At 43.5% G+C, this 72,089-nt stretch overlaps 1 protein-coding gene across 1 annotated transcript; it reads left to right on the forward strand.

Moving 5' to 3' along the window:
• Positions 1 to 6,188: 6,188 nt before the first annotated feature.
• LOC147458877 (putative arabinosyltransferase ARAD1) lies at positions 6,189 to 52,232 on the forward strand. Its single transcript, XM_086510295.1, has 3 exons — positions 6,189 to 7,101; positions 51,208 to 51,573; positions 51,823 to 52,232. Exons 1-3 carry the CDS (start codon positions 6,280 to 6,282, stop codon positions 51,967 to 51,969), a joined length of 1,335 nt encoding a protein of 444 aa, XP_086366421.1. The 5' UTR covers positions 6,189 to 6,279; the 3' UTR covers positions 51,970 to 52,232.
• The last annotated feature ends 19,857 nt before the right edge of the window (positions 52,233 to 72,089 follow it).

The following is a 72,089-nucleotide window of genomic DNA, read 5'->3' on the forward strand; positions in this document are numbered from 1 at the left end:
CCCTCATTTGTTTTGTAGGGGATCATTTGTGTATCCCACCTTGTGTTTGGGGGATTTTGTGTTCCATACCCTACTTTGTTCCAGGGGAGGTTTGTGTGCCTACACCCTATGTGTCAAGGGAGAGGCAAAAGTATGTACCTACCCCCTAGTGTGTTTTGATGGGAGGAATGTGTGTGATTATGCAACAAAACCCACACAAGGAGGGTCGTTGAGCGTGTAGGGTTTGTTGCATCACAAGAACTCCCCCTATCCATGTAGACTGCCATGTGTGTAGAGTCATGTGACAACCCATGTGTTTCCATTTGATGCCTCACAGCATCTTGCCCTTTCAAGTAGAGTCCATTGACCTTTGAAGAGGTGTAAGCATTACATGCTATGCCTAAATAATAAGCCTTGCAATCACTTTTTAAGTTAAATAATCGGGTTGTGTTTGTCTACACTCTAGCTAATCATGCATTGAGTTTACATCTTAGTGAATCTCTCTCTCTCTCTCTCTCTCTCTCTCTCTCTCTCTCTCTCTCTCTCTCTCTCTAATCATTATGATTACACAATGTACTCTACATAGCTTAATCCACCATAACCTTTCAAGTTCAGCCATTACAACCCTCAATATTGTTTTGTCTCTCTTTCCCACTCCCTCTCGTTAAGTTTCTTCTTATAGTTATGAGATTATGTTATGAATCCCTTATAATGATTATGAGCAAGTGATGGTGGCAGTCTACTCCCAAATTTTGCTACACTCTTAGCACTACATCTCCTTGACCAACAAATATTTTCTCTTTTCCTTAGAGCCCAACTTATTTCTTGTTTTCAAATATGCAAAAATTTTCAAGAGAAAAAATTTACCTAGCTTTACTCTCTCTAGGCAACAAATTTGCAATCTCTTGACACCACATGTTACATTGTCCCATCAAGCATTGTATCATGGAAATTGGAATCCTTTGGCTTCAAACAGAGAATGGACTTCATAGATGTATGACACCTTTGAAAGTGTGACAACATGCATCCCATATGTATGTATGCTAGCTAGTACATATATGTAAAAGTATCTAGTATTTGTATACAGAACAACATACATCCATGTATGCTCACTAGCATGCCCACTAATATCTATATGCTAGCTAGCATGCATCTAGTATTGTACTAGCATACATCTACTAGTATATGTCTCCTAACTAACGTACACCCCATATGTTGATATGCTAGCTACTTATATCCAAATGTCTCTAGTATCTATATGCAAAATAGCATAAAATAAGTGAGATGTGCTAAGATGTATCCAATTTTCTATTAAGCAAGCCTATGGTATCCCATATAAATACAATATGATAACAAGGATAAAAACCATACTAATGGTTTTAAAGGTAATGATCATTTTTGTTGAGATGACCAATAAAAGGCAAGCCATTGACAAAAGAAAGTGTCGATATGTTGAGAGATCAGGGAGATCACTCAATCACTACATAATCATAACCATGCATAAAATGACTCTACAATCTGCAAGCATAAACAACGTCACTAGACCAAGTAACCATATACGAAAGCAGGGAGCAAACAGTGCTCAAAATGCATCCCATAAGAGGAAGCATGTCATGCTCTAGGCTGCTTTTAGCTGATGCAAAGCAAGTGTATCTCTCCAAATTTAGTCATCTATATTTTTGCCTTGAAGGCTATGCTTACATCTTGAAGGCATATTGCTCTATGCAAGAGCTCGAGGAGGTTTCTTTTTGGAGTGTGGACTCTTGGAATACATTGATTCCAAGATTTTCCTTGTGCAACGTGCTTTGCATTGTCTTGGTCAATATGGATGCAAAGCGAGGGCCTCTCTCCAGATGCAATTACCTACGTATGTATCTTGAAGGCATGTAACTCTACACAAGATATTGATATGGGCACAAAAATAAGCAATTATATTGTTAGTTAGAGGTTGTTGAAAAACGATGTCATGCTTGGTACTCCCTTGGTCTATATGGAAGCCAAATGTGTAGTGCTCAAGAAAGCACAAATAGAACTTGAGCAGCTTCATGGCTGGAATGTCGCCTCTTGGAATGCACTGATTGCGGGATGTGCACAACAAGAGCAGGGTCAGAAAGATCTTGTTGAAGTGAAGTGAGGGTCTCTCTCTAGAGGCGATCAACTATGCATGCATCTTGAACACATGTGGCTCTACGAGAGATGCTGATATGGGCACAACGACTCACCATTATATTGTTAGCTAGAGGCTGTTGAAAAAGGATGTCATGTTTGACACTGCCTACTATGGTGCGCTTGAGAAAGCACAAATAGACGTGCTTGAGGAGCTTCCTTTCCGCAATGTTACCTCTGGGAATGCATTGATTGCAGGATGTGCACAACAAGAGTACGCTGTTGAAAAATGATGTCCTCCTTGGCACTGGTTGATGCCAAATCTGGTGCGCTTGAGAAAGCACAAAGAGTGCTTGAGCAGCTTTTTGGACGGAATGTCGCCTCTTGAAATGCACTGATTGCGGGATGTGCGCAACAAGAGTAGGGCTAGAAAGTTCTCGTTGAAGAAAAGCGAGGAGCTCTCCCTGGATGCAATTAGTTACGCATGCATCTTGAAGGTATGTGGCTCTACGCAAGATGCTGATATGGGCACAAAGTTCCACCATTATATTGTTTGTTAGAAGCTGTTGCAAAAGGATGTCGTGCTTGGCACTGCCTTGGTCGATATGTATGCCAAATGTGGGTTGCATGAGAAAGCACAAAAAGTGCTTGAGCAGCTTCTTGGCCAGAATGTCGCCTCTTGGAATGCACTGATTGCGGGATGCACGCAACAAGGGCAGGGCCAGAAAGCTCTTGTTGAAGCGAAGAGAGGGGCTCGCTCCAGATGCAATCAACTACACATGCATCTTGAAGACATGTTGCTCTGCGCAAGATGGACTGATATAGGCACAAAGATTCACCATTGTATTGTTACTCCTGTTGAAAAATGATGTCGTGCTTGGCACTGCTTAATGTGGTTGGTGTGCTTCAGAAAGCACAAAAAGTGGTTGAGTAGCTTTCTGTCCAGAATGTGGCCTCTTGAAATGCTCTGATTGCGGGATGAGTACAACACGAAGGTGACCAAAATTCTCTAGGTTGTTTTCAGCGGATGCAAAGCAAGTATATCTCTCCAAATTCAGTCACTTATACTTTCGTCTTGAAGGCATGTGGCTCTACACAAGTGCTTGAGGAGATTCATGTCTTGAGTGTGGACTCTTGGAATGCACCGATTTCATGATTTGCTCCACAAGGGTAGGGCCAAAAAGCTCTATTTTCTTTTCAATAGCCTTATCCAGATGCAATCATGTACGCAAGAAGCTGATATGGGCACAAAAATTCACAATTGTATTGTTGGTCAGAGGCTGTTGAAAAAAGATGTTGTGCTTAGTTCTGCCTTCCAAATGTGGTGCCTTTGAGAAAGCACAAAAAGTGGTTGAGGAGCTTTTCATCTAGAATGTCATCTCTTGGAATGCACTAATTGCAGGATATGCACGACAGAAAGTTCTAGGCTGTTTTCAACAATGCATCTCTCCAAATTCAGTCTGAATGTGACCTTCTACAAGCTGTTGACATGGTTGAGAGAATTAATGAGGACATACCTCGTCCAAGGCTCTTGGGGAAGCATGTCCTGCTCTAGGACGCTTTCAGCAGACGCAAAGCAAGTGTATATCTCCAGATTTGGTCACCTATACTTTCTTCTTGAAGGCTATGCTTACATTTTGAAGGCATCTTGCCCTATGCAAGAGCTCGAGGAGCTTCATTTTGGAGTGTGGACTCTTTGAATGCACTAATTCCAAGGTTTTCCTTGTGCAGCGTGCTTTGCGTTGTCTTGGTCGATATATATGCAAAGCGAGGGCCTCTTTCCAGATGCAATCACCGACATATGTATCTTGAAGGCATGTGACTCTACACAAGATACTGATATGGGCACAAAAATTTGCAATTAAATTGTTTGTCAAAGGTTGTTGAAAAAGGATGTCATGCTTGGCAATGCCTTGGTTGATATGTAAGCCAAATGTGGAGTGCTTAAGAAGGCACAAAAAGAACTTGAGCAGCTTCCTGGCCGGAATGTCGCCTCTTGAGGGATGTGTGCAACAAGAGCACGGCCAAAAAGCTCTTGTTGAAGTGAAGTGAGGGGCTCTCTCTAGATGCAATTAGTTACGAATGCATCTTGAAGGCATGTGGCTCTATGCAAGATGCCGATATGGGCACAAAGATTCACATTATATTGTTAGTCAGTGGTTACTGAAAGAGGATGTCATGCTTGGCACTGCCTAATGTGGTGCGTTTGAGAAAGCACAAAAAGTGCTTGAGGAGCTTCTTGTTCGGAATGTCACCTCTAGGAATGCATTGATTGTGGGATGAGTGCAACAAGAGCAGGGAGATGTCCTGCTTGGCGCTACCTTGGTTGATATGTATGCCACATGTGTTGCGGTTGAGAAAGCACAAAAAGTGCTTGAGCAACTTCCTGGCCAGAATGTCGCCTCTTGGAACGCGTTGATTGCAGGATGTGTGAAACAAGAGCACGACGAGAAAGCTCTTGTTGAAGCGAAGCAAGGAGCTCTCTCCAAATGCAATCATCTATCCATGCATCTTGAAGGCATGTGGCTCTATGCGAGATGCCAATATGGGCACAAAGATTCACCATTATATTGTTAGTAAGGGGCTGTTGAAAAAGGATGTTGTGCTTGGGACCGCCTAATATGGTGTGCTTGAGAAAGCACAAAAAGTGCTCGAGGAGCTTCTTGTTTGCAATGTTGACTCTTGGAATGCATTGATTGGGGGGTGTGCGCAACAAGAGCAAGGCCAGAAAGTTATTGTTGAAGCGAAGCAAGAGGCTCTCTTCAGATGCAATCAGTTATGCATGCATCTTGAAGGCATGTGGCTCTACGTAAGATGCTGACATGGGCACAAAGATTCACCATTATATTGTTAATTAGAAGTTGTTGAAAAAGGATGTTGTGCCAAGGAAGCTCTGGGCTTCTTCCCAACAACTCCAAAGGCAAGGCCTCCCTCTAGATGCAATCACTTTTCCTTGCAAGCCTTCTTCACATGGGGGAGAGATTCCATGATGAGATTTGTAGTCAAGGGCTATTGAAGGAAGATGTCTTAATGGCAGTGCTTTGGTAGATACAAATGTCAAATGCAAGATCTGCCCAACATGGCTAGGAAAAATGAATCTATGGCTTTTAACCTTAAAGCATGTGGAAAAACATCCACATGGGAGAGACTATTCAGAATGAGACTGCCAGTCAAGGTTTGCTGAAGGAAGATGTCGTGTATCGCAATGCACTGGTTGTATGTATTTCAAATGCAAGTGCCTCACAAAAGAACAAATGGTCTCAACGCACATTCTATTCAGGATCTCATCATTTGGCGGTGGTTTGGTCGATATGTATGCTAAATGTGGCGTCCTCACAATAACACAAAAACTTCTTGAAGGGTATCCTCTCTGGGATGTCATCTCTTGCAAGGGTTAAGTGCAAGAGATGCCCAACATAGTTGATGCAAAGAAGTGCATTGGCGATAGACATTCAATCGCACGGTGAGTAAGAATTATCTTTTTTTTTTTTTTGACACTGGGAACGCTGTTAATGAACACAATGAAAATTGTACGCTGCCGTGGGAATGGCACGTTCCCTTATATTATAAAAATTGGGGAGGACTGTGCAAACTCCCCCCATGCAAGGAGACTTGCATGCTTTCTTTTTTTTGAAACATAAAAATGAAACGGCAAACAACTAATAACATTGACATATTCTATGATCATGAACATTGTGCTTGACAAAACTCTAACACTACTTGTGGTTTTTTGCAAGGTATCACTTCGAAGCACTACGATTGGTATCCCATTTTTTTGAGGTACATCTCTGAATCATGACGATCAATATCCCAAACACCCTCAAGTAAAAAATCTAACACGCTTTCATGAAAAATCTCTCTCTCTCTCTCTCTCTCTCTCTCTCTTTCTTTGCTTCATTTTCTCTTGAGAAAATAAATAAATATAACACCCTTGATGTACTCTCTCTCTCTCTCTCAGATTTGTTTTGATGTCTCTCCTCCAAATTAATAATTGAAATGGCATACATAATTTCCAATATTTTGTTTGATCTCAATTCGATGCGAAGGCAGCTAACGAAGCACTCTAGTTTTTTTGTTGGCATTCTCGCTTGCTCAAGCCTTCTATAAATAACAACAGAAAATGACGATCGTCGCCATTTGGACATTAATGCAGAATCGTGTAATTCGTCTCCTTCTCTGCAGCTGCAGCCAGGGATGATTCGTGGGAGTTGCTTTAAAAGCCCCTGTTTTTCGTATGCTTTGGCATTCTGTCTCGCCATCTACTCGGTGGCCATTTCGTTCTTCTTCCATTCCTGCACCTCCCCATTCTTTCCCTCCAAGCCTCGGGTGCTCCATTATCTTCTTCCTACTGATCCCGCGTCTTCGAACTCTCTCTGCGCAACACAGACGCTGTCATTTTCCGCAGCTACTCCACTCAAGGTGTATATGTACGATTTGCCAAGGAAGTTCACGTACGGTGTCATTGAAGAGTACCTGCGTGCACGCTCCATTGACATCAATGGCACCTCCCAGCTTCGCTACCCCGGAAATCAACACAGTGCGGAATGGTTCCTCTTCATGGATCTGCAAAAGCCCCATGCTGCGAGGGCTGGGTCTCCGGCTCTGCGAGTAGAGAGTCCACAAGATGCAGATATTTTCTATGTACCATTTTTTTCCTCCCTCAGTCTTCTCGTTAATTTTAGCCGCAGTGGATCTTCACCTGTGTCATATAGTGATGAACAGATGCAAATGGAGTTGGTAGATTGGCTTGAAGGGCAAGAAACCTGGAAGCGTAACAATGGCAGGGATCATGTGATCATTTGCCAAGATCCAAATGCTCTGCATTTGATGATCGATCTCTTCAAAAATTCCATTCTCTTGTTATCAGATTTTGGAAGGTTGAAAACAGATCAGGGTTCTTGGTGGAAAGATGTGGTGCTTCCATATACTCACCGCATAGACTCCTATGTCAAAGAGAATACCACCTTGGAGCGTAGCACTTTGCTTTTTTTCATGGGAAATCGCTACAGAAAAGAGGTCTGTTTCTTTCCCCATTTTTTATCTTCTTTTGTAGTATTCATGACAGCAGTGAGGTCAGCTTCATTGGTCTATATTGGGCTGTGTAGGTAGTGAAGGAGTTCCCTTTTTAAGGAATTTTCAACATCTGTTTTCAAGTTAATCTCGCCATATTTAGTTCGCTTGTCTCTGTTGTAATTAACCATTAAGGCCACCTTTTTTGAAGTGTTTATTTTTGGGCTGTATGGCAGAGAGCAATGAATTTTATAAAACACTCTAGCCTGTGTTGTGATACTTAGCTCCTGGCAAGTTGGAATTTCTTTAAGTGGAGAATAGTCATCTGACATAGAAAAGAGAACATGATAGGAGAAAAGAGGACAAGAACTGGAGGGGTGCTTTCTAGTTGCAATGCTTTTCCGTAGACAAGTTACAATATTCGTGCGGAAAATTGCTGCAGCTCACAAGATGCAGCATACTAGGTATTGACGGTTTGCTGTAGGGCTGAAAATCCTGCTTTAAAAGGGGCTGATCTGTGGGACCGAAGAGTGGCACACAATGACTACAACCACTTATTCTGTTGCGCAAAGATGGATGGGGCTGCTGTTGAGAGTGGTGCTGCGATCCTTCATTGCTAGTTTTGCAAAATGCTTATTAGGCTTTAGGGTTGAAACCAAAAGGCAGCCATAGTCATGTTTTTTTCAATGACGCTTTCTGGTGCTCAGCCATCACACTGTTGTCCTTCTATTTGCAACATGTTGGTGGGAGATTGTCCATGATCCCCAGCCTCCAGGGTGTTGCTCTTGGCTCTTTCGGGTGCCTCTACAATTTCAGCTCAAAATTCATCTCTCGTTACGTACTACTAGCATACCCTTACCATTTATCCTCCACAATTCCTCAAGTACATTGAATAGTTCATCAAAGCAGTCTTGTAATGCTAGTAGCATTGACACAACAGTCAGGTAGTTTACAATGCTCATGAGAGATGGCACCTTACTTTTGAGAGAGAGAGAGAGAGAGAGAGAGAGAGAGAGAGAGAGAGAGAGAGAGAGAGAGAGAGAGAGAGAGAGAGAGAGAGAGAGAGAGAGAGAGAGAGAGAGAGATGAAATGAAGTGAAATGATATATTAACGTCTTCAAGAGGCCAAAATGACCTAAGAGACAATCCGTTACAAATTGGTGAATTTGATACCATGTCTGGGTAGAAAAAAGAGAGAGAGAAAAGAGATACTAACATGAATCTAGAAGTGCTACTAGCTGGAACTGTGGGGGGTATGTGTGATCAGTGGTACCATGGGTGCCCAAAATAAGAGGGTGATATTATGGGTGATGAATCCATCCTCATCTGCACTTTGGATGTCGAGATAGTATGGCTCGAATCCTTTGTTGTAGCGTTGGGAAGCTCCTTTCCTCAGTCGTGGGCGTCTCGATCTTCCTAGCTCCAATGCTCGGTCATGAGATTACCGCGGGTGTGAGTATGAGGAGCTGAGCTTTGCAGTGGTGGCTGCTTCTCTATCTGTCCGGTGTTTGGTGTGAAGAAATTGGTAATTTGACTCTGGGATTGTCTCTCTCGAGATTTCCTTAGTAAATTGTCTCTGTGTATGTGTAACCCAAGTAGATATAGTCCAATACATCTCTGGTCCTGATAACTCATGACTCTAAAGAAAGGTCCAAAGCCTTCTCTGAAGAGACAGTAAGAAACCTCGTATCTCATTATACACTGTGCACTGACGTATATAATGCATCTTTGTCTCTGGTTGTATATGGCATTGTAAGGTGCAGCGGAATGAATGCTGTTCTTTCTCAAGATGAGTGTTCCATATTTTTCTCAAGGTTCCTTTTAGTTCTTATGGAAGGGAGAGCCTTCCGTTCTTAATGGAGAGTGCTATGATCACGAACAAAGTGAGTAGACACTGTGCGTGCAAGTGTATGAGACTGAGAGATAGAGAAAGAAGAGAGATACGACACCAGAGACGTTGTAAAACCCTCCTCCGAAGGCCCCACTCGTTGGCGAGAGTGGTCTACGATTGATTGCACAAACTGGTACAAAGTGTATGCATGTGAATGATGCAATTCGAGGCTATGTCGGTGATGATGACGGGGATGGCGAGACCGACCTAAGGGCTGAAATCTGCAATCTTTTATCTGCTGTCCAAAAACGCTGCTGGCTGAATTCTGCTATGGTTGGAAATGCTATGAAAAACGCTGATTTGCTGTCCTTTAAAGCTGAAATTCTGTTGCTGTGTCGGGGTCGGAATGGCTATGAGAAGAGGGCTGAAATTCACTGGATGCAATGGTCCAAAGGCTGAAATCTGAGGCTGTTCTTGCTAGGACCAAAAACGCTAGGCATGGGGGATCTGTTGGTGATGACAAGGGCTGAAAACGCTGATGTTTGCAGGTTGCCGGCGGTGAAGGTAATACTGAAAACGCAAGGTAGAGAGGGGGAGAGAGCCTAGGCAGTTTGATGAGAAAAAACGCTGGACTTGCTTACTTGATGAAAAACGCTGAGCCTCCTTCTTGATGGAAATCGCCCAAGTGCTTGGGGAGTCTTGCTGAGAGAGAGGGAACCTGTCGCCGAAGCTTGTTGTTCTCCTTGCTCATCTGCCATTTAGTGCGAAGCTTGGTTTCTTTATATATTATCTTACCCAATTTGCCCTATCTACTTTCCAACAAAAGTCACTTAAAAATAATAAGTGAAAAATGTCAAAAATAGGTAAAATGGGCTAAATGCATTGGAAAATTCCCTTGAAGGATTCTGATGGATTTTGATGGGAATGCTTATGATCATGCTGTGTGCAACCAGAGGATATGCATCTACACTAAGTGACTGGGTATGCACGGTCTACGAATAGACCTACAAAAGTGCCAGATCACTTCTAATCTAGACTGACTGGAGTGAAGGAACCCTGTTATGTCGTAGGTTGTCCACGGACACATAGGGTTGGATGTGTCACGTGACATCCCCTCCTTTTTAAAGTGAGGTATTGGTACCGAGCTGCATGGCTTCCTTGTAGTCTGCCAACAACTCTGGATAATCGTTGAAAAACTCTTCGTCGACCCACACCGCTTCGTGGGTTTCTCGATCCTTGAACTTCAAAAAGTATTGTCTCACTTGCTTCTTCAAACCATGTCGAAACCGATGCAACAACGCTTGCTCCGGCTCCATGACTTCAGCTTCATCGATGATCTCCGGTTCTTCTTCTTCCAAAATGTCCTTTGGAGGTGTTCCCTGAAACACTTTCAACCAAGAAACATGGAAAACGTTGTGCATTGACCATGAGTTAGGCGACTGCAATTTCATTGAAACCTCATTTATCTTTTTAATGACTGGAAATGGACCATACATACAAAAAGACAACTTTGGACACTTCTTTCTAACTTGCTTAAGACGTTGCTTCATGATTCTTAAATACACCCAATCTCCTTCCTTGATCGAAACATCCTGACGATGCTTATTAGCCTACCGTGAATAAGATTCCTGAGCCTTGCTTAGCCGAAGCTTCACACTCTCAGAAATCTCATCCAATGATTGACTTTCAGCATTGGTATCAGGCATTTGACTGACCGAGCGAGTCAAAAGTGATTGGAACGGACGGCCAAAAGCTGCTTTATACGTAGTTCTACCAATAGCAGAAGAAAAAGAGTCATTCAAAATAGCCTGAACCAATGGGAGATAGAGCTCCCACTGAGACTGTTGATCATGCACATACGAGTTTAAAACATCAAAAGCCAATTGATTGTAAATTTTTGTTTGACCATTTCACTGTGGATGAAAAGCCGATGAAAAATTCAACTTAGTGCCAAAATTTTCAAGGAGTGCGCGCCAAAATTGGACGTGAACTTAACATCCCTATTTGAAACAATTGATACAATTGATTTTGGCAAACCACAGAGGGGGTACCAATGCTTAATGAACAACCGTGCTACATCTTGTGCAGTGACTTGGCTTTACAAGGAATCAACATGCAAAATTTGCTGAAACGATCAACAATTGCCAAACATTGAGTGTTCCTTGAATGCAAACTTAGTGGCAGGTTAGTCACAAAATCCATGGAAATATCTTGAAAGGTCCATCGAGAATAGGCAGCGGAAGCAAGAAGGCCTTGCTGCTTACCCCGAGGAGCTTTTACTTTTTGATATATAGTGCACTGTGTGACATAACGAAACACATCTTTTCGCATTTTAGGCCAATAAAAGAATCTTTCAATTTTTTTTTTCCAAAGTGGTGTTCATTCCCCTGTGCCCACCCGTGAGAGAATCATGTGCATCATGCAATATGGTTGGCCTAAGAGAGGGCAACACACATAAACGTTGACGAAAATACAACAACCATCATGAATGAGATAGTTGCTTGGCCTTTGGGAAGCAAGAGCCTGCAACCAATGCTTACCAAACTCGGAATCCGCATACTGATTCTTCATGCTGTCAAAAGACTCACCTTGAATAGAAAATGTGGATCTTGACTCAAGAGCCAAAATCTGTCCTTTGCGACTCCGCATCTGCAACAGGTTTAGCTTTTTCAGGTACATACTCAATCAAACCTCCAAATTGCTCAAAAAATTGTGACCACTGTGCTTGGCGATCACTCCAATGTGCACTAGGCATAGACTGGAGCTACTTGAGGGCTTGATGATCTGTGCGCACTGTAAACTCTCTACCATAAAGAAAATGCTTCCAATGCTTAAGAGAGTGAATGACAAACAAAAGTTCTTTATCATAAACTGAATAATTCTTTTCCGCACTATTGAGCTTCTGGCTAAGGAAAGCTACAGGACGACCATGCTGCTGAAGCATAGCGCCTATGGCGACATTGCTCGCATCCGTCCATACCTCAAAGAGATCATCCTAATAGGCAAGGATAAGACACGGTGCTTCTGTCACCGCAACCTTGAGAGCTACGAAAGCTTCAATGGCTGCTTCGAGCAAGTCTACGCGCTGACGGCGAGTCTTGACCCCTTTCAAAACATGAGTCATAGGTGCAGCAATGCGTGCAAAATTCTTTATGTGCGAACTATATGCTTGACATAAACCAAGAAAAGAACGCACATCATATGCAGTTTTGGGCAAATCCCAATTACGAACTTGTTCCACCTTCGCAGGATCTAGCTTGACACCTTCTACAGAAATGATATAACCCAGATAAGTGACTTCAGTAAGAAAAAATTCAGACTTCTTAGCTGCAATGTACAACCGACACTCATCCAAACGAGTTAGTACCCTTTCGACATCTCTTTCATGTTGTTTACACGATGCAAAAAAAATGAGAATATCATCCAAAAAGATGAACACACATACACCGACCATATCGCCGAAACGACCTACCATGAGACGATTAAATGTATCCACGACACTTGTCAATCCAAAAGCCATAACAATATACTCCCATTGCCCTCGCTTGGTGCGAAAAGCGGTCTTGAAAATGTCGCCTTTGAATACCCGTACCTGATGGTATCCACTTTTGAGATCGACCTTGCTGAAAACCTCCCCATTGAGCCTATCGAGGATATACTCAATGCGAGGCATCGGAAACTTATTCTTGACGGTCATCTTGTTTAATGCCCTGTAATCAACACACAAACGAGACGAACCATCTTTCTTGCGAACAAACAAAATAGGGGCAGCAAAAGGACTTACACTAGGCCGTATGAATACTCTAGCCACCAACTTCGTGAGTTGTCGCTCTTAACTCTTCCTCTTGTGTCTTGTCAAACGATAGGGAGCCTTACTGACAGGCTGTGCCCCCTTCATAGGCTCGATGCGATGGTCCTCCGGCCGCTCGGGTGGGAGACGAGGTGGAAGATCATCCTGCAAAAAGAGATGTTTAAACTTCGTAAACAAATCTGAATACTTAGCTGGAGCCTGAATGCTCTGGGAAACTGGAGCATCATAGATGAATGCCGCTTGTGCTCCTCGTCGTAATTCACGTTTACTTGCACATGAGAGATGAGAGGCAAAGAATGCAAGCCCTCCTTAGCACGAATGATGAGGGGGGAGTCAGTTTTGGCATGTAAAGTGAGAGTGTTAGCCTCCCAATCAATGAGAGGGTTGAGTTCACAAAACCATCTTATGCCCAAAATCATATCACATCCTGAGAGAGGAGACACAAGAAATTTCCTACTGAAAGAAGCTTGTTGAACGGTAAACAGTACATCAAGGCACTCCTTCGTGACGAGAGAGTCCATACCAGGAGCGAAACCAGAAACTTCGAGAGGAGATTTTTGACTAACCTCTAGGCGGGCTTTCTCAACAAGAGAGGGACTAATCACATCATGCATACTACCTGGATCAAACAATATGATAAAACGTTGACCCTTTACATGACCATAACACTTCATGAGAGACTCATCAATGTGTGTGTCAGAGTCATGAGAAGATTCAGTGTGGTGCGTTATAGTGCTTGTGGTCGCTGTGGGTGCCTTTTGTTCTTTAGGTGGGGCTGTCTTAGGACAAGCCTTCTTAATGTGATCCTTGACGTGACATTGAAAACATCTTCCTTCCTTAGCATAAATCACTTCTTCTTCAGCCGTGATGTATCCTCCTACAATTCCTTATGCAGCTTTTTCATCTGGGGTTAGCTTAGGTTTTGCAGGTGCTTTAGCTTTATCCTTAGATTCATTGTTAGAGTTCTTTTCTGAGGAATTAGAGGAAGAAGGGCTAGAAGAATTACCATTCTTATCGCGCCTTGAGCTTGTCTTGGAAATCAGCCCAACTGAAGGAAAGGGGCGTGAGTTCTTCGGCTTCCTCTAGGGGTGTGGCTAACTGTGCCTCTTGCCATGCGTGGTACCAATTGATGGCATCACCGGCAAGGTACATAGCTGCCGTCAATACCTTGCTATTCCCTGTCTTCTCAGTTGTCGCAAAATAAGCATTAAATTGATGCAACCAAGAATGAATAACCGTATCATCCATCTTACCATCATACTTACTGAAAGTCAACTTCTCTGTGACCGGGTTGTTGGAATCCGCATCGTGGCTTTTGCCACTTCAGGAACTCCCACGATCTTTGGCTGGTTCGGACTTTGAGGCAAGTACTTGTCGAACCAATTCTTGAGTGCGTAGTTCTCTTTGAGCCTCACGCTCGGCCTCCAAGGCCGCTCTTTGAGCTTCCCGCTCCTCCTTTCTTTGTGCTTTTCTTTCGTTTCGTTCATCGCGCTCGCGTTCTAAAGCAATGCGATTTTCTTCTTGTTTTATGGCATTTCTTTCATTTCGTTCTTCGCGCTCGCGTTCCAAAGCAATGCGAGTCGCTTCTTGTTGTGCCAGCGCAATTCGATTCGCTTCTTGTTGTGCCAGCGCAAGTCGAGTCGCTTCGCGATGCGATTAGATTCGGGATGTTGGGCCATCATGTCCAACATCGACTTGACCATCGCCTCCATGGAAGTTGGTACAACTCGTGGCGTAGATGGAGAAGGGGGAGGATCGGAAAAATCTCTTGGTGGGGAGAACTCTTTGTTGCCTCTCTCATGCTCACCACCTGTATGCGAAGTATCCATTCCGCTTCGGGTGATGACCATGCACTATGATCTTTGGTGCTTAAGTCCACGAGGAACTTGGGTTCTTGAGGGTCTTGAGGTTTTCTTTCGCTTGCAAACCGTGTTTGAGAAGGATCTCTCTTCACCGAGTTCTACTCCTTTCCGCGGGCGCACCCCTTGGCGGCCTTGCGCTCACACCAAGGTTGCTTTTTCCCACCTCACGTCGATTGGCCAGCCGCTAAGTGCACGGTCCGCTCTCAATGAGTGAAAAGAGACACAAGGGGAGACTGGACAAGCCCTTCTTTCTTGGGATTCTTGTCACTCTTCAAAAACACGATTATGAATCGACACGCCCAAGCGAACTCGGGTTCGTGCGAACACAAAAAGCAAAAAAAAAAATCTTGTGATTCTTGTGGTTCTTTCCTTTGAGTGATACAAAACACTGCCAAAGCTCTGATTCCAATGTAAACTGCAGCGGAATGAATGTTGTTCTTTCTCAAGATGAGTGTTCCATATTTTGCTCAAGGTTCCTTTTAGTTCTTATGGAAGGGAGAGCCTTCCGTTCTTAATGGAGAGTGCTATGATCACAAACAAAGTGAGTGGACACTGTGCGTGCAAGTGTATGAGACTGAGAGATAGAGAGAGAAGAGAGATACGACTCCAGAGACGACGTAAAACCCTCCTCCGAAGGCCCCACTCTCGTTGGCGAGAGTGGTCTACGATTGATTGCACAAACTGGTACAAAGTGTATGCATGTGAATGATGCAATTCTAGGCTATGTCGGTGATGACGACGGGGATGGCGAGACCAACCTAAGGGCTAAAATCTGCAATCTTTTATCTGCTGTCCAAAAACACTGCTGGTTGAATTCTACTATGGTTGGAAACGCTATGAAAAACGCTGATTTGCTGTCCTGTAAGGCTGAAATTCTGCTGCCAGGTCGGGGTCGGAATGGCTATGAGAAGAGGACTGAAATTCACCGGCTGCAATTGTCACGTGACACATCCCCTATGTGTCCGTGGACAAGCTACAACATAATAGGGTTCAGTCAGTCTAATCAGTTTAGATTAGAAGTGATCTGGCACTTTTGTGAGTCTATTCGTAGACCGTGCATGCCGAGTCACTTAGCATAGATGCGTATCCTCTGGTTGCACACAACATGATCATCAGTATTCCCATCAGAATCCATTAGAATCAGTTAGGGGATTTTTCCAGTGCATTTAGCCTATTTTTCCTATTTTTGACATTTTTCATGAATTAATTTAAGTGACTTTCCAACAAAAGTAGGTAGGGCAATTTTGCTAAGAAAATATATAAGCAAACCCAAGTTAGCACTCAATGGCAGAAGAGGCAGCAGGAGCACCGCTCAACAGGCACCTTCTCAGCAGGACCCCAAAGGCTTCTAGCGTTTTTGCTCCACAGCAGCTTGGCTAGCGTTTTTGGACAAGACACAGCAGATCAGCCAGCGTTTTGCCCTTGCAGATCCCTGGCGACAAGACCACAACAGATCAGCCTAGCGTTTTTGCATTTGCAGAACCTCGGCGACAGAAACACCATTTTCAGCCCTAGCGTTTTTGCATCTGCCAGCAACCTCAGCGTTTTGCAGATCTATCGCGACAGAATCAGCCCTAGGACCAGCGTTTTCAGTTTTCAGCAGTTAGACTTCGCAGATCAAGTCCGAAACCTCGCAGATCTCACCTTCCCGCAGCAGTTCCTCGCCGCACGGTCAGTTTCCGCAAGGTTTACAATTTCATCCCGGAAAAGGCAGATTTCAGCATCTGCGTTTTCAGCGCGTGGTCATTGACATCGTCACCGACATAGAGTCAGAATTCAGCAGATAGAAGATTAGCAGATTTCAGCCCATAGCGTTTTTGGACAGCAGTAGAAAGATTGCAGATTTCAGCCCTTAGGTTGACCTCGTCATCCCCATCGTCGTCGTCAACAAAGCCTAGACTTGCAGCAGTCTCATGCATACCATTTGTACCAGATTGTGCAATCATAAGTAGACCACTCTCGCCGACGAGAGTGGGGCCTTCGGAGGAGGGTTTTACAACGTCTCTGGTGTCGTATCTCTCTTCTCTCTCTCTCTCTCTCTCTCTCTCTCTCTCTCTCTCTCTCTCAGTCTCATTCACTTACACGCACAGTGTCCATTCACTTTGTTGTGATCATAGCATTCTCTCATTAAGAACGGAAGGCTCTACCTTCCATAAGAACAAAAGAAACCTTGAGCACAGTTCTGAGCACTCATCTTGAGCAAAGCGTAAACAATCATTCCGCTGCACCTAACATTGGTATCAGAGCTTGGCAGTGTTCTGTGTCACTCAAGGAAAGAACCACAAGAACCACAAGAATTTTTTTGTTGAGGTCGCACGAACCCAAGTTTGCTTTGGCATGTCGATTCCTAATCGTGTTTGTTGAAGAGTGACAGGATTCCCAAGAAAGAAGGGCTTGTCCAGCCTCCCCTTGCGTCTCTTTTCACTCATTGAGAACGGACCGTGCACTTAGCGGCCGGCCACTCGACGTGAGGTGGGAAAAAGCAACCTTGGTGTGAGTGCAAGGCCGCCAAGGGGTGCGCCCGCGGAAAGGAGTAGAACTTGGGTGAATAGAAGATCCTTCTCAAATGCGGTTTGCAAGCGAAAGAAAACCTCAAGAACCTCAAGACCCTCAAGAACCCAAGAACCCAAGACCCCCAAGAACCCAAGTTCCTCGTGAACTTAAGAACCCAAGACCACAACAAGCACCCACGACTTTAGAATGATCATCACTCGAAGCGGAATGGATACTTCGCTTGGAGGTGATGAGCATGAGAGAGGCGAAGAAGAATTTTCCCCACCCCCCTTCCTCGTCTACGTGAAGGATTGCACTAACTCCTATGGAGGCTTTGGAGCAATTGTTTCTGAAACAGAATTTAGAATGCGAAGCAAGAAATGGAGAAAGAATGACAGAATTTGCTCGTGAATGCAACAAAAGAAAAGCAGAAATGGAACGCAGACACGCAGAAGACAAAGCAGAAAGAGAAGCAGAAAGAAAGGCCTACGAAGAACAAAGGGCAGCCATAGATCGTGACTACAAAGAAGGAATGGCAGCCATACATCGTCAGTACGACTTGAAAGCAATACAAGAACAGAGCGACCGACAAAACAAAGAGTTCTTGCGACTCTATTCTCCAGTTCAGGCACAGATGCAAGAGATTTGGGGAAAGGAGACTCTCTCAGTCTCTTCTTCTCCAAAGTAGGATACACAGGGTTTGCATGATTGTGTGAAGCATGATGATGATTCGATTGACCATGAGACGCATGATGATTTGAATGACAATGCTTTGCATGATGATTTGGATGACAAAGAAAAGCATGATGATTTGATTGACAATGATCAGTATGATGATTTGAATGACAATGATAAGCATGATGAATTGCATAATCAAGATGTGATTTCTCACAAGCATGATGAGTTGCATGAAGAAGATGTGATTGTTCACAAGGATGATGTGTTAGTTGATGCTTTTTCTAGTGAAGCTAACCTCGTTGCAGATCGATCAATCACGAAGGATCGATCTTGACTCTCGAGCCTAGGTTTCAAGAACCCTCACAGGAAGTATTATGTGTTCGCATGATTGATACGCATGCATTGTTCGAGTGTTTCATTCGTGATCGTTTCCTGTATTTTAGTCAACATCTTTATGTGATCCCTTTTCCTAGGCATGACATATTGTATGTTGAGCACGTTTCTCTCATGGATGAGCACGAATGTATGCGGATTTTTCAGGAAAAGTTGAAAAGTATGTATGTAAGGAAGTCACATTCCATGTCTCTTCCTTGGCATGACACAATTTCCGAACGAACACATGAAAGTATGAGCACCAAGCATGGGCATTTCCTTTGTGACTTGCCACAATTGATTGCTCTAGATCCAAAGAATGATAAGATTCGATCTCATTGTTTGCGTGTATGTGGTGAACGGTTTAGCACTCCGTCTATTTGTTCATCTACATTGCATGCACAGTCTTTGAGGAAGACAAGATTTTTTCCATTCACTTTACATGGAATGGGTATGTTCATGGTTTTGTGTTGGAAATGGTTTCAAGAATTTTGAGCCATGGAGATTCTTGAAGAAGAAAGAAGTATGACTCTCGACGAAGTTGACGCATCGAAGGAGCCACATACAAATTTGTGTCGCTTTCGGCGCGGCCCAAAGAAGCAGCTTTGCAGACCTTTATGAAGTTCAAGTACGGCACGACCCACACATCAGAGTAGGCCGGCAAAGAGTCCCTTCCAGGATTCCAGATGCTATTGGCGATCTCCCTCGACGCCATACAGTTCGGTATCAGTACCTCACTTTGAAAAGGAGGGGATGTCACGTGACACATCCAACCCGATGTGTCCATGGACAAGCTACAGCATAACAGGGTTCAGTCAGTCCAGTCAGTCTAGATTAGAAGTGATCTGGCTCTTTTGTGAGTCTATTCATAGACCTTGCATGCCCAGTCACTTAGCATAGATGCATATCCTCTGGTTGCACACAGCATGATCATCAGTATTCCCATCAGAATCCATTAGAATCAGTTAGGGGATTTTTCCTGTGCATTTAGCCTATTTTCCCTATTTTTGACATTTTTCACTTATTAATTTAAGTGACTTTCCAACAAAAGTAGGTAGGGCAATTTTGCTAAGAAAATATATAAGCAAACCCAAGTTAGCACTTAATGGCAGAAGAGGCAGCAAGAGCACCGCTCAACAGGCACCTTCTCAGCAGGACCCCAAAGGCTTCTAGCGTTTTTGCTCCACAGCAGCTTGGCTAGCGTTTTTGGACAAGACACAGCAAATCAACCAGCGTTTTGCCCTTGCAGACCCCTGGCGACAAGACCACAGCAGATCAGCCTAGCGTTTTTGCATTTGCACAACCTCGGCGACAAAAACACCATTTTCAGCCCTAGCGTTTTTGCATCTGCCAGCAACCTCAGCGTTTTGCAGATCTATCGCGACAGAATCAGCCCTAGGACCAGCGTTTTCAGTTTTTAGCAGTTAGACTTCGCAGATCAAGTCCCGAACCTCACAGATCTCACCTTCCCGTAGCAGTTCCTCGCCGCACGATCAGTTTCCGCAAGGTTTACAGTTTCAGCCCGGAAAACGCAGATTTCAGCATCTGCGTTTTCAGCGCGTGGTCATCGACATTGTCACCGACATAGAGTCAGAATTCAGCAGATAGAAGATTAGCAGATTTCAGCCCATAGCGTTTTTGGACAGTAGTAGAAAGATTGTAGATTTCAGCCCTGCTTACTTGATGAAAAACGCTGAGCCTCCTTGATGGAAATCGCCCAAGTGCTTGGGGAGTCTGAAACCGGCCTGTACTTTAGAAAAGGGCGGTAGACTTTAGACTTAAACCTTATTAGCTTTCACCCATTTAATTTGTCACCCACTTTACCTGTACTTTCAAGACACAACAAAGGGGAAAGGGATACAGGCTGCTAGATTGCACCTGTATGAGTAGACCGACACCAGATTGGCCCCTAACTTAGGCGCCCCTTTCGGTATTTCTTTATTGCTTAAAAGAGGGAATAAACGCTGTGGTTCCCTACAAGCTGCCCCGCACAAGATTGGCTGAATTTCAACTGTTCCGGCCCGATTTCGGCAGCATAACTGTACTAGGTCCCTTCACAGTCAGTATTCCCACGCATTGAATGACTTTCCCGACGCATACGGGCACTTTGCAAAACTTGGCGAGAATCTGCAGCACGCTGAATTCTCTGTTTTCAGCCCTGAAAATGCGCCAGATCACCTGTACAGCGGTCCCCTCGCGTCCCCGAACCTCCTGGGGGTATTAGGGACCGTTTAGGGCCAAAACCCTAAACCTGCAAAAATACACAGCAGGCTGTAATTTACTGTTTCGGGCTCCGTTTCGCGTGCCGGTCGCATCTGTAGCAAGTCCTCGAGCTCCCGTACTTGTAGGGCTACTTGCCCTTTGAATTGGACGAGATTTCTGGCGTGAAACCTCTCCGAATTCACCTGTACCTGCGGGGGATTAGCCGCTAGCTAATCCAGTACTTGTGCAAGAGGCTCTTGCCTCGGCAATCGTGCATGAACCCACACAATTGTACATTGGTCAATTGAAAAGCCCACTAGTGGGGCATAACATACTGCCATAGGGGAGAGAGAGGGCAGTGCGTAGCGTGCAGGGCATCACTCCTTGCACCGCACTGTACATAAGAGGGAAAGCAAGCACTCCATCGCTCTTAACCTGTGACAAAATCTGAAAATGAGCCTCTCCCAACTTCAAATTCAGTGCCACCTTCTCTTGCATGAGGAAAGTGCACCAGAATGTGCCACTTGGCGCATTTACAAGCATTTTTCCGTTTCGGGGTTGCCGCCTAAAAATCTCCCAACCGGTTGGCTAGTTGACTTCATGGCAGAGTAAGAAAATGTTCTCCTTGTCATTCCGGAGGTAATGACGCAAACACATTTTCAGGTCCCAAAATAGCAGTTCCCTAAATTTTAGGAGATGCTGCCATTGTATCTTTCTAGGTCATCTGACCCCCTTTGTACACTGTAGCCACACCCAAAACTGATATGTAGCCTCTGTAGCAAAGGATTCCACTTTGGCTAGTCAATGACCCCACTTTGGCTAACCATAGTCTTTGTCCAACCTTAGTGCTCTCTTGCCCTCAGGCCTGGACTCCCTTTGGACAGTTCCACACTAGCTATGCAATGCATGGCAGTTAGATTTCCCGAGGGGTGTTTCCAAAAAGTGAAAGTAAATAAATAATAAGAAAGAAATCAACAAAAAGGATAGATAGTAGTCACACGCTGGTGACAGAGTCTTGTTGAGAGAGAGGGAACCTGCCGCCGAAGCCTGTTGTTCTCCTTGCTTATCTGCCATTTAGTGCTAAGCTTGGTTTGCTTATATATTATCTTACCCAATATGCCCTACCTACTTTCCAACAAAAGTTACTTAAAAATAATAAGTGAAAAATGTCAAAAATAGGTAAAATGGGCTAAATGCACTGGAAAATTCCTTTGAAGTATTATGATGGATTCTGATGGGAATGCTTATGATCATGCTGTGTGCAACCAGAGGATATGCATCTACACTAAGTGACTGGGCATGCACTGTCTACGAATAGACTCACAAAAGTGCCAGATCACTTCTAATCTAGATTGACTAGATTGACGGCACCCTGCTATGCTGTAGCTTGTCCACGGACACATAGGGTTGGATGTGTCACGTGACAGGCATGGGCGGCATATCCGGCTGGTTGTTGGTATCCCTCTGAACCTACTAGTCTCAATCTCAAGCTGGTGAATATGTTCGTATTGGACCATTGGCAATCTGACACACCGTAACCCATGAGAAAGATGTCTATCAATCGAGCTGGGCCGATTCACAAACCCATCCCGTGTGAGCTGGAGAAGATGCTCTCTACAGAAATCCATCTTCGTGCCCAACTCTTGTGTTGGCCATATCCATGTCCTCTTGGTGTCCAGCTGGGTCAGAGCTTGGCATATCCTGGTAAATGAGTCTAGTAATCTCCACTTGTGTAAGAGACAGTGATGGTGCATCAAGGGAGTACTAGAAGGGAGGTAATCTGTCCATGCTGAAGCCATGTATCTGGAACCATGATGACATCTGTGCATACCAGCATGATGTGTCTCCCTGTAAAGCTAACTGCCTTGAGGACTCAAGGGCCAGTCTGGCATATCTATCTCTGGTAGTATGCCATAAGCTGTGCATAAAGGAGATTGATATGGTAAGCGCCTCTATCTCCATAGGGGGGGTTGTCAACTCTGCTCTAATGATCTCGTGTGGCATGGAGGCCTTGGCTCTAATCAACCAGGAGATCATAGATACCAAGGGCCTTTCCATCCCTCTCCATCCATCCTGACCTATAGAGGGTCCCCAAACCCGAACCCCGTAGAGCATAGCTTATGTCACAAAGACAGAAGCGTAAACTAGCATTTAAAGGAAAATCATATATTCTAGAGAACCGAGCACTTAGAGAAAAGTTTGACACATCATTGGGGAGCAAAAGATGGGTTGGTCCCCCCTCATAAAGAGAATATCTTTATTACTAAGGGAGAATTTTTACAAGCACATGAATGGGGCAAACGCCCGTCCTCAATTCTTTCTTGTTCTATTCTTGCTATTGATTGAGAAGTGTACCCACTATCTATCTGCTAAGAGGATTTCTCCTTTTTTGTGAGACCTCTCGGAAGCTCTCATAGAAGAGAGTCTGTCTTCCGCTAGCTGGTTCCCTTTATACTTAACCATTCATGCAATTAACACAAGAGAAAACAAGCAAAATGCACACACATACACTTGCTGTAATTTTTTGTACATGACCTGGAATTCTTACCTGTGCACATTCTAATGCCGAAACAGAGGCCCTTTCTCACAAACAGGTGCGCATGATAAAATATATTCGGATAAATAGAATTTATCACTTAATACTGAAGCCAATAAACATAGAGAGAAATAGAGAGAGCGAGAGAGATAGAGAGTGAGAAGATCGACAAAGTACTGGGGACCGGAAGATGGGCTCGTTCCCCCCGTAATAGTATCTTTATTACTGAGGAGAAGTCTATACAAGCACTTGAGCCGAATTTATTACCACGTTCGTTCTAGAATAGGACTTGATGGTTCTCGGAAGCCTTAGCTTCCGTCCTTGGGGCAAATCCCCATTCCTAGGAACTTCCGTTCCTTATTCTAATTCTTCGAGAATCTAAGTTCTCGCCTTTGGATCTCGCCTTCCCGTCTCAGGGCATGGCATCCCTGCAACCCTTTTTCGATTCTAATTTCAGAGTCCTCTTCCTGTAGAACAACTCTGCTTTCTCGGACACGAAGTCCTTTTTTGGGAATCTCAAGTTCCTGATCCCAACTCGAGAGTCTATCACTCTCAGATGGGTGAATCTACTTCCCAATATTGGGTACGAAACCCTTGGGCTGATCCGGCTCTAGTTCCTCATAGCGCTTTTCTCCTTCAGAAGCTCATGCTTTCCTCTGCTCCTACTCCCTCGCGAAGAGGAAGTACACTTGCAAACAAACACTCAGAGATCATAACATGAAAAAAGTTACCTTCAAAGTCTCGACGCTCGAAACGCAACTCAGTTCTCGAAGAGCAATTCCCCGGAAGAGATCTCTGTGGAGAGAATCCTCTCTTCCAATGCTACACATAGAAGAGGTGTGTTCTTGGGCTGCTCCTCGTAAATCAGCCCCGTCTACGACGTTTATGGGCTGAAAACAGAGAAAAACATGTCGTGATGGAAACTCTCTCTGTCGGCGCTTCTTCGCAATGGAACTCGCGCATTGGGTCTTGGGTTCATCCGGCACACTCGGGGCAGCCATGGGACTCACCGGCGGCGTCATCTTCACCGCTGAAAAAATGCAGCAGCACCTTCTCTTTGCAAGCGCTGGCTTTTTCTTCTCTAGCGCTGGCTGTTTTTCTTCTTGCGCTGGCTGTTTTTCCACCCCCGTAGGGAGGGAGAGGCACGCTTTTAAAGCTCCCTGGAAGTTGGCAGGATAGGGAGTTCCTCTTGCTTTTCAAAACAGGAATAGGGTAGGTAGGGCGCCTCAATTTGGGAGAGGGAGAGATCGTTGTTTTCTTCTACCAGAAAGAGAGGGGGAGAGAAAGCGCTGGCTGATCTGCTGCTTTATTAGTCAGAGGCCGCCCACTTATTAAGTGGGTTGCTGGTCACTTTTAAAAAATGGTGTGAACCTGCCCAAAAACTTAATAAAACCTTATAAGTTGAAAACAATGCTTACACAACACTTCCAAGGCGTCCTTGGATGCAATCACAGTTGCAATGCAGACATAGACTTCCTCGCGGGAAAGCATCTGCTTTCTCGAAAAGCAATCCGCTTTCTCAAAAAGCATTCGTTTTTCCTCAGAGTTTCCTCTGAACCCATCTTCATTTAAGTGCTTGCTCATCCTTGTGCACTATTCCAACACAACTCGGAATTTCCTCCCAAGTATGGAATATTCCCTTTCTGATGCCTCCGTCACCCACCTTGTGACGCTTCAGGAATACCCTTACCTAGTCCTTTTCTACTGAATTTACGGTACAATCTCCTTCACGATGCTCTATGTCACCCATCCTATGACTCATCAGAGATGTCCGTTCGCAGATGGTCGGATACTTCTTCCTGATGCTCCCTGTCACCCATCCGATGTGACGAATCATAAGTACCCGTTTTTGGTGGCCTTACAGATATCCCCGTTCACAGTGCTCCCGTCATTACTCTGATGACGCACTAGAAATACTCTATACTCGGATGTTTACAGTGAGAAAAACCCTCTTACTTAAAATTCCAATAATTCATTGAGAGTTATTTTTCTGTCAGATAAAGCCAATTTAGCAACACCTTTTTCTCGATGGAATTGCACCAAACTTTTTTCTGAGCCTAAAATCTGAGGCTACTGTCTACCACGCCCGATTTCCCAATCACTAAGGCTTAGGGTCTCCCTGAGGTCGCATCTAGGCACGTGAGGCCCTAGAACTACTAGTTCTATTATGATGTGCACACAACTAATTAGAGAATTATTTATGGTAAACAAATTTATTATTTATAAAATTATTATTTTTTGGTAATTAAATCAATTATTTACAAAGATTGATATTGTTACATCCCTCTTGGTTCTAAACTGTTGACCTCAACTCAACTGTAGAGCGTCAACATAACTGTGCAAGATGTCTGGGTAATTTTGGAGATCTAACTCAGTCATCCACTTTGCATCTAAAGCATCCACTTTGCATCTAAAGGGGTGAAATTTTTAAACTTGTCTAAATACTTTTAATGTAATCTCCCGGTTAGTTGTCTCTTTGAGTGGTGTATTATTTGTTTTTGGTTGAAGGATTTCCTCAGTCTCATTGACTTCTGGAGGATCTTCATGTATTGGAACCACGGGAGGAGAACCAATATATGGTCGGAGGAGACTTACATGAAAAGCATCATGGATGCGCCAATGAGAAGGCAAATCCAATGTAAAAGTCACATTATTGACTTTATTTGTGATTTTGAAAGGGCCGTAAAATCTATGGGAAAGCTTAATAGCTTTTCCTTTCCCAACTTGCTTTTTCAATCTAGCTTTCTCAAACTTAATTAAATAGGACATATTGTCCTTTTTCAAGATTGAGATTCCTTTTGTGCTTGTCTGTTTTTCTCTTCTCCTTCTCTTGAGAGCGAAGAATCGCTTGTTTTGCTTGTTGATAGGACGTATTGATATCATGTACAAATTTGTCTGCGGCAAAGATGCTTTCTTTGGTAACTAAAATAGGAAGTAAAAGTGGCTTCCCATATATAATTTTCAAGGAAGCTTTAGCAGTTGAGGAATGTATGATATAATTATACGCAAACTCAACTGATGGTAGGTATTGTTCCCATTTAGATTGTCTTTCTGAAACATAGCACTTGAGAAGGTCTAAAACAGTGGCATTAACGATTTTGCTTTAACCATCAATTTGTGGATGATAAGTTGATGAAAAACAAGTTTAGTTTCCAAATTCTCAAATAGTGCCTGCTAAAATAAACTAGTCATGCGAGGATCTCTATCGTTGACAATAGTTTTTGGCATTCCATGATGTTTAAAAATCTAAGCTAGAAATACTCTAGCCATGTGATCAACTTTGATTGTTTTCTTAATTGGAAGGAAATGTGCTTGCTTACTGAATCGTCTATAATAGTCCAAATTGCGTCATTTCTAGTCTTCAATTAAGGAATGTCTGTAATAAAATCCATGGCAATACTTTCCCATGGCGTGTTAGACACAGGGAGTGGCTGAAGCTTGCCATAAACTTTGTCCGTCATATTTCACTTTTTGACATACTAAACACTCACGAACATATTTTTTTAATGTCCGCTTGGAGTGTTGCCAAAAGAAAAACCTTTCTAGAGAATTAGTAGTTGCAAAAATCCCTCGATTGCTTGCATAGGGAGAATCATTTGCTTCTTCTAGCACCTTCTGTTGCACAGGTCTGAGCTATACATATAGCTTGTTGATGATATAATGTATTATCTTTAATAGAACGCTCGTCTTGAGGGTCAACGCTTCTAGGAAAGGAATTCCGCCTTCGTGTGTCATGTTCGATCTCTCTCTCTCTCTCTCTCTCTCCAAGTAGAAGTGTTTGCTATTGTGATACACCTTTTGTTAACGTACATAAAGGTTTCAGTGGTATCAGAGCCAAGTTGATTGTTCTTCTACGAACAATCCGATCCTTTCCACAGTAGCAGAGCACGATGGTTTTAGAGTTTACCTCTCACGAAAGTGAAGAGGAGAACAATGAAGAAGTAGAGCTCGGGAATGACATCAAAGAGAAGGATCTTGTAGAGGATGTTTTCTGTGAGGTGGATGATGAAGAAGTAGCTAAAACAGAAACCATGCAACTCATGCAACAACTTCTTGTTGCTACTAAGGATCCAAAGCTTTCAAAAGTTTATTCCGGCAAAGGATCTTGATACGGCGGTAAAGTAGTGGAAGGCAAACAACTTTTGGCAAGGGTGACTCAAGAAAGATGGGTTGCAGCAGAACGCCAAAGACAAAAGGCTCAACTAAAAATGGGGTCAGAGAGATTTATGGGGGTTTTTCTTGAAGCAGCTAATGATTTGTGTTCGTCTCAGGAAAGATGAGGTTTCTATGATGCCCATTGTGGAAATCTTGAAGATGAAGCAAGTGATCATTTTGCTATGCATATGGGAGATGAGCCACTTGGATTTGGAAATGCTATGGACTTTATTTTTGAACTTCCAAAGACACAGGGTGGGCATGATGGCATATGGACCAGGTTCAGTAAGCAAGCTCATTTTATCCCTGTAAAGATGACAATTAAAGCAGATCATATGGCAAAGTTGTACAATACTCATATCTTTAAAATACCACGGGATGCCTTTCTCTATTGTTTCAAAGAGAGATTCGAGAATGACCTGTCTGTTTTGGTGAGCTTTATGTGAGAATTTGGGAACTACATTGAAGTTCTCTTCTTCTTTTCATCCACAAACAGATGGGCTGTCAGAGATTACAAATTCAGGTGTGCTGGATTTGTTAAAGTGTTATGTTTTAGACCACAAATCGTTGTGGGACAGATATCTGCCATTGGTGGAGTTCACCTATAACGATACGGTCCATGCATCGATAGGGAAGGCCCCACTTGAGATTGTTGAAGGTGGCAAGAAAGTTGTAACAAACTTGGACACTCCAAGTCAAGATTCTATCGCGACACAACAGAGATTCACTTCAAAACAGTTCACAATTCACACTTAAGTCGACACGGCCCAACGTAGTTCTGTGCCTAGAGATATTGGCCCCAAAGATTGGCGCCCCTTTCGGTATTTCTTTTTGTATTAATCAGTGTTCAAAGTACAAGAGAGTGGGTAGGTTCTCACTCTCAGACTCTGCGTCCAGATGCCCTGAGAAGTGAGGGCCTAACCACTTGTTTATTGGTTACAAGGGATGCCCAAAAGCAGAGTCCCAAAATCAAAAGCTTAAAGGCTTTTAAAAAATAAAGCAATTCATCCCAAAAGCTGCCAATTCAGGAAATATTGTACAGCTGTCCGTACGCCTGCCATGTCAGCGGAATTTGCGCCGCAATTTTCGGGATTTCTATACGGATGCCACGTCAGCTTGTCGGCGCATATTGCGGGGAACCGTACTGTCTGCCACGTGTCATGTTCGACAGTGTGAATTCTGGGACAGTGCCACGTCACCAGTTTGTGATATACCCCCCTCTTGAAAGCATTGTAATCGCCCTCGATTATGCCTGCAAAACAAACAGAGGCCATAAACTGTCTTAGCAGACAATGACTGTTAGTACCGACGCACTAGGCACAACAAATCTAGCACATGTACCAATCGACAGTCACATCACAGGACATCACATGACAAATCACATTCAAAATCATTCCAAATCTCAGACCATGGTTAATTAGCAACGTATTTAGCAATCGCATCTAGATCCAGTCGGGACCTCACATATGCCCGATTAACTAATCTATATTGGAATCATGTCTATAGAGATATATGAGACCGGAATACTGCAGTCATTTTGTCTATCAGTTCCTGCACTCAAACAAGTCAAGTACAAATCAATCAATATCATTTTCATTATCGGGAATTCCAGTTCATAAAGTCATAGAGCAGAATACTGTCAGCCCAACAATATCCTTGAAATCCAAAGGGACATCGATGACTCTGTATCAAAAATCGGGGCAATCTATTGACAAAGGAGCGGAGTGACTCCCCTCTTGTGCAAACTCGCTGCACTAGATTCGCCCATGCTGAAATCGGGGTTCTATCGAAGTAGACTATGCTAAACCGAATGCTTCAAGGTAAAGGTTCACAATTTGAGGAGTATTTGCTAGGTTCTCCTCCTACATTCACTTTGCATCCAATGCGGGATAGTTCTTCAATTTAACCAAGAACGGCCTAATCACTTTACCTTTAATCTTTCTATCTTTATTTGCCAGTATCTATTCTGGAACGAGTATCTCCTCGCTTTCCTCCACTTCGGGTTGCTCATCTCCCTATCATCGGGCACATCGCCTTTAAAAGGCTTTAAGAGACTCACATGAAAAGCATTGTGAATTCTCCAAGTATCGGGCAGCTTCAGTCTAAAGGAGACATCATTTATCTTTTCTTTTATCTGGAAAGGTCCATAGTATCTCATGCTAAGCTTTGGAAAAAGTTGCTCCTTTCCCTTCTCTTACCCAGACGTGCCTTCTCAAAACGTAAGAGCACCCAATCGTCTTCCTTTAATTTCAAATCGCGACGGTGTCGATCTGCTGCCTTCTTGTGTCTTTCCTGAGATTTCTCTAAAGCCTCCCGGACCTTGGCAAAAGCAGTGTCCAAGTCCTTCATGTACTGGTCGGCTTTAAAAATCTTATCTTTCGTGCTTAGGAAGGGTGGAGCCTTCGTAGCACCTTCAATAATCTCAAATGGCGCCTTCCCCGTCGAAGAGTGGATCGTGTTGTTGTAGGCAAATTCCACCAAGGGCAAAAACTTTTCCCATTGAGTCTTTTGATTAGAAATGTAAGACTTCAATAAATCCAGTACGACTGAATTTGCAATCTCAGATTGCCCATTTGTTTGCGAGTGGAAAGATGACTAGAACTGCATCCATGTGCCAATGTTCTTCCAAATAGCTTTCCAAAACAAACTCGTGGATTAGGGATCTCTGTCAGAGACTGTTGTCTCAGGCATGCCATGTAATCTGAATATCTGGGCAATGAAAAGTCTCGCTAAATGATCCGGCTTGACTGTTTTATTCATTGGAATGAAACGAGCCTCGTTGCTAAATTTGTCAATAACAGTCCAGATACCATCGTGCCCACTCTGTGTCTTCGGGAGATAAAAAATGAAATCCATAGCAATACTTTCCCAGGGGCGGGTGGGAATGGGTAAAGGCTATTACAATCCTTGTGCTTTATGCCTTTCAAACTCGACCTTCTAGCATACCAAGCAACTAGGTACAAAATCGGCCACATCCTTCTTGAGTCTCGGCCAAAAGAAGTATCGCTCACACCTTTCAAGGTGGTGTCAATGCTACGGTGACCCGTAAATGGTGGACAGTGGCATTCGGTTAGAACTTTTTTCCTCAACGGCTGTGTAACGCACCACATCGTTTTCTTCATCAAGTAGCCATCCCGAATGGAATATCCCGCTACTACCTCCCCATTATGTATTCGACCGAATACATCTAAAAAATCTAGATCTATGGCGTACTGATCGACCATGTCCTCGAAGCTTCTATGATGAATTGCGGAAATAGCCAAGACCAACGGCTTCTAGGACAAAGCATCTGCCACCAAGTTCTTCTGTCTTTGCACATGGACAATCTGGAAGTGAACTGTGACAAGATGTTAGCCCATCGCATCTGCTTTTCCGATAGCTGCTTCTGTGACAAGAAGTAGCGTAAACTCTGATGATCAGTGAAGACTGTAAAATCGGCTCCAAGTAGGTAATGGCGCCACTGAGTAAGAGCATGGATAACCGCCAAAAGCTCTTTCTCATATATCTGTGCTGTCAATTCTGGCCTTGAAAACAATCGGCTCTCATAGGCAATGACATGGCCTTCTTGCATTAAGACTACGACGACAAGCATCACAATATACTTCGAATGACTTTTGCAAATCCGGCACAGTCAAAATTGGTCCTGTAGTCAATTTCTCTTTCAAAGTCTGAAAGGCAGTCACCTCTGTGGGCCCCCACGAGAAAGGAACTCCTTTCTGTGTCAAGATATGCAAAGGGGAAGCAACCTCTGCAAACTTTCTAATGAACCACCGGTAGTAAGAACATAGGCTCAAGAAGCTTGTAACTTCATGGACATTCTTCAAATCGGGCCAATCACGTTGTGAGCGGGGTGGAAACATACAGAACGCCTCTATAATGACCCGACACACACTCTTGGGAAGATACACACACACACTATGGGACACCACTCGACTTACAAAATCCACCTGGCTGAGACAGGGAACACACCTATGGAGTGACATGAGAGAGACTACCCATTTACCCACTCCACACAGAGACACACATACACACACAAACCCAAAAAAACTCAGCTCAAAAGAGGAGAACTTCTGATGTTTAGATACAATTGAGCTTGGGCCAACACCAATGGGGCAAATAGCTCACACAATATGGGTAAAAGATACCAGATACAATCATAAATTGGAGCAGAAGCTTCGCTCATAGGAGAAACTTACACAGCCAAAACAACAGAAAAACCATGAGGAATTTGGCAAAATGGACAGCGCCATCGCGTCCGGAACGGCCCAAAACCCCAATCTACAATGTCAAAGTGCTCAAATCCGACCTCGGATCAGCAGTTTACGGCCAAAACAGGCTCCAAAATGAGCAAAAACACAGTTGCGGTTGTTCCTTCTCTCTTCTCCACGTTTTTTCAGGTCTTCTCTCTGTTTTTTCAGTTCCCACACTTAGCTTTATCACTTGGGCACCCTTGGCCTTTTAGTTGACCTCAAACGGACCCCGAACAGGCCAAAAACTGACCTCGCAGTGCATAGTTGTCACCTTTTTGCATCATCCGCACACCTGGCACTCAACTTTTTTCAATAATGCATCCTGCCACCACGTGAAGTGGCCCCAAAAAGTGGTCCTCATGATGACCTTTCTGCATAAGTATCACAAGAAAACACCCACGTCGTGTCCATACTTCTTCGCGTGCAAGTATTGACCCCGTTCAGCCTCCTGACGCCACTAGATGCCATCTGACGCACCTGCTTACCTCATGTCGTCGGCTCGCGGATAGCTTCCTCGAGAAGCTTTACGCGCTACCAACTCCTCCTTATTGTAGAAAAAACACACTGGTACTGGTAATATTGAAAATCGATGCATTATGTACACCCTGTCCTACCTGTACACATGTGGGTCCCACATAACCACCTGGCTCTGGAAAATGGGCAATCCTTTATTTGATGCACCATGCATGTATATGTACATATGCGCAATCCCTTGCTCAAAAAAACTCCTGACATAATTTGCCCATCCCCTAGCCTGCTAGATCATTCATGATCAGCAGCAGCAAAGAGAGATATGAGACTCGCCGCATCACAGGTCTCCTCATCCTTCACCAATATTGCTTGCTCCACAGACAGCTCATCTTGCTCCACCATCATTAACCTGGCATGATATAATTTAAGACACAATCCATTTATCCTTGACTTATGTAGAATCCTATCTAGGTTAGCCAACTGATATGTACCATTTGGAAAACACTCCACTACCTTGAAAGGGCCTTCCCACTTAATCTGAAACTTCTTTTGGAAGGTGTTGTCCAACTTACTGTTGTAACGCAAAACTAAGTCATTCTTCCTGATACCCTTACTTTTGACCTTTTCATTTATCTTTACCAAAGCCCTATCTTGCATCTGTCCATAATGTTCCAATGCACTCATCCTATCAAGCTGAACCTCTTGTAGCTGTAAGAGCCTCTCTTCGAATGCATCACTAGGCGGCCCAAGCAACTTCTCTAACATCTTGACCGCAGGCAACTCTACTTCCACAGGCAATAGTGCTTCTTTTCCATACACCAAATGAACTAGGCACATGCAATTCCAAATCCCAATTCTTTCCTTGGTGCTCTGTCACTTTCGAAAGAATCTGTACCAACTCACCATTGAATCTTTCATTTAAGCCATTACACAGTGGGTAATAAGGAGTGGTATGCTGGTGCCTAATCTTCATCTTTGCGCATAAAAAATCTAGGAGTTTAGCTCTAAAGCCAGGCCCCTTATCTGAAAGTAGCTCCAGTGGCACCCCAAACTTGCAACATATTTCATCATACACAAATTTTGCCACATCCTTTGCAGTGATCTGTTTTACTGCTATAGCCTCTGCCCATCTAGAGAGATGGTCCACTGCCGTCAAAATATAGCTTTTACCCGTGCTTGTGATAGGTAACGGGCCTATTGCATCAATCCCACTTTTCAAACTCATCAAACGCCATAATGGTTTTTCGAAGCTCTGGCTTCAACACTCTCTTCCCAAATGCTTGACACCTATTGCAAGACCTACACCAATGGTGAACATCCTTGTGCAAACTAGGGCATACATACCCCTCTTGCAAAATCTTATGCAATGTGATCTTTAGAGCAAAATGGCCACCACATGCGCCTTCATGATTCTCTTCCAACACTCTGTAAAGCTCCTCCCGCCAAGGTACACGTCTCAACACGAGATCTGCCCCTTTCATGTATAAGACATCACCAATCAATTTGTACCTGTATGCTCTACGCACAAAACCATACTTCTTAGACTTCTGAATCTCCTTTGGAATAATTCCTGTTAGCAAAAACTCCTCTTCTTGAGCTAAACTTTCCCGGCCATGATAAAGAGGTAAAGTGGTCCTCAACACAAATAGCTCCCCAATCATGCCTTGAGCTGCTTCATGTGCCTCTCCATTTAGAGCACGTTCAATGTGTTTGATGCTCCATGCTTCGAACTTTTTTAACAGGCCTTTAATTCTGAAGCACATTTCCTTCAATGAGGTGTTCTTGCTCTTCCACACACCCAGCACTTGCTTCACCACTAACAAGGCATGACCTTTTATGCTCAACCTTCTAACCCCATGCTTCAAACAAACGTGTAAACCAGCTTCCAAAGTAGCATATTCAGCCTCATTGTTACTATGAGCATCCAATTTAAACCCTCTTGCATACTAGCTTCCCCTCTGGATCATAAAGTGCTATACCCCCTGAAGCTGCATCATGGCTCTTTCTATATGAACCATCAAAGAACAACACATGTGCATTTCTGATCTGTGGCACTTCTTCAACTATCTTTCTCACCACCTCTTCCTTAACAATAAGGGGATTCTCCTTGTAGGTCAACAAATCAACTAGGGTAGCCCTTGTACTGTCTTCCACTAGGAAAGAGAATTCAAACTCTTGCAGCTCTATTACCCATTTCTTGACCACATTTCACATGTTAGTGCCATTAATTAACTGTGGCAAAAAGGCATAACTCGTCAAGAAAACAAAAGGTCGTGGTAGCAAGTAATGACGAAATCGTCGACAAGCAAATATTACACTGGCCATCACTAGCTCTACTTCCGAGAATTTTCTCTCTGCTACCAACTTCACTCGGCTTGCACAATACACTGGCTTCATATAATGGTTGCCCTTCCCCTTTTGCAATAGCATGGCTCCAATGGCATCATCCCCTACTGATGGATTTACATAAAAAACTTTCTCCCAATCAGGAGCCTGCATGGCTGACAGACCCCCCAACACCTCTTTGACCTCTTGAAACACTTCTTCACACTTGTCATCCCATTGCAATGGATCATGCTTTGCCACTTGTTGTAATGGATAAAGAATCTGAGAAGACAATGGAATAAACCTTGCCATGTACTTCACTTTGTGTATAAAGGTTGCCAATTGCTTCGTACTCGTAGGTGATGGAAGAAGAATAATAGACTTAACCTTGTCTGGATCAGCCTCAATGCCATTTTCTGACACCATGTGGCCCAATAACTTCACCCTTGGCTGTGCTAGATGACATTTCTTTGGATTTAGTTGTCCTCCACATTCATCATATCGAGCCAATACCATCTGCAGCTTCTCATGGTGTTCAGCCCTACTGCTGTAGACACAGAAGTCATCCATGAAAGCTTTAACACAACTACCAATGAATGGTTCCAATACCCAATTTGCTCTCTCTTGATAGAAAGATGGTCCATTTGACAACCCAAATGGCAATACTGTGTAGCAATAGCAGCCCCATGGCGTAATAAAAGTGGTCTTTGTGCGGTCTTTAAGAGCAATCTTCAATTGAAAATAGCCTGAAAAACCATCACACACACTGTACCTCTCATAACCTGCCATTGAATCCAAGATCTGATCGATGAATGGAAGAGGATATGGGTTCTTCTTAGTAGCTGCGCTTAAGGGTTTAAAATCTACACAAATTCTCCACTTCCCATCCTTCTTTGGACTGACTACAACTGGAGTCACCCATTCTGTGGTCTCCACAGGGACTATGAACCCTGCCTTCAACAACTTTTCCACCTCTTCTCGCAAGGCTTCCATTTGCTCTTGACCCATCCTTCTTAGCCTTTGCCGCACTGGCTTAGCACCTTCTTTCAGCTCTATATGCATCTCTTCGCCCTTGAACCCTCTGATCTCTTCATATGAAGTAATGAACAAATCAGGAAAACTAGCTAGCATGTGCAAATATATCTCCTTCTCCAATTCAACCTTCGTTTGCATCAGCCCTTCAATCACTTCATAAGGCCCTTCACTTTCATCCTCAACTTCATTTGCAAATGCGATTACACCAGACTCCTGGATTTCTTTATCCATCAAAAGAAATGCAACATCAGCATCCTCATCACTGCTGGTAGTGCTATCACTGTCCTTATCTGTCACCGTGGAAGAGTCTTCATCACTAGACCCTTCCTCATCTTCATAAATCTCCTCTAATCGTTTCCTTGTGTCCATATTGTATAGCTTCTTGGCACCTGTCTTTCCATAGAGGCTAATCGTACCATGTCGCCAATCTTGAACAGCTCCCACTGCACGTAACCATGGTCTGCCCATTATAATAGGATATGCTCCCAACCCTGCTGGCATCACATGAAAATCAACCACTGCCTTTGCATCATATGCCTCCACTTTTAAGCTCTTTACAACACCCAAGCATTTTACTTTTTGATGGTTTGCCAATCTGATCCGAAAACCTGACACCCCAGCCACTGTGAGGCCCATCTTCTCAATGCATGAGTGTGTTATGACGCATATTTGGGCTCCGCCATCCACATAACCTTGTCCCAAATTTTTCCTTTTATGCCACACATCTACTACTGGACAAATGTCTGGTAGCTCATCCATTGCCAACACCTTTACTGAACCTCTCTCTGGCTCTTTCTCCATTGGGTTAACCATCCTCTTCCACTGTCGCTTTAGCTTAGGCACCATCTCTATAAGCTGCCCAAAAGTAACATTTGCCTTCTTGCTCGTCAGATCCTCCTTCAAGTCATAGCTTAATTGCCCATCCCCTAGTGGAAAATCTGAAACATGAAACTTTCGACGAGCTCTCCTTTTCCTCTTGGCCTTGACATCCTCGCCTTCATGGCTCTTTCCTTTCTTCTTACTAGGACCTGGGGCACTTCTTCCTTCCTTATCCTCTGTGGTCCTCTTCCCAATAGGCATCACTAATGTATCCTCTAGCTTTGATGCCTTCTCCAAGGTGACTACACTTAGCACTTTTGTCTTTCTCTTTTCCTCTTGGGTTAATCCACTGGTTCCTTCATCTCCCTTAATTTCGATGCCATAATCATTTGACCTAGTTAACACCTGTCTTGGCAATGGATACATGTCTCCCCCCATCCTTGGTGGCTTATCACATTGCGGGCTGATGTGACCCAACTCTCCACAATTGTAACATGTGGGCGTCTGCCTCCAAAACCTACCATTGCTTTGTCCAACACCATTCCTAGGCCTTTCTTCACCTCCTGGCTGATTTGCAAACCTCTCTCGACCTCGATTATTTCCCACTTGACCTAGCATGTTTAGGTTGAGATTCTTCATCAAATCTACCATTCGCCTCATGTCTTGCCTTAGCCCATCATCTTGCATTGCTGTAGTGACCACTGCTTGCATACCCTGAGTAGTAACAGGAACCACTGGTTCGTGATGAACCCCTGGCATGCGACCTTGTAAAGAGTCTATAGGCTGAAATTCAGACCTCATGGGCAAAGACTCCACCCCTAACTGGCTCATTTTCCTCAGCTTCCACTCTTTGTTCCTTGCTACCTCTAGTGCATCTTCATATGTCCGAGGCTTCTTTAGCTCCACTCTCCAACGTATATTCTCCCAAAGACCAGCTAAGAACCTGTCCTTCTTCATTATGTCAGACGGGGGTACCTGTGGTGCCAAGGCCTTGTACATTCGCTCCCATGCCAATGAAAACTTACGTATGTACGCATCTACTGGCTCACCTTCCTTTTGCACCAAAGCCTGTACTTCTTGCCACACTTTGTCAGGATTCACAAACTCCACTTCCAACCCATGTCGTAGATTGTCCCAACCCAATCTTATAGGTGGATCAGCCACACGCAACTCTTCTTCAAATGCTTTAGACCAAACTCGTGCATCACTCTTCAAACAGATTTGGAGAAGACGTAACATTTGCGCCGGGTCATGAATCTAGTTGCTAATGCAGGCAACCTCCATCTTTTCCAGAAAGTCTTCCACATCTTCATCACTTCTTCCATGAAACTCCGGATAAGAGAAAGCCATGGCTACCCAAGTTTCAATTCTTTGAGAACCCCTTTGAACACACGTGCAAGAACCCAAAACTTTTACTGACTCAATTCCCAGAAACTTCAATGGAGCTCAACTTTAGATAAGGACAAACACATGCACATCAAATGAGTTTTCATAGTTGATCATCGGAATTACAACAGGCAAAGGACATTCCAAGATCTCTCGTAATCTTCTTGGCCCGAACATAAAGACTATGCGCTGTTGGAAAAAAATCTTTCTGGACACATGAACATTTATTTGGATTCTTTGAGTTAAATGAAATGGAGTGAATTGAGGGCCATTTTGACCATCCATTAAAGCCAACCATGCAGCTTCCAAGAAGGCACACCTGACTTATCCTCTGATTTTGCCAAAATTTCAGCAGCATCACAGCATAAATGACTCAAAAGACCAAAAAACCAGCCATCATAACTTGGAAAAATTTTGGCAGAGTTTCCTCAGAAATAGAGCAGTATGAACCCAAAATATAGACTGTATATGTATGCATAAACTGTCAACAATAGAACCCGAGTATCAAGTAGGACTCACTAGTACATAGCCTATGGCGAGGTCACAAAAAGGGTACTCGAGCTACCTGTATCACTGAAAGGATCTCCACATTTGAGAATCCCCCAGCTCAATAAAAACCTCACGCTATCGACCCTCACACGAAGGCTAATGCAAATCGCGTATAGTCAAGTCTCAGAAATGACTATCTTCCAGACCAAGTCTCAGAAATGGTTGGGACTGCCAAATAAAACCATATATGGCTCCACAAAGGCGTACCATGGTAGTTTCCACAAGTAACGTACAATCCAACAGAAAATGCGCTCAAACAGGCGCCAAGTGATGCATACCCACAACTGCAAGTGACACCAATGCTAGTATAACCTCACGCTATCGACCCTCACACGAAGGCTAATGCAAATCGCGTATAGTCAAGTCTCAGAAATGACTATCTTCCAGACCCAGTCTCAGAAATGGCTGGGACTGCCAAATAAAACCATATATGGCTCCACAAAGGCGTACCATGGCAGTTTCCACAAGTAACGTGCAATCCAACAGAAAATGCGCTCAAACAGGCGCCAAGTGATGCATACCCACAACAACTGCAAGTGACACCAATGCTAGTATATCACTGTACTCCAGCTACCTGTACCTGTGTGAATCACATGTACCTGTAACCTGTAACCTGTAATCTGCAACTTGCAACCTGTAATCCCGAATCTCGAAGCTTGAAGCTCGAAGCAGAAGGTACTCGAAGAAGATCCTCAGTGGGGGCACCAAAAGAATGTGAGCGGGATGGAAACACACAGAACGCCTCTATAACGACCCGACACACACTCTTGGGAAGATATACACACACTATGGGGCACCACTCGGCTTACACAACCCACCTGGCCGAGACACGGAACACACCTATGGAGTGAGAGGAGAGAGACTACCCATTTACCCACTCCACACAGAGACACACACACACAAACCCAAAAAAACTCAGCTCAAAAGAGGAGAACTTTTGATGTTTAGATACAATTGAGCTTGGGCCAACACCAATGGGGCAAATAGCTCACACAATATGGGTAAAAGATACCAAATACAATCACAAATTGGAGCAGAAGCTTCGCTCATAGGAGAAACTTACACAGCCAAAACAGCAGAAAAACCATGAGGAATTTGGCAAAATGGACAGCGCCATTGCGTCCGGAACGGCTCAAAACCCAGTCTACAATGTCAAAGTGCTCAAATCCGACCTCGGATGAGCAGTTTACGGCCAAAACAGGCTCCAAAATGAGCAAAAACACAGTTGCAGCTGTTCCTCCTCTCTTCTTCACGTTTTTTCTGGTCTTCTCTTTGTTTTTTCAGTTCCCACACTTAGCTTTATCACTTGGGCACCCTTGGCCTTTTAGTTGACCTCAAACGGACCCCGAACATGCCAAAAATTGACCTCGCAGTGCATAGTTGTCACCCTTTTGCATCATCCGCACACCTGGCACTCAGCTTTTTTCAATAATGCATCCCGCTACCACGTGAAGTGGCCCCAAAAAGTGGTCCTCATGATGACCTTTCTGCATAAGTATCACAAGAAAACACCCACGTTGTGCCCATACTTCTATAACGACCCGACACACACTCTTCGGAAGATACACACACTATGGGACACCACTCGGCTTACACAACCCACCTGGCCGAGACAGGGAACACACCTATGGAGTGAGAGGAGAGAGACTACCCATTTACCCACTCCACATAGAGACACACACACACACACACAAACCCAAAAAATCTCAGCTCAAAAGAGGAGAACTTCTGATGTTTAGATACAATTGAGCTTGGGCCAACACCAATGGGGCAAATAGCTCACACAATATGGGTAAAAGATACCAGATACAATCACAAATTGGAGCAGAAGCTTCGCTCATAGGAGAAACTTACACAGCAAAACCAGTAGAAAAACCATGAGGAATTTGGCAAAATGGACAGCGCCATCGCGTCTGGAACGGCCCAAAACCCCTGTCTACAATGTCAAAGTGCTCAAATCCGACCTCGGATCAGCAGTTTACGGCCAAAACAGGCTCCAAAATGAGCAAAAACACAGTTGCGGCTGTTCCTCCTCTCTTCTCCACGTTTTTTCTGGTCTTCTCTCTGTTTTTTCAGTTCCCACACTTAGCTTTATCACTTGGGCACCCTTGGCCTTTTAGTTGACCTCAAACAGACCCCGAACAGGCCAAAAACTGACCTCGCAGTGCATAGTTGTCACCTTTTTGCATCATCCGCACACCTGGCACTCAACTTTTTTCAATAATGCATCCCGTCACCACGTGAAGTGGCCCCAAAAAGTGGTCCTCATGATGACATTTCTGCATAAGTATCACAAGAAAACACCCACGTCGTGTCCATACTTCTCCGCGTGCAAGTATTGACCCCGTTCAGCCTCCTGACGCCACTAGATGCCATCTGACGCACCTGCTTACCTCATGTCGTCGGCCCGCGGATAGCTTCCTTGAGAAGCTTTACGCGCTACCAACTCCTCCTTATTGTAGAAAAAACACACTGGTACTGGTAATATTGAAAATCGATGCATTATGTACACCCTGTCCTACCTGTACACATGTGGGTCCCACATAACCACCTGGCTCTGGAAAATGGGCAATCCTTTATTTGATGCACCATGCATGTATATGTACATATGCGCAATCCCTTGCTCAAAAAAACTCCTGACAACGTATAGTCTCAATCTTGGCCGGGTCCATCTGCACTCTTGTTGCTGAGACGATGTGTCCCAGAAAGTGCATCTCCGGTAAGAAAAATTCACTCTTGTTGGCATTGATCACCAACTTGTGATCTCACAATGCCTGAAAGACCTGTATCAGATGATGTCTATGTTCTGCCTCATCCTTGGAGAAGACAATAATGTCATCAAAGAAAGCGTCAACAAAAAATCTGTACTCTCTGAAAATCCTGTCCATCATTTGGTTAAAAGTCGCTGAAGCATTGGTAAGGCCAAAAGGCATTACCAAAAATTCATATAAACTGAAGGTCGTCCGAAAAGCTGTCTTGTAGACATCTCCCGACGCGATTCGGATCTGATGATATCCACTTTTCAAATGGATCTTGCTGAAACAAGAGGATCCTTGTAATCTGTCAAGAATATCATCGATCCTCGGAATCGAAAATCTGTTCTCGATGGTGATTTTATTGAGAGGTCTATAATCAATGCACATCCTCCAAGATCCGTCTTTCTTTAAAACCAACAACACCGGAGAGCAGTAGGGTGAAGTACTCGGCTGGATAAGACCCTTTTCCAAGAGGTCTTTCACTTGGTTCATAATCTCTTCATTCTAGGCTCGGCTCACACGATGAGGTGGCGGTTCGGTGGTGTGCTTCCAGGTATCAGATCAATGGTATGATTCTCAGGACGAGATGGTGGCAACTCACCCGGCAGGCCCTCAGAGAAACAAGCAGCCTGTGAGGAGAAAATCTTGGCATTCTTTTTCGAGGTCAAAACATATTCGACCTTCAATCATCATTTAGTTCTCTCTAGAAAATCGAGCAAAGGAACTAAATTTCATCAAGTACAATCTCTTTGCCCTTCATTTATCAAAGTCGCTTTCTCAGCCCCATAGTCAACCACGGCATTGTTCTTGTGGTACCAAGGGATTTTGAGGAGGACGTCACAACCTCCCAAGGGAATTACGTAGAAGTCCTCGTGCCTTAAACACCCCTGACATTGCAAACAAAGTTTGCCAATGATCGGTGTAATCTCAACATCTCGTCCGGGTGCCGCTAGAACTACCTCTGCCTATGGCCTTAGCCTGTCGGGCATAATTTCAAATCGAGCCGCCAAAAGAAGTTGGCCTTGGCTCCTCCATCACAGAAAATGAGGTCTTCCTGATCTTTTACTTTGCCCTAAGAGCGGCAAAGTTTTGTACTTTCGTTCATCTGATTCGGTTCGGGCCCCACGCAATGTGGTACCAGTTTTGTTTTCATCTGCCTTTTTTTTGCCACATTCCTATGTTGCTCTAGAACTCTCTGGCCTGTCTTTATTCTGTTCTTGCTGTGCCTTTCAAGTTTTTGGGGCACTTTGCGGAGATGTGTCCAAATTCCCTGCAACCAGAACACTACCTCTCTTTGAGATAGATAGCCCTTTTCTAAGAGTCTTCGGGGACGTGTATCCTTCTTTTCTTTGTCCTGGGAACTCTTTCTCTTTCTACTTTCGTTGTGATAGGGTTCTTTGAGTCAAGATCTCATTAGTGGGGTAAGTCAAATTTCCCGAATGTATCGCAAAACCCCGTTTCGTATGACTCATTAATTCTTGAATAAAATTCGACTTCTGTTCCAAGGAACTCTGTAAGCAGTAGTTAAGGAACTCTGTAAGAAGTCCGCAGCAAAACTGCTCAATGTGCTCCTTAAACAAGACCTTCGTAAATAAAGAGGTTGGTAGAAAAGAGTTCCAAAATCTCTCGCAATAAGCGTCCAAAGAATCTCCCTTGGTCATCCGAAGATGATTCCAACCGGTTCGTATATCTTGTTCGTACTCCTGAGAAGACTAAAGAGCCTTTTGACTTTCAACCATTTAACTGGAGCTTCCTTCCTTAGAAGAAGAGTGGACCACCATGTTGGAGCATTTCCCTTGAAGAAAGTGGTAGCCCTCCGAATCTTGGAGTGCTCTGAGTAATGCCCTCCAGAGAAAGCTATGTCAAATTGTTGAATGAAGGCTAAAGCCCTCGGAGCATCTCGGAACCCAGAAAGGATTCAAACTTAATCGATTGTCCACCTTCTTTGAATTCTTTCGCTTTCTTGCTTTTGTCGTTGAGAAAGTCATATTGGTTGGCTCAATAAAAATGCTTCTTTTCAAGAGTGCTTGTTCATGTCTTCCTAGGAGTACAAGTTCCGCTTTTCTGCACTCGTCTGTCTTTTCGGCTTTCCCCCCTACCTGAGAGGAGAAGCGATGGCCATGTGCCATCACTTTTCTGCACTTGTCTGTCTTTTCGGCTACCTAAGAGGAGATGCGATGGCCACACGCCATCTCTAGTAAATCTTATCAATCGGGTAATTCTTCAGGTGTTTCGTCAATCTCGACTCCCTGGAGTGCTTAATTATCTGTTCACACATGCCAATTTGCAGTTGACGTTTGTACTCTTTCTGGCAAACTTATCCAATTTTTTTTGCCCAAATCTTCATTCTTTTCTTCCGTTCCCCCGCCGGATTTTCAACTTTTCTTTGCCTTCCCACTGAGAGGTGTCATCTCTGTCTGATTCTTCACGAGAACCCATGTGTAATCTGGGATTCTTTATGGCTTTATGCCTTGTAAGACAGAGCGATGAAGACGGGAGCGCGCCCGATGCACGATCTATGAAGGGTGAGGGTGGCTAATAAGTCCGGGGTTGTGTGCGCTGCAAAAAGGATCGGATCCTCCGTAGAAGAAGAATCTTTCTGTGCTCTGATACCACTGTAACAAACTTGGACACTCCAAGTCAAGATTCTACCGCGACACAGCAGAGATTCACTTCAAAACAGTTCACAATTCACACTTGAGTCGACACGGCCCAACGTAGTTCCGTGCCTAGAGATATTGGCCCCAAAGACTGGTGCCCCTTTCGGTATTTCTTTTTGTATTAATCTGTGTTCAAAGTACAAGAGAGTGGGTAGGTGCTCACTCTCAGACTCTGCGTCCGCCTAACCACTTATTTATTGGTTATAAGGGATTGCCAAAAGCAGAGCCCCAAAATCAAAAGCTTAAAGGCTTTTAAAAAATAAAGCAATTCATCCCAAAAGCTGTCAGTTCAGCCTGTGTAGTTTCAGCCAACGCAAAAGTAGGAAATTCCGTACTAAGTTCCGCCTATCTTGTGCACCACAGATACAATTTTTAAGGTAGATTGCTTTTTGGAGGATTTGATACCTCATTTTCCAAGATAAAGGAGGCTTTGCACACGTGACAATGGTCAAATTCCGGAAGACTTCACATGGCCATTCCTTTGGAGCGTCTACAGGAGGCACATCAAGTTTCCAAAGTGGACCCGACAAGTTGTCCCCACAAGGGTGGACTTGCAAGGAGCAAAAGAAGCATCACCAGAGATCGTTGTCACCAATTCGAAGCGTTTTCGAATGCTTCCATTTCAGTTTGGCAATATTGTAGAGATTTGTGCAATCAATAGTAGACCGCTCTCGCCATAGAGAGTGGGGCCTTCGGAGGAGGGTTTTTGACAACTTGTCTGGTGTCGTATTCTTCTCTCTCCATCTCTCAGTCTCAGCACCTTCATTCACAGTGTTTATCCACTTTGTTTTGTGTTCATTGCACTCTCTCACTAAAGGACAGAAGGCTCTCCCTTCCGTAAGTAAAAGGAACCTTGAGCACAATTCGGAGCACTCGTCTTGAGCAAAGTTCAACATTCACTTCGGCTGCACCTTACAATCAGGAGACGGGAGGAAGGAAAAGCCACACAGGTGGATGGTAGTGCCATTTGAGCTCACCCCGGACCAATGCTAGAGTTGAAGGAACGCCTCTCTACGCTCCCGTACGCGGTCGTAGCTTCCCTGAAGTCTCTCAAACTATCCCTTAAGAGTACGGATCAACTCTAGCCAAAAATGTTGAACAGTCTCCGCTGGTGGCACAAGGCGAGCCTCGAAGATGCGGAAGCAGCGGGCCAGCCAAATGAACCAGAGTGTCAGGCCACATACGAGCTCCCAGCACACCTCTCCTTCACTGCACCACTCCTTTGGAGTAAGCTCTGTAGCAGGCTGGAGTGTAGGTCGACCCCCTTGTATCACTATCATCCTCCTAGTGGAGGATAGCTCAAACTGTAGTGCAGCAACTGCCCCCCAAGTGTACTGTCGTGTTGTGGAAAGAGCTAGCATCAGCCGAAGAACCCGAAGCCAAACCTGCTGTGCCATAGGGCAGTCCCATAGACAGTGACGCTGACTCTCCACAGAGTGGTCACAAGCTGTGCATGCTGCTGAAAGGCCACTATGTACTAGCAAACTCTCCACTGCTGTAGCTCCATATGCAACTAGCCACACTGGAACAGAGTGACTCGCTGCGGTTGTTTGGCGTCCCATAAACTCGCCCAAAAGTTTGACAAGAACTCAGCTGTGAGACCCTCCTCCTGCCAATGAGGTGCTGTAGCAGGATGAGCCTCTCTCCGTGCTGCCAGTATGTGACGTCCCAGTCAAACATTGTACTGAAAGAAAGGGACCCTTGGATGGTCGGCTGAAGAGAAAGGGTCCCTCCAAAACCACTCTCCAGGATCCCACTGCACTCGTGCTAGTGGACATCTCTCTCAAGCCCAAAGCCTCCAATGGCTTGTCTCAAGAGCGGCTAGGTCAAGATCTATGACACAAGTCCTCCCGGAAATGCCCACTACTCAAATCCTCTGAAAACAACACTCTGCAACTTGTGGAGCCTCTATTGAGACTCAGTGTAATCGGCCCTCGCCCAATATCTCGAAGAACATGGAGGGTACAGTCTCTGAGCAAGCTCGAACTGCGATGAGGACCTCTAGTCGCGTGAAGGTCCCCATCCATCGAGCTACTGTCTCTAGAGGTGTGAGCCACTCAGCTGGTACTGTCTCTGTGATGTCCTGACACATGCTTTGCACCTGCACTGCTCTCATGCCCTACAGCTGGATGCTCTGTAGCTCCTTTGACAAACCTGAGAATTGCAGCCAGTCACCTAAAGTGCGTGTTGGACCTTTTGCCATGGGACCCCAAGAAACATGAGGCCTACTACCTACCAAGTGGCCTCTCTGAGTGCTGACCATGGGGTTCCCAACAAGGGGCTGTCTCAGATGCTCCTCTGTGCAAGTGGATTAGTGCTGCTCCAAGCCTCTCCGCAGTTGCTCCTAGGAGCGAAGCAGGCTCACAACAAAACGATCCTCTAGTCCCCTGCTCAGACCAATTCTGCGCATCTCTGTGAAGACCCATATGATGAAAGGTCTCTAGAGGCCTCTTGCCTGACGCACTTGAGCTCTAAGCTGCTAAAGCAAAAACTCCTTCCAAGGCTCCTCCCGTGGAAGTAGTCCTCTGACAACAAACTTTCCAAGAAGGGCTCTGCTCTGTTGTGCTGGGTCTATGATCCCCAACCCCCCTGAGAACAAGGTAAAGTGATGAGCTGCCAGGCTACTTTGGACCGGGTTGTCTGAGTGTCGCGCCCTGTCCAAAGAAAGTTCCTGATCAGTCTCTCTACTTGGCTGATGCAAAAGCTCGAAAAGATCCAGCAAGATGTAATGTACCACATAGTAGCCAACAACACTTGGTTGGCCACTACAACTCTGGTTGCCAAGGAGAGCCGTCCCAAACTTCAATGTAACAACTTCCTCCTGATGGACAAGAGGAAGGGATCAATCTGCTGCTCAGGAGACAAGGCCAGACCAACCTGACAGCCCAAGCAGCGATCTGTTGTCCCTGGGGGAATCCATCTAAAACCCTCACCTGGCAACCAATCAGGCGTAGGAGCACTAAAAGCCACTGTCTTCCTCTAGTTGATCAGTGTGCCTGATGCACAACAAAACGTCGCTGGAGCCTGCTCACACCTGTGCAGGTTGGCCTCCTGGCCCTCCAAGTACAAAGCTGAGTCATCTGCAAACTCTGCATCCAGTAGCTCATTGCCCCGAATAGGGAGCGCTAAGCCACACAGACCAACCTGCTGAGAAACCAGAAATTTGCTCATTGCCTCAGCATAGAACAGAAAGAGGAAGGGGGACTAGAGGACAACCCTGTCTGGCCAAGTGTGTGAGCATGAAACGATCTCCTCTACCTCCTGCCAAAAGCACCCGATTGTGTGCACGTTTGTAGAGAGCAGTGTTGCCAAGAAACGCGTTTCTTCACTCATGAAACGTATGAAACGTTTCAGAAACGTTTCTGTATGAGTTTGGACGTTTCAAAGGTACAGTCAAGGCTCGTAAGTTTTCGCACGTCAGGCTGTAGCGTTGATTTTTTTATCGTTTAAAAAAGTTATGTATTCTGTTTTGCGTGGCCCAGTTTGTTTTAATATGGTTGCTCCTAACGTTTCACACTTGGTCAGGTTTTTTAAAGCAAACTCATGTCGCCTCTCCTCTATGCTGGCAAGCTCCTGGCGAGCCTGCTGCAACTGCTCCTCCAACCAAGAACTGCCTGGGTGCTGCTCCTACATCCTCTGCAAGGAAGCAACGCCCCGTCGAGACACCGCTCCTCCTCTCTCGCTGCAGCTAGACGAGCCGTAGACTCCTGAAGAAAGAAACGACTAAGCTAGGAAAGTCCAGAGGCCACTTTGTTAGCAGGAGAGCCCTGCGTGTCCAAGCCCTCTGTCCAAAGAGGCACCACTCGCTCTCTGAGCTCTGAATCCAACAAGGTCCTCTCAGGGATGCGTAGCATCGTGCTCCCCCTCCTTTGTCTATCTGTCACAGTGAGGATCACTAGTGCATGGTCCGAAAAAGATGTCCCAGCCAAAATGCAAACTGACCTACCCAAGTCACAGATGTGGTCACTGGCGTAAAAGCGATCTATCCTAGATAGATTCACTCTTCCCACTTTGCAGTCCGAGCGAGAGAAAGCCAAGTTGTTTGGGGGCCTCACAAAGTCAGAGTGCTGCCAAACATTTGAGACCCTCAAAGTCATACATAGCCTCTCCCAGGCTGCCAACTCAGCCCCGTGCACAGTAGCATGGCTACCTTCAATCCTGTCAGAGGGGTCCTCCAGCATGTTGAAGTCACCCCCAATGCATCGTTGCTTTGCATGCGGCAGAGACTCTACAATGTTAGACCAAAACTCTGCATGTGCACTTGCCACATTGGACGCATAGATGTTCAGGAAGCCCAAAAGGCAGCCCTGAACGTGCATAGTAATCCATTGAGCCTTCTCAGGCACAATAATGCCTCTTCCCACAATGGCCTGCTGCCAAGAGTCCGAATAGTCATACATACCCCTCCCTGGATACTACCAGGTCCAAATGCTACTGACCAAAATGTCTCATATCGTCCACGCAAGAGCTGACCACAATGTCTAATGCGGCTCTCACAAAGATGATGCTCCTGCAGCATAAGAATATCAATCTCTCCGCCCACAAGGCATCGTTGAAGCTCTTGACGCAATCGACACCGCTGGCGTTGAAACTGGGCCCCACCTAATCCCTGCACGTTCCATGAGACAATCCTCATGGAGAACGAGAAAGAATTGATGCTGTAGCAGCAGCTAGCCGCGCTATCTTCGAGGTTGTCTTGGATGGGGATGGATGGGGAATAATCCTCATTCGAGTGTCCCCTAGATAGGCGTGACTACAAAGAGTGTCTAGCCCATGCCCAAGAAGTGCGTGCCGTGCGCAGGGCAACCTCCTCTGTCCAGGAGTCCTCATGTGTGTATACATAGCATGGTGGGCTTTGTGTGTCAGCAAAGAAGTGTATCACAATGTGTCTAGATCCTATCGAGTCTAGAGGTGTCACTAAGAACTTGGCCAACGGCCACAAAGTCTGTACTAGGTCTGTAACCCCCAGGTTTCCCATGTGGTGAGAGAATCCCTCTAGCTACAAGGAACAAAACATGGACTCTGAAGCAAGCTGCCTCAAAGTTTGGTGAAGGGTCGCTGAAAAACCGAGTGAAGTCGTAGGCGAAGAAGCCCCACCTCCGACGAATTTCGAAGCTCGTAAGTCCACGAGGAATTGCTGCAAAGGGAGACATTTGCACCGGAAGGGGGGTTCGCAAGAAAGGCTGTCCCTCTCTCGCAAAGAGATTCGTGGCAAAAGCGCTGCCAAGAGATCTCCTAGCAGTCGAGGATGCTCCTACCCCATGGGCCGGATGCGGGGTAGGAGCGGGAGGAGATGCGGAAGCGGGGGGGTAGTGGGAGATGGAGGAGTGGGGGGGGGGGGGGGGGGGCGCGGAGCGGCAGAAGGAGGCCGGGGGGGGGGGTGTGTGTGGAGGAGAACTCGGGGGGAGGAGGGGCTGTCAAAGGTGAGGCTGAGGTGGAGGGTGGATTCAGGACCTTGTTTTGCTGAAGAGGGTCGAAACGGTTCCCTGTGGGAACCCACTGCTGCTGGCCTGGAGCTTGGTGACCACCCGGAGAGCCAGGCTGATGTGGTGGTCCCTATCGACGCTCCCTGTCGATGCTGACCACGAACCTGTTGCCAGCCCTTCTCTGCCTGAGCCCCAGGCTTGGAGGTTGAGGTCGGGGCCTCCTTCGTGGACAAGCCTTTGCAAGATGGCCTGACTGACGACAAATGAAACACTAATTCGGGGAGGCCCGAATACTCCACGCTCTGGCGGAGCCAACCACCACTCACCCAAGGTAGTAGAATGACCTTCGGGAGGGAGTGGGTGTCCTGCACCAGAACATGTACTGTGGGAATGCCAATTGCCTTGGCAGCTCCAGAGGCTGCCGTGCGAGGTGTCTCCAGGACGGTCCCAATCTCTGAGCCAATCCTGGACAGAAGCGGAAGGTACTCTCTCCTCAAGCCGGGGAGGCGGATTGACAAGAACATCGGTAGCTGGGTCGAAACCATGGCGCCACTGTCGAAAGTGAACTCGAACTGCCCGGATGGCCAGGGGGCTGATCACAATGACCTTGGACGCCATCTCGGGAGTCTCAAACTCTATCTGGTATTAGCCACGTCCCAGAAGCTGAACATCGAGGATCTTGCCCACATCTGCGAGAAGGCTGGCCTAGAGGAGATCACGCACCTCCCCTCTGTTGGGTATGGTGCCGAGAATCTTGCAGATAACAGACCTGACGGCGCGCCACCTTTGCCTCTAAGCTCGCTTGCTCTGTCGGCGAGAGAGCAAGTCGGATGGTGGGTTTTGCGAGGTGGGGCGAGGGGGCTTCAGTGGAGTCCCTTCGTGGCGGAGCAGAATCCTCCATCTGTGTCTGCTGCTGTGAAGGCGAGCGAAGGGGAGCCGAGGGCGTCGATGAGAACGAAATGAAGTGGCGAGGCGAGTCGGTGTCGCTGGAAACAGCACCCAAGGAATCATGAGGTGGGAGTGAGGGAATGGTGGGCAGGCTGCGAGCAGCGTGAGGAGGGCAGGGCAGCACGGGGGGGGGGGGTTAGGGCAGCGCGACGGGGAGCTGGGGGGTTGAAGCGATGGCGAGCGCGCAATAGAGCAGCAGCAGCGAGCGTAATCTTTCGGTTACTCTTATATTCTTTTTTTCCTTGCTGTGTCTTTTTGGCTACTAAGATGTCACTTGAAAGAATGCTCTGTCTTATTGGCTACTGAAATGTCAGAAACATTCCTGCAAAATTACAGAACCGATTTTACTTTCACAAAAATTTAGCCACTGCTACCCAAATCTGCAACAGAATTGAAACCAGGTTTTGTCTGAGAGTTTGTTGAAACATGTTTTAGGTTCTGTGTTTTTGACCTAACAAGTCCAACTTAAGTACATGAAGAAAGACACAGGGCCTCCTCAACGGTAAGAGGTTCTGTCCTTGATGAAAGAGGAAGGCGATGCATAGTTCTCGTGTAGTACGGCTCCGTCTGTCTGTTTTCTATAATAGGTACCTCGTGAGTGCCTCCAGATGCGTTACCCGTGAGCAAGGTACACTAAGCACAGGCATTCATAAACAGTACTACTTTGATCTCAGTAGTATTATGATACTCCATGACTGGAATAGTGAGCAGAGGGTACATTAAGCACAGGCATTCATACACAGCACAATTTTGATCTCAGTATATCATACTCCTCTGCTCACTATTCCATCAGTAAAATAGTGAGCGGAGGGTGCCTCAAAATTTCAATGGCTTTCATGGTAGGAGCTGTAAGCTATGGGAGTTTTCCTCATTATTTGTTATTGGGCCCCTCTTGCTTTCTATGGCTTACAATACCTTTTCTTCCATGTCTTTTGTATCATAGATACAGTCTTCATCAACATGTCTTTTTGTATTTTTTGGTCTCCTAGGTCATTCTTGGCCTTTTGAAGATTTCAAATACAGCTTTTGTCATTTCGTTTTTGGCCTTCTGAGGTGTTTCATGCAATCTCACTCTTACATATATTTTTTCCTCGCTCTATATTATTGGCCTGAAATGTCACTTGAAATAATTGCATATGGATCAGAAACATTCCCATAAAATTACAGAACTAATTTTGCTTCCAAAAAAATTAGCCACTGCTACTCATTGTGTAACAGATTTGAAATCAGGTTTTGTCTGAGAGTTTTAGGTTTTGTTTTTTGACCCATTTCCTTCTAACAAGTCAGACTGAAGTAAATGAGAAAGACACAGGGTCAAGGTGACCCTCTAGCCAAGACAGACAGGAACTGTTGACTTGTGTGAATATCATGGACAACACTCAATAAGCTGTAAATTATCATAGTTACGTCGGGCTGACCTGTATCTTTATGGCGTTGTGCTATAGCAATGAGCATGCCAAGTTCTATCCAGTCATTTACTGCATGCTGGGGTTTTATTATTTTCATCTTTGACTTGCAGTTGTTGATGACTTATTTACCTCCCTTCAGGGTGGTAAAGTGAGGGATCAGCTTTTCAAGGTGCTGGAAAATGAGGAAGGCATGGTTCTCAAGCACGGTGTACAATCAAGAGAAGGCAGGCGGTTGGCTGCACAGGGAATGAGAACCTCCAAGTTCTGCTTGCATCCTGCTGGTGATACACCATCTGCTTGCCGCCTATTTGATGCTATAGTGAGCATATGTGTGCCTGTTGTTGTCAGTGATAAAATTGAGCTGCCTTTTGAAGACGAGCTAGACTACTCCAAATTTGCGATTTTTGTCCCCTCCAGTAAGGCATTGGAGCCAGGTTATCTAGTTTCCTTACTACGGCAAATTGACGATGAGAAGCTCCGACAGTATCAGGAGGAGTTGAGAAAGGTATAACTTCTTTTAATGACTCCTTCCTGTGGAGAGGCTTGCTTGAGGCCAGAAGCAAAATGCTGTCTTTGTGTTTTCTAAACTCAGCGAGCACCAAATTTTCTTCTGCACCAAATGAAAAAGCTCGGTAAAGAGTACATGAGATGGAAGGAGAGAAAGGGAAAGGGAAGGGATGGGAGAGTAAACTCAAGAACTTTTCTTAGTTTGGTTTCTTTGTACAACAGATGACTGTACTTTTTGCTTGTGTAGGTGAGGAGATATTTTGAATATGGTGAGGTGAATGGAGCTGTTGATCACATATGGCGCGCAATAGCATCCAAACTTCCTCGTGTCCGCACTCTTATACATCGGAACAGACGTGATATATCTTTGGATGCAAGTATTACTACTATTTAGACAGCACATCCATATATTGAGGCGATTTACCAATTTTTGTAATTGCAAGGAGTAGAACAACCAACAAAAATTGCGAACATAGTTTAGGCTAAACTAAACAGAAAGCAGGTTTGAGAAACGATAATGGGGAGACTATTTCCTCAAATGGGGGAGGGGAACAAATGTAAAATATTTCTGTGCCTCTTTGTTGGTTGCTCAGTGTACTGTACATGAAATTACATTATAATGAACAGCTTTGCTAAAGAAACGAGACCATGAGAAAAGTTTGTCTTTGCATTATTATCGATGGCTTCACTCAAGAAAAAAAGACAGGATCAAACAATTGCCTTGAGTTGAATAGATTTACTTTAATCTTGGAAATTGTAGTGGTAGCAATCACAATCGGCATTGGAACCTTTGGGAATTTATTTACTGTTTCTCCGTTTCTCTGCAGAAGTTATTGAATATTCTATTTGTTCTTCCTTTTGTTGAAGCGTCCTACGGTAAGAGGCTCAATGAATGTCGATAATCTGCATCAATCTTAATGTATGAGGTAGATTTTCTTATTTAGTGCTTGAGTTTGTCGGAGCCATGACAGAAACTCAGTACATTTGTACTAATGGGGATATTAGAGGTTTTAGTGAATATGTAGAGCTTCTGGTTATAATAACCTATGGATTACTTGAAGCTACTCAAAAGCCAAATGTGGGCTCTTGGATTTGTCTGCGTCACGCACACACACAATGGGCTGTGTGCATGGTTCGGTGTGTAGAGGACTTGAAATTCTCAACATATCTAAAGCACTCTCTAGTTTTTGGCTTCCTTATCAAGGAAGATAGTTTGCCAAGTTTGGATTAAATGATCTAATATATGTATTAACTAATGTCTCGAGGACGTTGGTTTGGGTATCACAGGCTGTTTGTCAGACATTTTATGGTAAGAAATGTATATATAGGGAGAGGCAGTAAAGTTTAAATTGTTAGAAAAGAAGCTTTGCAAGGTGAGGGTGATTTGTTTTCTTTCGAAGTTCAATGGCCGTTGATTCTGAGTGCTCTCTTATGAGGGAAAAAGTCTATGAGCATAATGACTACTAACTAGGTTCACATGTTTCTCGAGAATTTTGAATCACTTTGGTGTAATGCTAGCAAATGTCTTGTGGATGAAGACCTTGTCTGTAGAAATGGTGATAGGATCCATCCCCCTCTTATACACGGGCCTTGAGAAATCTTGTAAGAACCTAGATCCTAGAGATATAAAATGAATGAATAAACTGTAAGAAACTTGTTCTTATGAGTAAAATGAATAAGATTAGACTGTTTTTACACCTGGACAAATGTTTGATATAAAAAACCGAGCCATTTTGATGGAAAAAGCAAGAAAAACAACTGAAAGCTCAAGAAGTAATGTAAAGAAAGTTGCTTTTATGTAAAATTGCGATTGTTTTGAATTTTTGAGAATATATTCTGGAGATTCATGTAGTCGCCCAAAAATTATCCAGCAAGACCCAAAAGAGTGCCATAAAGAAAAGCATCGTAGGTTTTAAGGATGACGATACAAAATCAACGATTATGAGAAAATACTACCAAGGCCATCAGGCCCAGTAGACTAGACCAATTTCACCCAATAACCAATTTTTTTGAGAAGATTAGTGGTTTTTTAATACAAATTAGGACCAATTGGGTAAGTGGGCATTGCCAGGGGAGCTGAAATCAAATGTTGGCTATAAATGCAAGTTTTGACCCAAAAAAAACTTCAATCTCTTTATGTAGCTAAGGGAAAACAGATGTCATTGAAAGAAGTAACAACAGTACCTATCGGGCTGCACCTCAGAAAATGTTAGTATGCCATCTGTTCTCAAGGAGGGGTATTTCAATTCATAAAATTTCTTTTACTTACAAAAGGGGTTTTTAATTGAAAATCATGAAAAACCTGCAAGTTTGACAGAAAAAAATTGTCATTTTATTGCCTCACATGTGTAAGTATATGATTTACTTAATATCATTTGAACGCATGTAACGTACATGTGATAAGTGCAACCCTTGAGGGCAATACCTCCTGCTTGCTCATGCTTAGCTTGCAATTGAACCCAGAGGCTACCCTAGTTCTCAGGGTGCCCACCTTTCAAAAATATCTTAAATACATGTGTTCAAGAGGTATTTATTGAAAACCTCTCCACACACACACACCCTCTTTTTTTTTTTTTTTGTAAATTTGTTTTGATTAATTTACAAGTGGGAAATCTCAAAGCGAGGAAAACCCACCAAAAAGATCAAATACAAAGGGAGAGGGAGGATCTGTTTTTTTTGTAAATTTGTTTTGATTAATTTACAAGTGGGAAATCTCAAAGCGAAGAAAACCTACCAAAAAGATCAAATACAAAGGGAGAAACACATGTGTTCTGTGATATGAAAGCGCTACAAGCTAACATAGAGAGTTGTAAGATTTCCACGGATATGTCCCCAATTTCAAAGGCAAAATGTAAAGATTGTCTCGGTGAAATCTAGAATGAGGTAAAAGGATCCTCATGCCGATGAAACATGCAAAGATTGCGTTGGCTCCACAAAGACCATAGCGACCACAATATGACCCATGTGAAGAAGACCGCAAATCGTTGAAGGGAGGTCGGAAGAATGCCAAAAACCCAGAATCGTTTGGTGAGGCAAAAATCCCAAAGCAGATGGTTGACAGTCTCATCACCAACGGAGCAACTGACACGATGAGAGGAGCTGATGTGCTGTGTCGCAAGGAGCGTGCCAACCGGAAGAACTCCCAGCAAACAACACCAAAGAAACATACGCTCCTTAAGAGGCAAGTGGGACTTCCAGATCGCAGTAAGAGCCTTTCTCCACCATTGATCGGATTTGTGTAAAAGCCAAAGCGCATTACAGTGATCAATTAGCCAAGAGTCTTGCGTAAGAGAAGTATAAATATTGCGGGCAGAAATCGCATAAAAAGGAATGTCCCAATCCTGCATATGGCATCCACTGGCTAGTGGTGGAATGGGGAGGAAAACAATCAATCTATTCTCAATAACGCTCCAAATCTGATGATAATGTAGGCCCAACCCAAAGTGTGCCGTTGGCTGAGAGAAAGTAAATAAATTCCCAAATGAATCCACCACATCATCCATCATGCGTATGCCTTAGCCATAAAGGACGTGAGCTTGGCGAGGCGACTGATCTACCAGAGTAAGAGGGAATGCCTTGCTCCAGTGAATGCTTTCCAAACGCAATGAATTCCCATCTGTTTGCTGCCTTCCATGCCAAGAGAGATGATTCCTAAAAACTTTCCAGGCAGAGAGCAAACTAGAGGTGATCGAGCAACCAAGAATAGGACTAACCATCTTGCCAAACACAATCTCCCAAAGGGAAGGCTGCCAATGACCAAAGGCGGGAGTGGTAACATGCTGACATAGATCAGCAACCATAACTTTCCATGACTGAGACTGCTGTGAGTAAGCAATAACATAGCCTTCCTTGCCAATGAGTCGCGGTGAAGGTCCAAAATATTCAGCCCCCCAAGACGCTTTGGAATGAAAAGTTTCTCCATTGCTAACAAACAGAGGACTTTCTTATGTAAACTAGTGCGCCACAAGTGAGATACAATATCCGACATATGCAATGAGAGGCGAGAGCGAGGGCGATTCAACAATGGAAAGTAAAACTAAATATATGCCATCATTGATGCTTTGGACAATACAAAGTCGAACATGTAACGACCATTTAGACATTTTCCAATATCAATGCAATTTGACATTCAATCGTTGCATGACCTAATCGACTTGTTGGGTGTTAGTTACGTGCCAACCAATATGATATCCTAAGTGTCTGACCACCCATGTGGATCAATAATTTTGCCAAGCCACAAAAGATGATGCCAGTCATCACAAGCACCAAGAGGCAAGAGTTTGGATTTTTGAAAGTTAACCCTAAGGCTTGCTGCTGAACCAAATACATTCAATGCCTCCATAATCTCTCGCACGTCCTCCTGATTATTGCGGGGGATGCAGAAGGAATCATCAGCATAGGCATGTTCTATAAAGTCATTTCCATTGAGTACTTTCACCCGTGAAGACGACTGAGCGAAGTCAAGTAATACAAATGCAATAACAAGGGGTGAGTGGCAATGGCATACACCAAGGTGCTAAGTGGGCAACCCTGTCTGATAGAGAATCTAAGAGGCCGAGGTTCAGTCCACTCACGATCAAGAAGGCGTGAAGACGTACTATGAGCGTACAGAAAGTATACAACATATTGGCCAACTTTGGACCAAATCCAAGGGCTAGCATTGTGGTAGCAATCCACTGCACCGTATCAAAAGCCTTTTCAATGTCTACCTGCATTATGAGAACATCCTGCTGCGTATACTTGGCATATTCCATTCCAATCAAAACATTAGCCAGATTATCCAAAATTTGGAGACGAGGAATGAAGCCATACTGTGCAAAATGGATACCTGGCATAAGAGGTTCCTCGATACGATTCACAATTATTTTTGCCAAGATTTTATATATAACCAGCATAAGAGTAATCGTCCGCCACCACTGCTAGAACTGCTCACAAGGCACTTTTTTAGGCAACAACTTCAACAAACCCTCTTTCCAAGATATTGGCAAATTCTGTTTCACCTACGCAACGTTCATCATGTAGAGCAAAGGTTCTTTCAAATGCTCCCAAAACGAGATAAAAAACTCCATAGTGAGGCCATCCCAACTAGGCAAACGCCATCACCCGAGAGCAAGCAATGCTGAGTGCAATTCATTTTCTGTAAAATCCACCTCCATGGCTAAAGCATCTTGAGGCAAGATAATTGAATGCAATGTAGATAACAAAAGTTGATGTGCATGAAGAACCTTAGTAGAAGCCACACGAGGAGCGAAAAAAACATTCCTAAAATGGGAAACCATGGCATCCGCAAGCTCATGTTTTGAGGCTGTCCAAGCGCCTGGTCGGAGTATAACTCGCTAAATAATTTGAGAAGCCCTTGAACGATGCAAGTGCTTAAAAAACTGATTTGAGGCACATCCCTTATCCACAAACGCTCGATGGCGAGCACGAGTCTGCCATTTGTCCAATTTTTATCATTATGCTGCAGACACACCTGGGCCTGACAAAGAGCTATAGATTCATTTTCAGACAATAAACATGTGTCTGCTAAGAGTTGGAGATGTTGATACACATGCTTGGCATCTTCAACATTGCCATGCAATTGAAACACGTAATGCATGCCACAATCCTGAATTACACTCTACACACGTGCAACAAAGCGAATCCTGACAATATCAGTGCATTTGAGCGACTAGAGGGGGATAACATCATAAATCATATCATGGAATTCTTCGTGCGAAAGGTATGCATTGTTGATGTGGAGCAGCCCATTCTTAGAAAGAGGCTGGTCACACTGTAGTTGCCCAAAGCGCAACATCATCACAACGGGAGTAGGGTAAGATAAAAACAAAGAATGGTCTATTCTCATTTCACATACAACATACCCCGAAACATTGGGATGCAAAAGGGTCTACAAGTCCAACATCCGTGTATGTAATGAGATCTGTCCATGCCTGCAATATCATACTCAGCATGTGCGAATGTCTTGTGGTCTTATTTGATAAAGTAGGTACATTATAGAAATCACCACAAAGTAGCGCATTTAAAAGCCATGGATAAGAAGATATCTCATGCCATAAAATAGCTCATTTCCCTGAGGCCATGTGCGCATAGACACCACATAATTCATAAATCTGGCCATTGATTGTACATTGAACCACCATCCAATGACCCACTGCATCATTATAACCAAAATTGGCTGCAACTCATGACTAACCATAATCAAAACACCTGAAAATCCTGCTAGCCAGCATAAGCTATCCAATACCCTACAAAATATGAGCATTGGCCGGTATACTCATGGTGAGCATGATCTAGAAATACCACAATGCCTGCCTTACATGTATGTACATAATGCCATCTTAATCTTCACTTATCAGGGTTACATATCCCGTGCACATTATATGCAATGCATTTAACACAACTATGCATTCAAGAGATATGAACATGGGCAAAGGAAGGAAGGGACTAAGTTGACGTGCCCATAAGCACATAAACCATAGCGGCCCGCAACTCTACACTATTTTGCATGCCTGTCTCAAAGTAAGGAAAGCTTGCAGGTGATGGAGAGGTCCCATGAACCACTGCATCTCTGTAAGAGTGAACCACCTTATTCAATGCATCTGCAACAAGGAAGAGGTTTTTGCTCCACTGATTTCACTTTCGGAGGTACATAACTCTGAGATGAGAGTTGTGAACCTATTTTAACCGTCTTCTTGGGGGTCACTCAAGGAGATTCTTCCCCTGGATCCACATTTTCCCCCTCATTCCTAGTCTATGAACAGATAGGGACTTTCCTTTACCCGGAAGATTTGTGGAAGCCGCAGGGTTGACCTTACCTTTATCCAAAGGTAGAGCATCAAGTGACATAAAAGCCAGAGTAGTGGCGGATCTAGAATTAGAGGCCTCTTATCATTAAAAGCCACAAGTTGAGGGACAATTGAAGGAGGAGGTTGCAAAATAGTCTCATGACATTCATATTGCATGTGTCCAAATTTCCCACAACGAAAACATGAATTTGCCAATTTTTCCCATATGAGCTTAAAAGGGCGTATCCCAACGAGCGGGTCCCCCAAGTTGACAGTGATGCCTTTAAGGGTGGGAACATCTGTATCACAAAGCACACAAAAGCAATTTATATTTGCATCAAGTTTGGAAGGACAAATTACTTTCCCCAAATGAGAAGCGAGCATAGGAAGAAAGTGTTGGACAGGTGCATGGAAAGTCAACGGTTTCCACCCATATAGGGCACTTATGACAGATGAGGCTTTGGTAGTCCTTGATAAGAGCCCATGGAAATACATGTGTCATATGAGTACCAAAATACAAAGGAGATAACTCAAGAAACATATTACGAGCATCGGTGTTTACCAACAAAACTTCATAGAATCCTCTGGCGCCAAAGTAAACGCCTCGAACTACCTGGCGTTTAAGTAGGAAATATACCCACTGACCCACATCTTGTGTAGTAGGCATCTTTCTCGAGAAGAACAAAATAATTGCATTTAAAGCATATTGCACCAACAGGTCCATGAGGGCTTGCACAGGAATGAGCACATTAGTAGTGGGTTCCTACCCCTCCCAAGCATTCTGTGCATTTTCAAAATCCTATCAGTAAACAGGGCCAGATTTCACCCATTTTCGATGACTCAGGTGCCATCTGTTTCATGCATTTATAGAAATTGATAAAAGGTGTAACGGAATCTAACATGAATTGAGAACCTTGCGTTTATATATGTGCTCACTTCTATACACAAATTCACCCTAAGAGCTCAAGCAAACCAAGCTTTGTACACTTGCCACAATTTTGTACTAGAAATAACCCTTATGTAAAAATACTCACACACTGAGAACAAAAACCGTTACTAACTATGAGACTTTAGCAGATTAACTTGAAGATTTGACCAACTGAATTCAAACATTGGTATTTGATTGTGCCACAGAGGCTCTTCCGAAAGAAGATATGTAGCTTTCATGTATAGCACTTACACACTCACACTCCAGGGGATTCACTCTATATACAAAACGGGACCCCACCTGCGAGCGGACAACTTTGATAAAACCCCTATATACGACTCATATTAGGGAATACACATGATTTAACTGAGTAAAACTATTCAAAGAGCGTATAGCATAGTGACTGGCAACGTATCAAGAAACCACTTCTCTTGATCCAATTCTGACCCGTCTAAATTACTCAAAAAACATGGTTATAAATTTGTGTTAGGTTCTCCGTGTAAACTTGCATCTATAAAAAATCTTATAGCTTTCATCCCTCAAGAAATGAACTATACTCACAGAACAAGCAATTGATACAAAGCAATGTTAGTTCTTGCATGTATGTTTGTAGCTATTGACTCACAAGTTTGAGAGCAGACTCTTTTGGGAAGCCATGATTTTGAAACAGAAAAACTTCCTCTCATTTTCCCCTTTTCTCACCTCTCCCCTCCCCCCCTTCCCCCTGACCCTATAAACGATACTCCCTCCCTTATTTTTAAGCTTGGGAGATAAATTATTGGGGGCTTGCCCCTAACTTATACGCTTATGTAACTTGTAAAAAAACCCCCCTCCCCTGCACTTACGTGGTGCGGTAAGTTTTCCATGGTGAATCCCCCGAGACTCTCTCTCTCTCTCTCTCTCTCACACACACACACACACACACACACACACACACACTCTCTCTCTCTCTCTCTCTCTCTCTCTCTCTCTCTCTCTCTTATCTAGCTGACAAGTCCTTGGTCACAGACTCACCTTGCATATCCCCGTGGAACCTATTTTATGAACATAGTTGTGTAGTAGACAACATGCCTCATAAATTTCAACATCTAGCTATGTCCTTCTGGGATTTGAAGTGCCCTTGGATTCTTTATACTTTCCTAATCCATGTACTTGCTTACCAAACCCCCTTGGATTTACCTCACTCTGCGTGTTTTGGTGCATGCATTATACACCTTAAAAATAGTACCATTTTCTTGGGCAGTTCTCTTACTGCTTATATCTCGCCAGCACAGCTCTGGGCACTTTACTTGCCTTGCATAATATAAAACACACAGACATAGACACAGACACAGACACACACACACACACACACACACACACACACACACACACACACACACACACACACACACACACACACACACACACACACACACACACACACACACACACACACACACACACACACACACACACACACACACACACACACACACACTTGGCTAATAGAGGACTGTATGCGGTGTCTCCCTTCCCTGCTCGCCATTCCGAATCTGGAACATGTGATGATCATCTCTCTCGTTCTCTCTCTCTCTCTCTCTCTCTCTCTCTCTCTCTCTCTCTCTCTCTCTCTCTCTCTCTCTCTCTCTCTCTCTCTCTCTCTCTCTCTCTCTCTCTCGCCCCTTCGAGCAACGAGGGCCTGGGATGAAGGGCTACTATCATATGCACACAGGGATTGGAGTGGTCCCCCATCCGTATGCCTCCTCCAATACTCGAAGCACCTTCTGCAATCTGTTATTGAGCAGGGGAACAGTACCTTGAAGCAGCCTTCTCAACTTCTTTTGTGTCTTAGTGCATACATCAAATTAAATTGGCAAGCAAGATGGTCTGCCCTACCATAGTTGATCTTCGGGCTACTACTGCATATGCTCTGACACAAAACACTTGCTTCAACAAGCAGGAGAGCAACATCGTCCAGGTAGGTGCATCTACATCTACTCAGTCCGGTAGAAAGTGTATATTCTGGTTTTTTAATTGTTTAATTGATGGGAGAGCTTCTTGGTTTCCTCAGGCTTGGATTTGTACCCTCTACATGAACATCTGCGTAGGTTTACATAGGTTCAAAGATCTTCCTATATGCTTACACACACACACACACACACACACACACACACACACACACACACACACACACACACACACACACACACACACACACACACACACACACACACACACACACACACACACACACACACACACACACACACACCAGGGTTTGTACACAAAATGGATTGGTACTGGTCTACTGTTTATGCATGCTAACCCACCTTCTAGCATCTGCATGGCTCAAAGGATTAACATCGATGCAACACGATTACACAGTGTACACACATAACTGCTACTCAACTCAAACTTGAATCTGATCGAATACACAACCTGTACTATCTGGGGATTGATGGATGGTGATAATTGGCATAAATCTGACTTTCATACATTAGGCTTGTTGATTATGATCATACAAATAGATGCATTTGCACTTACTTAGTACAACCAGACTTAGCTTATAGGTTTTTGAATGAAAAATTCTTTTTGGTTTGGTATGATATGTAGCCGTATCTATCGAACCACGTCGTATTCCTTCTCTATGTGAGAGGATTATCACTACATTTTTTTTGTCAGTAACCTCATGTGAAGGTATCATAGATGATTGCTGGACTGGTGTTTTTTGAAAATATTGAGCAAATACGAGGGAATTGCTGTCGAAATTCCTACACAAATCGAAAAGACATACATATTGTAACTTTGAAATGAACATGTGGTAAGGTTTCAGGGGTGATGACATTGACGGTTTTTTAACATAATGAGCTGTTACCAAGGAGTAGTTGCCGAAATTTATACACATTGACTGTCATACATTGACTAGTATATATATGGCTATTAATCATCTCATAAATAGATGAAAGGTGGAATCTTGTATTCAGGGAAATCGAGCCCATTATGCTTTACGTGAGGATATTGTAGCTTCATTTCAGTGCTACCATATCCTACGTTATTAGCGTAATACTAAGGTATCTTGTTTAAGGTTACGAGGGCCATATGCATAGCCGTTACTTAGTAGAAGAAGGTTATAATATGACTTACTGTCGATACTAGTAAAAACTAATTCTCTTTAATTGTACTTCTATCTTTATATGCAAGAACTCACTTGTGATGAAGGTAAGTATATTGTGGTGAACCCATATTTATAAAGTGCTTTTTGATGCTATCCTTTCTTGTCGGACAAATGCATAAATTTTGAAAGAAATGCTTATCTACTTTGAAATTAGTAGTCCAATGATGGATAAAAGAGCCTTAATCCTCACGTGAGGGTCTCGGATGAGATGGCTGTAGACTGGACTTTTGAAAATTGATTCAAATTACAAAGGAGATGCTGTCCTTTTTTTTTTGGGAATCAAATGATGTAAACATTATCGTAAATAAATGGCTCATTCTTTAAACTTAATATTTGATCTATGTTATGATGTTAGATTTTGTTGTAATTTTTGACACCAATAACAAGGGGAGGGAGTCGTTGACACCTGTCTTCCCAAGTAATGCCAGTTCTGACACGCCTGTGTTTCTTGGATGGTGACAGTTAAGAGATTCTTTCCTTGGGATTACAACAAAAACTGCAGCAGTAACGAAAGATCGTCCAATGTACCAACAAATGTACCAGTGGGATCCTTCTACATGTAGATGTAGTAGAAACTCATCCCAAAGGATGGGCACATGCGATACATATACTATATTGTAGTGATCAAAGATCAAATTTTTGATCTAAATGATTGTATTATCCATTAGATACAGAATTTTGTATTGGTGTATATGAAATGATTTATGACATCTTGTTTTAAAATATTGTTATTTAATATATTATCTAACTCAATTGTCTACGTATGGTTCAATTATGAGGGGATTTTTCATACTTAAACACACACACACACACACACACACACACACACACACACACACACACACACACACACACACACACACACACACACACACACACACACACAGTTTCCCTACTAGTACTAGTCTTTGGTTGGACTAGTGCCATACTTAGCAATTGGGATTAGATAATATATCAGATAATAATATAGCTACTCCAATTTATCCCGACTTCAATCAAATGGTTTCTATCAGGATATGGGTATTTATACCCTAAGAATTGGATTGCCTACTCTTTAACACAAGTTACATTATTATTAGCTTGATCCACCCAATCCAAAGGGATGGGTCGGGGCTCTCAGCTCCTAAATTGGTCAAGTGCCTACATGTTTACATATAATCCATATACTGTAAGCAGTGACCACCCTCGAGCAGGCGTGGATTTTCAAGTTATCTTGTAGGATCGGAGTATTGTACAGTAACCAACGTCACCACGTATTCCACAAATTTGGAGTGACATCATCGAAATCATGAGACATCAGGTATGTAGATTTCATAATACCTTACTCTCCTCCTTGGAGGACCCCTTTATCATACAACAATTGGGTGTACTTACATCTAGGTTCTGTTCAAACACATTACAAATGAGTAATCTCACATCTAAACCTTGTTAACACCATACAAGTGACTGAGCTATAAAGCATGGAAATTTTTAGGAAGCAATTACTACAATTGGTGGGGGATTGGTCCACTTGGTGGACCATCCTCCACCAAGTGGATCTCTCCTCTGGGATGGGGGAGGGCCACACACACGCACACACACACACACACACACACACACACACACACACACACACACACACACACACACACACACACACACACACACACACACACACACACACACACACACACACACACACTCTTATCTAGCTGACAAGTCCTTGGTCACAGACTCACCTTGCATATCCCCGTGGAACTTATTTTATGAACATAGTTGTGTAGTAGACAACATGCCTCATAATTTTCAACATCTAGCTATGTACTTCTGGGATTTGAAGTGCCCTTGGATTCTTTATACTTTCCTAATCCATGTACTTGCTTACCAAACCCCCTTGGATTTACCTCACTCTGCGTGTTTTGGTGCATGCATTATACACCTTAAAAATAGTACCATTTTCTTGGGTAGTTCTCTTACTGCTTATATCTCGTCAGCACAGCTCTGGGCACTTTACTTGCCTTGCATAGTATAAAACACACACACACACACACACACACACACACACACACACACACACACACACACACACTATGGGTGAACATTATGGAGTCTTATATATCTCCCCCCCCCCCCCCCCCCCCCCCCCCCCCCCCCCCCCCTCCCCTCTCTCCCCCCCTATTGGGAAAGTAGGGCCTACATTACTAGCATTGTGCCACCGACTTGGGTATTGGGCAAGGAGCTCGTAAAAAAATCTTCAAAACTATCATTACAGAAGGAAGGCGGCTCCTTCCATCCTCGGACCGTGTAAAGGTGAGCTTTCTCCCCTGGCAGTAATGGCATCTGACGGACGAGGCGCTCTCACAGCATGGGGCGGCTCTACTCTCTTCACTTCAGACACTCAGAAAAGCGTGCATACCAAACCTATAAAGGTGAGGGCACTCCTTAGCCCTCACTTAGCTTGAGATTCAGTGTGTATATTGGGTAAACCCGTTCTGTGTTATTTCCGCTTGAAATACCAAAAGCAATGGAGCTTGCTACTCAGTCACCACAGGTATTATAAGTCTTCCTAAACTGTCTTCTTTTCGCCAGAAACTGACTGCTGTTTTTTTTGTAGCATGAGGCCTGATCAAGCTTAATGGTTATTATCCCTTGACCGACTGTGGTTTTGGAGATGTTCTAGCATAGCATATGGTTGCTAAATACTACATAAAGCTCTCAAAGGCTTTGGCAATCGTTTAAATGACTGCAGAATAGGTGTCTTTGGTTTTTTTCTCTCTGACTAAAACGTTTTTTTCCCCTAAAGAAAGATTGTAGCAGCATATGGGTAGTGCTACCTACTCTTTTGCCCTCAATTAGGGTGGGACATATTTAGATGGGCTGGCATCTCTTGGGCAGATCAAGGGAAATGACTGGATGTACTAACTAAGGCATACTTTGATGGATAGTGGTTGTTCTGCTACGGAACCTTGGACAATTTTTTCGTTACTGCATATAATTTTTTTTTAATCACCAAGCTCCTATCTACTTGTTTTTTCTGATAGGCCTAGGCATTATTGATGACCTTGGAATCACTTATGCATAGGAAATGAAGGGAGGTATTTTCTGTTTTCGGTTTTTTTTGAAGAGAAAAACTTGTCATAGAAGCCGAGGCTTGCCACAGTATGATGAAATGGCTCTAAAAAAAAACCATGGAAAGACTTCACCTCTGCATAAAATTATTAGGTAGATATGGGGCAGTATGTTGGCATGTACAAGTGTATATGGTTGGGAGTATATTGGTTGGCTTGGCTTCATGGCCGTTCTTAAACATCTGTTTCAACTGACGGAAAAATTGGTTTTTTCCAAATATATGAATAGAAGCAGCATTTGAGTGTGAACCTAATGGTCACTTGGCTCTGGAAAAAAAACTAGCATGATGGACTGGTTATGTCGCTGTTTTTTTTTTATAAAACTGGTTTTTTTCTGGCTTTTTTCTCAAGCTCTTGCGAGTTATCTCAAACTTGTGGCTTAACTAATCTTTTGACGTTAAAACTGGTTTTTAAAAAAAAGCTAATCTTAGCTTGGTATCATTCAAAACATGGGGTACTGTGTATGGATTCACAATGTGAGGAAGGATGACCTCTTGCTTGGCATAACCCTGGGGTTTTTTTAGGGGAACTACCAATCTTTGGATATTCTGCTCTTTATGAAGGAAAGTATATGGTTTTTTTAGCATGTGGAAAGGAACTGATAAAAAGACGCTACACTTAAAAGTATCTTGGCTAAAATAGAGCTGAATACTGTCGAACTGAATGGAATACTAAGGGCTTAATGAGAAACTCGAAGGTTTTTGAAGGTAAGAATGTGGGGATTACTCTCAACATTGCGGAAAAATTTGACCTCTTTCTCATAAACATAAAAGCTCCACTTGAATAGGTTTTTTTGATACTCTTTTTGGAAAGAGAATAGTTGCTACTGTTATTTTTAAGCATAGCTACCAAGCTATGGAGAAAGCTTGGGAAATTGAAGGTAAGTATATGGTTGGTACTCTCAAAACTTGGCATAAATACCGAGATATGACTCAAGAAATGTGGTCTCACGTGATAAGAATGGAGTTTTTACAAAACTTTATTGACTAGTAAGTATATGGCTGTTTCTATGAGCTCAAGCATAGCTACCAAGCTATGGCTTAAACAAGTAAACCTCACTGTTTTTTTTAAAAAAAATCTCTATAACCTAGCTTGTCTAAAGTAATTAAATTCTATAAAGATGGACATGGATAACAACTGATATAGTCCATTAATACCTGTAAAACACATCCAAGGCTAACTGAATTGTTGTCTTGTTTGGATGGATGCAGGTAAGGACTCTATCTTATCTTGGAGGGTTTCTTTTCTTTGGCAAGCAGCACTTCTGTTATGAAATATCCATTGAAAAACGGGGAAGTTTTTTTACTACCAAACCACATTGAAAGAGGATCTCTTTCTCACAATCTTTGTACTTAGATAATTCTGATACCGAGTTATTTTCGTACAAATCAGTTCATTGATCCTTGGCCAGTTGTCTTTTGAATGTAAAAGTTCAATTATGTCTTATTAAGTAAGATTTAATACAGCTACACACACACACACACACACACACACACACACACACACACACACACACACACACACACACACACACACACACACACACACACACACACACACACACACACACACACACACACACACACTATTGTTCATACATGATTTTGGACTCATACCTAATTTTGGACTCCAATTTATGGCTTACCAATGTTGGTTGCTGTGATAAATAAAGACTTTATTTTAAGAGGACGTGTGTACCTCCTATGGTGCATGCACCACACACGCACCTGCACTCCAGATAAAATTGGATATTATTGGTTTTTTCTTCTCCACATCCTCACTTTGTTATCGTTTTTAGGAGTGATGCTCAACTCACGAATGCGTAGGTCCGCGCTGAGTCATTGACCACTGGCACATTTTTGACCCACCATAGGTTCTCTCTCTCTCTCTCTCTCTCTCTCTCTCTCACTCACACACACACACACACACACACACACACACACACACACACACACACACACACACACACACACACACACACACACACACACACACACACACACACACACACACACACACACACACACCCGACCTCAGGAAATTCAGAATACTGTCATCTCCGCTCACGCAAATAGGCACAGAACTGAGGCAAGAGGATCGTTCAACACACACACACACACACACACACACACACACACACACACACACACACACACACACACACACACACACACACACACACACACCATATTGGAGAGTTTGAGACTTTATAGCCAATTTGGGAATCACCAATGTCTTAAAGATTTGTCCGTATGGACAAATTTCAAACTACTCTTTAAGGCCAAACAAGGTAGTACTCGAAAAGCTCTTTTGGGCCATGCTCTTAAACATTTGCCTAAGATTTGGCCAGGTGGTCAAATCTTAAGCTCATTCTAGAAGTGGGAATTGGAAAATTCCCAAATTCACTAATATGGTGTTATTGTCCAAGTATGGTTCAATTATGAGGGGATTTTTCATACTTAAACACACACGCAAACACACACACACACACACACACACACACACACACACACACACACACACACACACATGCTCTTTTTTTGTCATTTTACTCAACTACAATTGCTTCATCTTGCTACATTCTTCTTCCATTGCATGTTTTTCTTAAAGGAACACACATTCTTCAGTCATTTTATTTTTGCTAGTGAGGCGGTCCAGGGCGGGCAACAAGAAGAGCTGCCTCTAAACACCCTTCAAGGCTCCCGTGCTGCTCAATTGGGGCTGGGGCAAGCACAATCAGAGACAACAACAACCCACAGCCAGAAACCAAACAAGAAAAGGGGCACCACCTAGTTGTAGATGCGAACTAGGACGCACGTGATATCTCCTTGTACTCAAATGCACCAAGAGAGGGGAATGAAAGATAGCCACACACACCAAACACAAACATTCACCACGCCAGAGAGAGGTAAAGAGCACAAATCAACTTGAGCAACTCAGTCTTAGCCTTAAAGACTAGATGCACACAAAGCTTGATGAGAAATAGAGAAACAACACAAAACTTGACATTGTTGCCAATACACAAATTGTCTTAGGGTCACGGGAGCCCTCTCACCGAGCACCCTCTTACAATTGACCTTTTAGGCAAACAATTCAACAAGCCCTCAAACCACCAAGCATGAAATGGCACAACAAACTTCAAGGACAATATACCTTCAACCACATGATTAGCCAACTTATCAAGTCAATTTGGAGAGAAGAGTCGTAGTTGCAGCATACAATTGCACCCAAAACTATAAATCTTATTTATGCACAAGAGTAAGCTACAAGTGTGGTGAAGAGTATGGCATACACTCCACTCCTCTAGATGGCATAACTAACTTCAAGCTTCTCCATGCACCTATGTATAGTGATGGAATAGAGCACTCACAATGCACACACTCTACACAACTAGGCTTGAAGAGTGGTATGTTATGTGTTGAGAATGGTGTGGTGTAGTGTGATCATGTGATGGTTTACAAGGGAGAGAAGGGCTCTATTTATAGGTTTTAGAAGCCCCGATTTGGATTAGGCCTAATCAAGTTTATTTGAAGGAATAAAAGATTATGCATATTTTTATTTTTTTTAATGAGGATGGGTCTCTCTTGTCCTTTGAGTCACATGGATGTGGGCTCAAGGGAAGAAATTATTGAGGATGAAAGGAGAGAGGGATTGAGTGAATAATTTGGGAGGGCCTACTCTAGTAGAGGGTGCATTTTACAATAAGGTTAGTGGTTAGTAGTTAGTAATTATCACTAAAAAATATTTATAAAATCATTCACCAAATGGTGAGATATATGATGAGAAAAGTTAGAGAAGGGATAAAATTGTAAAGCAAGGTTGAAGCTTGGAGAAGTTGACATTCACCTCTTTACAGCACCGGTAGAAGAAGTGGTCAGCATGGCGAAGTAGCGCGTGTCGATGAAGCTATGTTATCTTCAAACCTTGAAAAATTCATGATAAAAGCCTTCATTTGCAGAGGTTATCTTTGGATTTTTGCTGATTTTTGAAGTTCTTTACAAAGCTGAAGAGAGTGTGGTAATATGGACATATATGTAGAGAGAAAGGGGGACACATAGGGTGTAGAAATGGAGGATGAAGGCTATGGAGGTGTGAGAGATGTGGCAATGGTGAAGAGGGTGAATTAGGACATGGGAGTTGCAGGTTTGGGAGTGGGAAGGAGAGGGAGGAGTGTGTGTGAAAGAGGAAAATGATAAAGTGGAAGAGGGAGTGTGGCTGCATAGCATGGGCAAACTGGGGTCCACCAATAAAATCATAGCTCACAGCTCGTAGCTCAAAAAAATATAAAAAAATTTGAGGTGAAAGTTCAGCTCACGAGCTACAACTTTTGCTTGTATCACCTTTTCAAATTCGGGGAGCATGTGATCTTTAAAAATTCAGCAAAACCGACTGTTTTTTCCACTGCACAAGGTCCTTGTGAGGTCCTTCTTTGGATGATTCTTTTGAATACCTCCAAGAGTGAGCTCCCCATGGTGCATGCATGCATTCCACATACCCTTGACCTTATTTGGTAGGTCTATAATTGAAGATATTGTTGAGATCATGATATAAATGAATAGTACAACTAAGAAAATCAAATATTAAGGGGTCTAAAAAAATATGTACATGTCAAATATAAATAATATAGGTAGAAAAAATATAAAGGGGTCAAAATAAATCTCTCATTATAAGTCTACCATAAAAAGATGAATATTTTTGGTGGTCTAATTTATGAGAGCAATAGAGAATAGATGTAGGAAGGAAAAATGACAATAGTGAAAAAATATACACATAAATAAACTAGTTTTTTTGGATTTTTGTTGGGATGGAGTTACACCAAAAATAAGAGAAGCTTGCATGAAATTATTTTTATATGGAATAAAGAGTATGCAAAATGGTAAGAAAAAATATAGTAATGGTGTGTCAATGTACATAGCATAAATAACACACCATAGGTAGAAATATTTAAATAAATACCAAAATAATTATGAAAAATCCTTTTATTTAGACCCTATATACAATGAAATATTTACACACAAATGGGCCATAATATACTTATATATTTTATATTTTTTTATTTTTTTGGCTCAACTATCCCAGTGACTAGCTAATTGAGGGTTTTTAAGAAAATATGGAGAAAGTCTCTAACTCACACACGCCTATGTACAGTGAAATGGTAGGGATAACCAAAATGTTTGAGTGATTTTGATAGGGTGAGGTAGCTTACTATGGCAATTATGGAAAGCCGAAAAACGGCTATCACTAGTAACTATTTCAGCTTGCTAACCTTCAGCTATTTGTTCTAGTTGGCTTTTACTATGCATCTTAGAGCTGATGGTTATATTGTGTTATGGGTGATTAACCATGAGTATTTACCTTGCACTTTCCTCAATAAATGAATTTGTCTTATGCTAGTAATTGTTTCAGCTTGCTAACCTTCAACTATTTGTTCTAGTTGGCTTTAACTACGCATGTTGGAGCCAATGGTTATATTGTCTTGTGGGTGATTAACCATGAGTAATTACCTTGCAATTTCCTCAATGTATGAATTTGGCTTATGCTAATGAGTATGTTGTCTTATGGGTGATTACCATGAGTCTTTACCTTGCACTTTCCTCAAATGGGTGAATCTGGGCTTTTCCTAAATTCATCTTCCTCCATTTTGGGTTTGGTGGTGTGGGAGGTTTCTACACACTTTTGTCATTATAATAATTTGTACTCCACCTAGCTATTTTTACACTAGTGTCTTATAATTGCTTCATATGATTTTGCATATCATCTTGCTTCAGTCTGCCAACCTTTAGCTATGTTTGGCTATGATTATCTCTCTATCTTTGTACCATGACTTGCTTGTCTTGGTGGGTTTTACCCCCTTATCACTTCTCATATTAATTTTATAGGATGTTTATTTTTAGATACCTTGGGGAATAAAGTTACATTTATTGCTTATTTTTGACTCTTGGTCTCTTTTCACCCTTCTCTCCTAGTCAAGAGGCTTGCTCAATGGTGTCATGTCTCTATTGCTCAATGGTTTCTAAAAAAATTACGATCCATGGGTTGCTAGATTTCCTCCTCACCTTGTTGCTAGTGATTAGCTTGGTTGGACTTATTAATTGCTTGTGTTTATGGACTTAACCCCCTTATGAAATTACATTGTCTTGTGCTGCTTACACCTCTATTCCTTGCGACAATGTGTGGTCCAGGTAGTGTTGTGCATGGGTCAACAATCCGTGTCTATGAATTGCCCTAATTGTCTCTATCATGCTTGTGATGTCATTTCATTGCATAACACTATGCAGTGCAAAAGGAGAGTCTTCAGCGGATTGCTCAAGGGTTTTCAATGTTGAGGATTCTTGTTTGTTATTTCTCTTAAATAGAATATCTTGAAGCAATTGAGTGCATTCTTTGATAGTCAATTGTAAACAACCAACTTGTCTTGTCGATCAATCGTTTGAGAGATTGTTGGTTGTTGCTTTAATTTTGCTGAGTTTGTGCTGTTAAAGCTTCAACACTCATAAGTTGAATTGATTGCACTTACTTATAAGTTGAACTGAT

This window comes from Adiantum capillus-veneris, chromosome 4 (assembly GCF_014529385.1).
Source record: "Adiantum capillus-veneris isolate H3 chromosome 4, ASM1452938v2, whole genome shotgun sequence".
NCBI lineage: Eukaryota > Viridiplantae > Streptophyta > Polypodiopsida > Polypodiales > Pteridaceae > Adiantum > Adiantum capillus-veneris.

Coding starts and splice junctions, on each gene's coding strand:
- LOC147458877 (XM_086510295.1), top strand. CDS start 6,280: ATGATTCGTGGGAGTTGCTTTAAAAGCCCCTGTTTTTCGTATGCTTTG. Junction 7,102..51,207: donor GAAATCGCTACAGAAAAGAG/GTCTGTTTCTTT, acceptor ACCTCCCTTCAG/GGTGGTAAAGTGAGGGATCA. Junction 51,574..51,822: donor ATCAGGAGGAGTTGAGAAAG/GTATAACTTCTT, acceptor TTGCTTGTGTAG/GTGAGGAGATATTTTGAATA.